The following is a 72,089-nucleotide window of genomic DNA, read 5'->3' on the forward strand; positions in this document are numbered from 1 at the left end:
ATCATTAGGTATTGAAAACATTCACTCAAGCAATTTTTTAAAGATATTTTGCAACTTAAAAATCTGTTTAATGTAGTCAACTAAAATATCAGACTAAATGTTACCTACAGCATATTAATATAAAACTACCATATTTTCTCCTCTACTAAAACAGGTCAAATATTAATTTGGTAAAAAGATCTGTAACATGGGAATCTTTTATTCTTTTGGTATGTAATATGTATGTCTAAATTTCATCAACCTGTGAGAATAAAGTAGGGGCATATTTAAATGAGGTCACATTTCCATTAATACAGAAATTATAATGACTTTGGGTCCCCACTTCCCAAAACAGATACTCAAAACATTTCCACATTTCCCCATGTATCACACTTTCCTCTGAAAACAGCTTTTTCTTCAGCCTTGGGCCCACAGGTACAGGTTGCCTGATATTACTTATCCTCTCCCACCCTCCCGTCCCTATTCCCTTCCTTCCCCACCCCTCCCATCCTACCTCTGTCCCTCCCAGACTCTGAGAACAGGCACAGGGAAACTCAATCCATACTAAGAAAGCAAACATTTCTCTGAAGGGAATATAACTTGCAAAGATCCTACACTGTCTCTACTAGAGGCAACTTTCTATTACCACCCAGAGCAGGTTAGCTCTTTGTAGACACTAGTCTCAAATATCTCCATTTCAGAAGAGCATCTATGCTTTATGTTGAAAATTGAAAAGACTATTTGGATGATTCTCCCAGAACTCAAGGAATAGTCTGGTCCCAAAACAGTATCAAAGAGTATTAAATATTGCTTTTAAATGATAATCTTCCCAGCTACCTTATTTAAGTTTTTAAACATTTTCAGGAGTCAGTTTTAGCAATGGTACCCCAATTCCACGTGGGGAAGAGTGAAACATTGTGCAACATGTATATTCCCAGGGGTCTGTCTTCTGTTGTATCGTGAATATTCCCTGGACTATTACCAGGAAACATTAGTGGAGGAATATGAACTAATCCCTTGGTAATTTTGACAAAAACTCACTTTGAATTAAACCTTTAATAAATCCATTTACTTCTTCCCATGGAGAAGAAATTTCATATACATGGGAAATTAAAACTTCAAGGTACTGTGAAAACGTGCACCGCAATAACAAATTGAAAACAAGAAGTTGTAAGATAGGTTCATTTTCAATGACCAGAGCCCTGAATGCTTTCTGCAAGGAGAGGTAGCTTCTCAGAGTAGATTTTAGGATTCTCTCCAAATAAGTAGCCTTCTCCTCCCTAAATCCCTACATATGGTTGAGGATCAAAGTCAGTGCTCTGAGGAGGCTTATGATCTGAATACCACCATTTTCTGGTAATAAATAATTCCTTATTTAGATCAGAAATATAATAGAACAAAAAGGTTAGAACTGCTGAGCTCTGTAATCGGACACAAAAGAAAACCTCATTCTTCAAATTGTTGCTCACCAGTCTTTTAGATGCAGCTTGAAAGATTTTGTTTGCAAAAAGCTGTTGAGAGGTTATAAGGTCATCCCTAGCTACAAAGCTCCTTAGGGTTTTCAAAGTACTTAACCATTCCCTGAAAGTGCCCTTTCCTTGGGAGTGTTCAAAGCTTCCCTAGAAGATCCTTCAATATTTCTTTTTCTACCATCATTGTTTAGAAGAAATGGATTAGGTGAGTGTCTAAACCACATTTTGAATGGACTATGAAGTCAAATGGCCTTAAACAGACACATATAGGCAATTTATAGTGAAAACAGGATGAAAAATTTTAGCTCTCATGATTGGGGGGGGATGTCGTTGGGGTGGCAGTATATTATGTCAGCTAAAAAGCAAACATGTCTTCTTGTGAGAGCTGGATTTCAAGGGTTTTATTCTGCATTTTCCACCTATGGCTTGACTCCTGGCCATAGGCCAACCCTACATTTTTGAAGTGTTGCTCTTTAATTCATGGTAGCTTTTATGTTTTAACAGCTACATACACAGAGGAGAGGTTTAAAGCAGTATCAGGACTAGTCAGGCCAAAAGATCCACTGCTATCAAATAACTTATTAGCAAATACTTACCGAGCACAAACTATGTTCAAGGCAATTGAGCGTTTTGTGGTCTTCTTTCTCCAAATCAAAGTCTAATTTTATACTTTCCAAGGATTGGTAAAAGAAAGACACATCTCAGATTTGTAGACTTAGGAGCAAATTGGGCCAATTTGATCAGCTCATTTTTTAAGGGTTGAATCAGATCAGCAATTGGTGTGTTTATACCTACAGCTATAGAGGGTTACAAGCAATGCCGCTTCCGTGACATATCTTTGTTCCTCAAATTAGTGCTGTCACATACAATTTAAGGTCCTAGGTATCAGAAGTTAAAAGAAAAAGTAAAATTGACAAAAGCAGATTTTAAGTGAATCTCTATCTGTAATTTTAGCAATCGGAGAGAAGAAGAAAGAAGCGCTTTTACCTTTCCAGGAAGTCTGGACACAGTTTTATGAACACTTACCTAATTATTTTCAACTTTTCCATCCTTTGGAGCAATCTTACACTACATGAATAAATTACGGATGATGCACATGTGCACTCGCGCACACACACTCACACACACGCTTACTTGTTCTGACCACTGGCTGTGGAGACGGGAGAGGGCAGCAAGACAGAGGTCTAGTTGTAGACTTATCAAACAAGAAATCATCTGTTCTGTCATTTTGTTCATGAGAAATCTGAAGTGTGCAAAAGCAGTTAAGTTATCCAGGGGCAGAACTGAGACCAGACACAGGTATCCTGACTCCCTTTGTTACTTTTCATTCAAACCAGTTCACACCAAAAGTTGAAGGCAAAACAAAGCAAAGCAAGAATCTATTTTTAACTTTCTCGAATTTGGGATCAACACTTCTAATGGTGCCAGAAATTTCACCATTGAAAATCAGCTCCTGTGGTGAAGACAGGCTCCTGTTATATGCAAATACTGGTAGAAAGTGTCACAGATTGTTGGGAGTTAGCTCGTCATTGCAGTGTAGGGCTTCAGTGTGAGAGCTCTGGTCAGAATGTGTGGTTCATATTCTGGTTCGACTGTTCACCAGCTATTCCAGTATTTCAAAACACACACATCCTGAGGACCCTTTGAGAAAAAACCAAGAAGACCCAGATTTGTTCTCCTGTGTTTGAAAATTCTTGGGGGCATCTGGGTGGCTCATTTAAGTGCCCAACTTTTGGTTTTGGCTTAGGTCACGATTTCACAGTTCATGGGTTCAAGCCCCATCTTGGGCTCCACGCTGATAGTGTGGAACCTGCTCGGGATTCTCTCTCTTTCCCTTTGTCTGCCCCTACACCTCTCTCTCTCCCTCTCTCTCAAAATAAATAAATAAATAAACTTTAAAAAAAGGTTAAAATTTAAAAAAAGGAAAATACCTCCACATAAGCAAAATGTACGGCAGCAAGACCCTTGTTTGTTGTTGTTGTTGTAGATGAAGAAAAAAACCACAATTTTATCCCCCTTTCCTTCCCACTAGTGACTTTTAGTTATAACTGTATATGTAAAAATTCAGTATTCCTGTTGGTGGAGCTATAGTCAATAGTCTGTCCATTTTTCAATAATCTGTGCCATGTTGCAAGTATGACAAATAAGCAGAAACACTATGAAGTGAACCCCAATTTTGGTGGGGTTTATGGAGATGTATCTTACCATGTTGTCCATAACCTAAATAATAACAACAATAATAAATTAAGTGCCACAAAATCACATGGAGAATATCCACACAGCACAAATTTTACGTGTAATGAAATACCTCCATATTTTTCTTCTTGAAGCCTTTGTTCATTTTTTTTTATTCAATACTGTAGTAAGACATACAAGGGCACTTTGAAATATGCTTGAGTTTGTAGCACTCTCTTTCTCTCTCTCAAAACAAACAAACAAACCTCAAACTGTCAGCACCAAATTTGTGAGTTATTGCTTAGAAATCTTGTAAACTTCCTTTCTTTCATGAAACTTTCTCGTGGGAAAAGACAGACGTATAGTAGTTAAATTTGAATCCGAAAGCAACTTTCGTAATCTTTTCCTTCTCTTTTATTTTATCTTTGCCACATGGGAGGCAGTGCAGGAATGTGGGGAGCAGGGCTGGTGGGTGTGCTATTTCCCGGCCCCCTAGCTGACTCCCCCCAGGTAGTGAAGAAGATTGTGAAGGAATGGAAACTGTAGGGAGTGGAAAATGGGATGAGGAGTTTGGCTTCAGATTAATTAAAAGAGAGAAAATAAAGGGCAGAATATGACTGAAAATCATTAAAATCGGTTAAAAACGTAGTGTGAAAGAATATTTATATTAAAATACATTTTCATGATTTGAAAATAACAATGCTCATCTTAAAATTATTTGTAAAGTACAAAAAAGTGTAAAGGAGAAAATAAAAATCACTGGCAATGTCCCAGTGAGATAAGCACTGTTGACATTTTGTGGTATTTTCTTTCCATCTTTTTTCTTCACTTTTATATACAAAATATATGTGTGTGTCCTTTACTGAAATAAAGTTAGTGTCTTTATATGGTTTTGTGTCTTGCTTTTTTCAGTTCAGTGGTCATGAGCATTTTCCCTATGTCATTAAACATTTCTGGAAACGATGATTTTTATTTTCTGTGTATATTCTGTTCCGTGGAATTCTATAATTCAACACTTTTCCGCACATATAACTCATCAGTTAAAGGGAGTCTTCCATTTGGAATACCTCTATTAATAAGTGGCATCCAATGCACAAAGTCACTTCACTCAAGTGTTGGTTTTCTGTAGCAGGACTCACGGGGTCCCTATAAAGCCATTCAGAGGGGGAATCGTGGTAGAGATGCGGGTCGCTCCATCAGCTGGGGATGAAAATAACTAAGAATGGTGATTCAAACCTCGTTCTCTCTGGTGGGAGTATAAGCCTTATTTGCCCCGTCTCAAACTTTGCAATCTTTCTTCAGAGCACTCTGGATTATCTATCTACCAGTTCTTGTTCTTTTTGAAACATGATGGGTTGTCCCCTACACCCACATCACAAGTTTACCGGTTTACTTTTTTACCTCATTCACACAAATTCCCCACATCCTACCTCACTCTAGGTGGTTCCCCAAATCCCTAAAATAGTAGTGAATTTTCCTAGAATGAAGATTTTTTAACTTGTCTTGCCACCACACAAAAGCAGGTTCCTCTTGATATTCACAGTGTAAATGTTCACCATATTTAGATATTTTTCTGATGTGTCTTCATTTGTGTGCATCTTAATGTTCTGCCTTAGTTGCATCAGCAAACACAGGACCTACATACCATACAATAAGTAGATTTGTGTTAGAATTAAAACGCTGGTCTGCACTGGTGTGTGTGCCTGCATAGGAAAAGCTCCCTTTTCATCCCTTTCTTCATTTTTTTTAATCACATATCCTCCACAGTTATATTTTCAATTGTTGTATTTGGACTCCAAGGCATTGTATGAAGTCTTCTCCGTGTTAGAACTAAGCAGGGGTGAGGCTGGGGATAAGGTTAGGCATTTACCTGGAGGCCAAGTGTGGACTAAAATGGAAATGCCTTCCTTGATCCAGTAGACATTTTAGGATACTCAATGCTCCACTGTACAAGGAGTATTTGTCTGGTCAGTCTAACCATATGACCAAATTACTTTTGATTGATGTTGGTTCAAGTGCTGGATGTATTTATTGAATCCTCTCAATGGACATGTTATTATATACTATGCCTGGTTGCTAACAAGAAGGGATTGGGAGATAAGTTCTAAGATATGGTCATTATCCTTAAGGGGTTCACAAAATAGAATCATGTAAGATTTACGTGGGAGAATAATAGGTGTAACATTTGTTAATGAATATCCCTAATATACAGAGAATTCCTGTATATTAAATAAAAAAATGGGTAGAAACTATGAGAGGCAATTCTTACAAGGAGAAAAGCAAACAGACAATGCAGAGACCTCCTTCACCGGCAGTCAGATAAATGCAAAACAAAAGTGTGAGATACCATTTTTTGCTCTAACCCTGATCCCAACCCTTTTGTCTTGGTGAATATTAATAAGGTTGATAATATCCAGTGTCGTCAAGAGTGTGGGGAAGTAGACATTCAAGTATGTGAATGGTAGGAGAATGACTCACTAAATTTTTTGGAAAAATAAACTGGTGGTATCTTCAGTAATCCAGTGTGAGAAATAAGCTTTAACTCTACAGTTATATTTCTGGGAATCTACAAAGAAATAACAACACAAGTACAAAATGACATGGATAAATTTATTTATTGTAATGTTGGTTATCATTTTGGAATAAATGGCAATAAGGGAAATGACTAAATAAATTGTGGCACACCAACAAGATGGAATTTTACCCAACTAGTAGAAACATGAGTGGAGTCTATAGATATGGTTGGGTAAAAAAAAAGTTATAGAATAAAGTGTATAATAAATAGAAAAATATGTTCACATATTTTAGTGTACATGCTTGTGTGTTCTATAGGAACACTGGAACAGGTGTCAGTGCAGCATGATGGAGGAAGAATGGATGGCACTTGCTATCAATCCTTGCTGGAGGGCAAAAATTTCAGCAATGAGAAGTTTCTGAAATTTTTATTGTGCATAAAGTTGTGCTAGGCACTGGGGAAAATACAGATATATGAGATGTAGTTACTGACCTCCAAATAGAATTTAAACCTAGTTAGGATGAAAACAATTACAGATACAGCAACATGAACAGGACAGAAGAGTATATAATTACATGCTAGGTTATATGGTGTGGGCTGCAGGTGCAATGGAAATTTTGAAAGGTTGAGCTGGAGGAATGGAGGTGGGGCAGAGGTAGAGGAGAGTTTAAGGTGAATTAGGTTGTGTCTAGAGAGAGTTTACTGCTTGCATTGTGCGTTTTTTTCCCTCTTTTTTTCCTCTGCTTTCTTCATTGTAGACTTCCACTGCTATGCATCTGACCTGATTATTTGCCCTTGACTCGATTGTTATTAATACTTGCTTAGTAATTTGGGCCCTGAATAACTTGGACCCCAGTTAATTCTCAAAGGTGCCTTTGAAACTTTCTCCCAGATTATCCCTCAGAATAAGCATTAGATGGCCTTTAGTCAACCAGTCAAGCTCAATCAGTCTCCATCTTTATTGACATGGGTAAACACGACAAGCACCATAACATTTAGTCTTCATGGCTCATCTCTGGTTGGAAATTCAGGTCAGGACCCTATAGGGCTTGTTTAATTCCTGCCTCCTTGGCTGCTAAAATGAGCGAGGGTGAAACATGCTGGTCAAATTTCGCCATTCTCCTTCCAGTTTGTTATGAATACACAGACCCAGCCTCAATTAAGTATTTTGCTCTGTAGTGGGAGGGGGTCATTTTGTGAGTCAATTTGAATGTCTGCATAGATCAGCATTATTGTTAATCACATCTGCACTTACATATATTTATATGCACACTCACAAGTGCAAAGATGCACTTCCAAACTTAATTAAAAATAGAAAGCAACCTAAAGTGTGCTAGTATTTCCCCTGACTTCAGCATGATCTACCACTTTGACAAAATTTCATAAATCTCCTGCAATAGAAAATTCTACCGCACAGAACCATTTTATGCAGCAATATAGGTACTTAAAATATTCAACAACTTTCATCATGTTTTGCCTCTTGGTACATGGGATTTTTATGTATTTAATAGTTACATATGTTATATATTTTAAACAGTATTTTTTACTAATAGTCCCCCACAGTACATTTTTCTGAAACTCTAACATCTGTGTTTTGTTCTTGTAGCTCATGATAATAATCTTAAATTGAGCACATCCAACCACAGAGGACGGATTAGTTGGCTATTTTTTTTAAGGTATCTGGATCCAGTGATGTAAGCGTCAAAACTTATCAAGTCTTGGTGACAGAAATGCCTCCCCCCTCACGTTTTGAAGAGCAATTCCGGATCTGGCGTCTGAGCAGCTCCTGCTGTTGCCAGGCCTGTAGCAGGTACACAGAAACTCGGAGGAGAGGAACCGTGGGGAATGTTCATTTGTTATTTATTTATAAACTTGCGGTGCCACATCATGTAAAATTAACACCTTTAATGGGCTCCTGCCTCAGTTGCTTGAAGGACGGGCTTTCACCAGCCAAGGCCACCCACCGGTTTCCGGGCAGCGTTGTTGTGTGTTTGCTTTGGGCTGCTAGCTTTGTGGAATCTACCTGCTGAAGTCATCCTTGTGCTAAACAGGTCACCAAAGGTCTGTCCCATTAGACAGAACATTCAGGAAGCGAAGTCTTTGGGGCTTTTGTGGTTGAAGAGACGAGTGATTACTTTGGAGCGTAAATTCCTTTCTCTATCTGCTTAATGAAGAGATTTACTCCAACATTCATTTATTATAAATTGGGGGGGGGGGGATGGCTTCTCCCATGTGCCAGCATCCAGAGGGTCCCTTTCCTATAAGAGTTCATAAATAATCAACGTTTACAATGAAAAGGTTTTGTAAGCGTTATCTTTTCCTGTCACAAAAATTCCCTCATGCTTCTAAGGGAGGACCAATATAATTTGCAGGCAATGATTCTGGAAATGAAATGGCTTTATGCATAGAGAGTAGATGTGTTTGGGGATTTTGAAGAAATATCTCACTTTTCACCCACCTACCTCACTGCTCCTGCTTCAGTGCCTAAAATTTCAATCTAATTTTATAGCATCATTCAAATACAAATGATGACTATGAAGGGGAAACACATTAAGTCATTCAACAAGCATTTGTCAGCTTACTATGTGCTGAGTATTATATTTGGTAGATATACAGGCTCCTGAAGAATTCATGATCTAATGGAAGAAAGAAACAGGGGTGATAGATAATTAGAAGCCAATTTCAAGAATTATAGTTGAGGTGGGTACTGAGTACTAGAGAAATTCAGAGGAAGGAGGAATTAGCATTGCCTGAAGAAATCAGGAAAGCTTTCACAAAGGAAGTGATATTTGAGCTTGAAGAATGGATACGCATTTACCAAGATGAAAGGAAAAAGTAATTCTAGGTAATTTTCAAGGGGACGACGTGGGCACAGATACAACAGTGACTTGTATTTGAAGGCCTGCCAGGTGCCAGTTGCCATGTAAAGTACCAGACACTGTGTGGAATGCTTTAGATAGATCATCTAGCCCAGTTCTAACACAGAAGACATATTATCACTGTGAAAAAACAGAGGAGGTTAAAGAGCTTGCCTAATTTTGGGATTCAAACAGGTCAATCTATTCCTGAGCTCATGCTCTTCCTTTGACCTTGCAGTGTTCACGGCTGCCTTTCTGCACAGCCGTAAGGGAATGTGAACTGTTGGAGAAAGCTGAGATCCAATATGGCTGTGAGGTGAGTGGCGAAGGGCTCAGGCAAGTCAGGTTACGGCCAGATTGTGACGAGCCTTGAATGCTGTAAGAAGTCTGAACTTTATCTTATATCCTGTAGACAATGGGAAATCAGCCATGGAGGTTTAAAGTGGGGTGTGTGTGTGTGTGTGTGTGTGTGTGTGTGTGTATGGCGACCATGTGACTGATGAGCACAGAGGATGATAGTGGGTGGGTGGGATGAGGAGGGCGATCCCTTCTGTGAGGTATAATAACATAGGCCTAAGCGCAGGACTTCCATTAGCTGCAATATAGAAAAGTTGACCACCGTAGTATGGAAGGGTATTTAGAGTTTGGAGGTGCACAAACCTGTGACGTACTAGCTGTGGGGCCTCAGGCAAATCATGTAACCTCCCTTCACATAGTCTGAAAGCATGGAGTGCATTCAGTCTCTTCATATATAAAAAGAGGTTCATAGTCTCTTCCTCACCACATTGTTGTGAAGACTAAATGGCATAATCCAGGCAACACATTTGTCCAGTGCTTATCCGCAAATTCCTGATTCTTGACGTCTCTTACTCTATGAACACCCTCCAAGCAGAGTTACTTTATCAGACTATCTGATGAGTTATCCAGGAAGGTCCTGAGTAACTGGGGTTTGAACACTCACTGAAGTGTGCAGTGGGGTGGCAGGTGGACGGAGGGTAGAGAGAAGCAAGAACAATCTAGAGCATTTTCCCAGAGTGGAAGTAGGGCCTGGATTCTATAGAATGATCCCCAGAGTGGGATGAGAAAGAGAAAAACAAAGGAAGATGGAGGGCAGGGAGTCCTTCCCAAAGTGCCACTTGACATAAGCTTAGTACACAGGTGAATATTTACCTTCTCCTATTGCTACATTTATTCAATGGCAATAATTAAATCTGCCTTTCCCCCCTCCATTTGCTGTCAAGTTTTTCAAGTGGGTCTATTTAAAGATAAATATTAAATAAATAAAAGTGCAGGGAGATGTAGATATAGCAAAAATTACGAATATGGCCTGAAGCTGGGGACATGTGGCACTAATGAATATAGCCTTCTCCAGGGCAGGGATCTACTTTTTCACCAAACTGTGTGCCCTGCTGGTGCCATGGGAGCACTTTGATTGAGTTTTAGTATCAATCCTTGTGTGCTACTGGCATCTTAGAGACCATCTCTTGCCCTCTCTGCCCTGAAACAGAGGCATTTCCACTAACAATGTGAATTCTAAATTCTTAATATGTACTTGCTGAATTTACATTGAATTCATGAAGGAAGTGTGTAATGCTCTGTGTCACATTCAGCAGGGAATTATAATAAATGATCAGGAGCACAGGTTTAGAGTCAGACAGACATGAGTTCAAGTCCCTATTCTACCCATTAATAGCCCCTTAATCGTGGACAATTCATGTGACCACTCTGAGACTCAGATTCCTCATCTGTAAAGTACGTATCTGATAATAATAGCACTGAGCTCATAAGGTGTTACGAACATGAGATGATACAAATGATGAAAGGCACTTTGCATAAGGCTCGTCAGAAATATTTAATAAACATTTATCATCGCATTAATATCTTGCTAGCTATGATCAGGGAAACTTAGTGGTTCTGTAGGTATAGTACAGTTTGTGTCTGTTTTGGGAGAATGTGCATGGTTCATCTGTTGCTTTGCACAAGTCCTGCCACATAAACGTTTGAGGAATAAATGGATGAATAAGTCTTGGAAGAAGGGAGCTGATTTGGGGCAATTAGACATTTTGTCATATATGTTTTAATAGGCTTTATCGGAAAGATAGCTTATGCTTGCCAAGGTAAAGTCAATGGCTAGCCTCTTCTTAAAGGGTGGAACTTTTGGGGCACCTGGGTGGCTCAGTTGGTTAAGCAATCGACTTCAGCTCAGGTCATGATCTCATGGTTCGTGAGTTCGAGCCCCGCGTCGGGCTCTGTGCTGACAGCTCGAGGCCTGGAGCCTGCTTCCGATTCTGTCTCTGTCTCTCTGCCCCTCCCCTACTTGCTCTCTGTCTCTCTCTCAAATATAAAACATAAAAAAATTATTAAAAAAATAAAGGATGGAACTTTGTCCACATGCACATCAGCCAATGTCACCTGTGTTTTTTGCATTTCCAGGGATATGTTATGTGAAACCAGGCCAGGGGCAAGGCTCCTCATAAGGAAAAAGCACTTGGAGCAGTGCAGGACTTGGCAATGACATTGCAGCTCACACTGTGTTATAATCCCAGAATTGGACAGGTGGAATTATTTTACTCATCTAGGAAATACAATAATTCCCTCTAAATATGCTGCCTTAAGAATAGCCTTGCTCATAAAATTTGAAGTGATTTGTAAACTTTTTTTAATGTTTATTTATTTATTTATTTATTTATTTATTTATTTATTTTTTATTTATTTTTGGGACAGAGAGAGACATAGCATGAACGGGGGAGGGGCAGAGAGAGAGGGAGACACAGAATCGGAAACAGGCTCCAGGCTCCGAGCCATCAGCCCAGAGCCTGACGCGGGGCTCGAACTCACGGACCGCGAGATCGTGACCTGGCTGAAGTCGGACGCTTAACCGACTGTGCCACCCAGGCGCCCCAATGTTTTTATTTTTGAGAGAGAGAGACAGAGTGCAAATATGGGAGGGGCAGAGAGAGACAGAGACGCAGAATCCGAAGGCGGCCCTGGGCTCCTGGATCTGGGCCCCAGACTCCAGCCTCCAGGCTCTGGGGTGTCAGTCAGCACAGAGCCCGAATCAGTGGGGGAGGCTTGAACTCAGGAGCTGTGATATCATGACCCAATCTGAAGTCAGATGCTCAACTGACTGAGCCACCCAGGCCCTCCATAATTTGAAGTGATTTTTGACCAAGACGGCCTAATGTTCTGTTCAGCTTGACTACAACTCAGATAGGCTTCTTCCTGATTTTAGGTCCTCATCCTCCCTTTTCTTAGCACATTTGCTTTAGAAAACTTTCAGTTGTTTATATGTGGAATCTAAAAACAACAGAACAAATGAATAAACAAACCAAAAGTAGAATCAGACCTATAAATACAGAGAACAAACAGATGGTTGCCAGTGAGGAGGCGGTCGAGGGATGGGCAAAAGGGAGGCAGAGGAGTGGGAGATACAGGTTTCCAGTTATGGAATGAATAAGTCAGGGGAATAAAAGGTACAGTGTAGGAAACACTCAGTGGTATTGTAATGTGTCGCATAGTGGTGACAGATCGTAGCTACACTTGTGGAGAGCATCTCATAATGCACTGACTTGTGGAATCACTGTGTTGTTCACCTGTTACGAATGTAACATTGTGTGTCCACTATACTCAAAGAAAAAAAAGTATTACCAAAAACTTGTAAATTCTTTCTATGTCCCTTTGAGATGTAAATCTTCTACAACCCAGAAAAGTTTCTCAAGGACTGAGGCCTAGCCCTCCGAAACGTAATCCTCGAAGGAGATAGCACCCCTGTTTCCCAGTCTCTGTAGGAAGATAGATGCATCCCTTCAATAAGGGCTGATTAGCAAATACAGATAGCCTAGCCGCATTGACCAAGCTCCCCACTAAAAGTTCTCCAGTACTTTTCCATTAGTCCACTTTGGGGTTAAAAGTATCTTCCTTTATCTTCAATCTTTTATTTCAGTAGAGTTGAGTTCAATCTCTTTTCCCTATTGCAATAGTATTGGCCTCTATTGCAATAGTATCGAATAAAGTTATCCTTGTCATTTATAACAAATGTCTGGTACAATTTTTCTTTTACAGTTCTCTGAGTTACAAAGGGGGAGGTGGAGACTCACTCTGTGAATTTACTGGCTATCACTAAGTGGGCATTATACCTATTACAATTAGATAGGTGTCTTAATGACCAAAGCTACTGCTGAAGTTCATGATCAACTGTGAATAGAATGTGGACTGCTTGGCTTTAACATACACTGAAGACGGTGGTGTCAGGGCTCAGGCTGAAGCCCAAGCACCATGACTTAATTTCCCCAAGTGAGGGCTTGCCGGATATGTTGATTTTTTAAAAAGCATTCTGCTCTAAGAGGGTTAAGTAATTGAGACTCAGAAGGTCTGAGGTGGAACTGAAGGCAGGAAATGGGTAATTTCACCATGTTGAGCCAAGAGAATTCTGGAAATTAGTCAGATCGTTGATTTAAACAATTTGTTTTTATCATATTTTCAGATCCGACTTCTGGCTGAAATAACAAGTTCTTTTTATTGAGTTATAATTAACGTATAACATTAGTTTTAGGAGCACAGCATAATGATTTGGTACATGTATACATTGAGAGATGCTTACCACGTTAAGTTTAGTTAACATCCAGCACCTGACAAAGTTACAACCTTTTTTTAGCAACTTTCAAATATACGATACAGTATTATTAACTATAGTCACCATAGTATACATTATATCCCCAGGATTTATTTATCTTAACAGTGGAAGTTTGTACCTTTTGACCACCTTCACCCATTTCAGCCACCCTTATCCCCTGGATGTCTGACAGCCACTAATCTGTTCCCTGAAGTAGCTTAAATTTTGAAGGTCACATCACTCCTTTCCCTAGAACCTCTGATAATTTCCCTCTGGCTTAAGGATATCATACAGCCTTCTTAAAATGGTATCATGGTCTTGTCTTGATCTCTCCATTCTTACGTCTTACTGCCCCCTTTCTCATGTCTCGTGATTCAACCATTTTGACCTGTTTCAAATTCTCTGGACAGACCACGTCTCTGCCCTCAAGACTGCATTTGCTATAATCTCTGTCATAAAGGCCCCTCCACCTCTCACCTGGCTAATCTAGCTCATCCTCTTGGAAACCTCCCCTCACCTCATAGAACAGGGTTAGGGGCTGCTTCTTGGTACCCTCAGACTGTCCTGTTTATATCTCTGTGACATGAGACTTATAAAACATATAATTATTGCCTTTTTATTCATCTGTATGCTCTACTAAGGCAGGAACTCTGCCTTGTACATTCTCTGTATCCTCAGGAGACTTGCCTGACCCGGGAGAAATATAGACAATGTTTTCCAGGGTCACTGTCAAGAACTCAGGCTGAGTTTACAAACTGAAGAGAAAGACGGGTCTGCATTTAGTGCTAGCACATAATATACAAAGGTAATATCCAATGCGAGCAGCAGAAACAATAAGAGTAACAATCTCCACAGGGCTTCTTGACTTTAGTTAGGTTTTAGGAAGCCTCCTCTTACTCCAATAAATCCGAAAAGTACTAGTGTCAAAGTTTTCGAGGTCCAGGTGAAGGGCAGATTTTTTGGTGACCATGGGGATTCGTAGAGCACCTCGAAAATGACCCTAGAGGAATAGTCTGGGACCAGGCAGGTTAGTCAGTGTGATGGGTACGTCATGAAGAGGCCCGTTTTATCAGAGCAGGGAGATCTATTTTTAGACCTCGGTGCTTTACATGGCTAGTCTCTGAGCCAATCTGGGCCTTCATGCCCATGCAGGCCATGCCTGCTGGCCTGGGTCCTAGTGAGGGAGTTCAGCTGCCTGCTGCACACTTTCCCCTGCTCTTCTGTTTCCTTGCCTCTCAAAACCAGCACCCCTACTTCTATAACACTTGTCCATCCAACTGCTGATCTTCAGTCATTACACTGAAGGAAAGCTGCTCTGTACATCGCGGGTTGGCCATTCCTGTGAGAAAGAACATCCCAACCTGAGGCGCCGCGGTCGGTTCTCTGCCGTGGTGTTCAGTCCCGCGGGTCTGGTCGAAATGCTTCATGGCCCTGGGCAAGGCGAGCAAGGGAATGCTTTGTGACAGCTCGGAAGTGATGCTTGGACTGGCCCTTGCAGTATTTCACCTTGTTATGGCACTTTCTCAGTTAAGGCTCATGACGGCTCTTTGGTGTCTTCAATGTGATGACTGGTAGTTAAGAGAAAGGTGAATGAGTCAGCACTTCTATAAAATAAGACTTCACCTGTGAATACTGAGTTAAAAAGAAAAAAAAAGGATTGATGCCCTAAGTTTTAAATGTTATTTTGGATCAAACTCTAACTGCGCTTGATGAAAATGCACCTGAGGAGTGCTCACCTGTGCACATCTGTACTAGAGTAGACAGTAATCCCAACTAGAGCTGTTGAGGATTAGGGACCTTGATGGGCTGTCAGTCTCCTCAGTCAAGGCCTGATGCTTAAATGGAGAAAATGTACAGGGTGCTTGGTATGATGTGGCGATCACCTGCTTCTGCAGCCATACTGGTCAGTGTTCCCTCCTTTAACTGGTCTGCTTAGCTGTTAAATCCCCCTCTACGTCCTGTCCCCAGGGCTCCCTCCTATATGCTCCCACAGGACCCTGTGAGTGTCTCTAGCCCAGCACAGAGGACACCACATGGTAATTGTATATTTACAGCCCTCTCTTTTCACAAGATTGTGAAATCCCTTGACAACAGGGGTTGTATCTCATTAATCTTGGAAACTTCCAAACCTAGCACAATCCCTGTTTCAAGATTAGCACTGAGCGAATCCATTTTTAAAAGATTAATGAATAGGAGATATTATTATTTTTAGTTCCACAGTAGATCTACATATATTAAGGCTTTAATAATATTTTGGATATCTAAAGATCAAATATTCACAAATTAAAACACAATTTTCATCATAAAAAGTTTTTAAAAAGCACAAAAGCTTTCATAAAACAGAGAAAAGAAAGAAAATATTCCTATTCCCAGTTTTCTTTTTCTTTTAGCAGTATTTTAAACACTTTACCAGAAGAACTTCAGGACATTTTGTCAATTTTTTTTTCTAAATTTGTTTTCCTAAAAATTCCCACTGGGACTGGAAATGCATTAAATGTAGAATAGATTTGGGGAGAACTATTATGTACGTGATTTTTTTAGTTTTCCCATTAGACCTATGATTTCTCACACCAGTTATACAAGCTTTTTTTTTTTTCTTTTAAGATGTTTGGGAGTTTTCTTCACTGAGATTATTTCAAGGTATATTGTTTTCCATAGTTTTGAGTTCAGATTAAAAATATAGTGTTGGCAAGGAGAAAAGGGAACCCCTGTGCATTATTGGTGGTAACTTAAATTGGTGCAATCACTATGGAAAACAGTATGAAGATTCCTCAAAAAATTAAAAATAGAACTACCATATGATCCAGCAATTTCACTTTTGGGTATTTACTCAGAAGAATTTAAGTCGGGCTTTTGAAGAGATACCTCTATTCCCATGTTCACTGCAGCATTAGTCACAGTAGGCAAGATATGGAAATGACCTAAATGTCTATTGATAGATGAATGGATAAAGAAAATGTGTTATATAAGTACAATGAATTATTATTTGGAATTAAAAAAAGAAGGAAATTCTGCCATATGTAATAACATGGATGAACCTTGAGGACATTATGTTAAGTGAAATATGCCAGTAACAGGACTAATACTGTGTGATTCCACATATATGTGATTCCACATACATGAGGTCAAATTCATAGAAGCAGAGGGCAGAATAATTGTTTCCATGGACTGGAGAAGGGAGAAATGGGGAATTTCTACTCAATGGTTGTACAGTTTCATTTATGCAAGATGAACAAATTCTAGCAATCTGCTATACAACATTGTGGCTATGATTAACACTACTTTAATGTACACTTAAAAATTTAAGAACACAAATCTCATACTCAACAGTGAACCAACCAACCAACCAACCAACCAAAAAGAAAGCCAAGATTAGGGGAGTTACTGGAATGTACTTAGTACTTGTCTTATTCTGAATAACTTCCTAACATACAAGTGAGTCTATAATATGCAAAATTTTTCTAGGTTCAGTTTTCATATCTGTAAAACAAACATACAAATAAGTGAGCAAACAAACAAAAAGGATAGTAAGACTAAATACTAAAAACAAGAACAAAATCCCTAGCCTCAAAGTTCAGCACTGTAGGGGCACCTGGGTGGCTCAGTTGGTTAAGTATCCAACTTTGGTTCAGGTCATGATCTCATGGTTTGTGGGTCCGAGCCCCATGTCTGGCTCTGTGCTGAGAGCTCAGATTCTGGAGACTGCTTCAGATTCTGTGTCTCCCTCTCTCTCTGCCACTCCAACACACACACACTCTCTCTCTCAAAAATAAATAAAAATTAAAAAAAAAAAAGTCCAGCACTGTGTCCCCAGCAAGCCAGTACTGAAGTACAAAGTCTTGCACTTCCCCACCTCCTCCCCAATCTCCAGTGTACTTGTGTAAGGGTCAGAACTCCATACAAGAGTGGAAAAACTGAGAATCCACACCTCATTGGGCTCCTGTTCCTCCTTCACTATTCTGTTTAGTAGAAATTGGAGACCAATATCAGTTGGCAAGTTTCTTTTATCCTGCTTCTGTCTTATTGTCCTAGGGAGAAAAGAAGGGATCTACAATTGAAAGGAGGTCTTAGGCAGAAAGAATAATTGATCCCTGCCTCTTACTTACAGGGCTGTGAAACAATAATGTTTAATGGATAAAGAGTGAGAGGAATATTGGTATCTCAACTTTGGTCGTCTACTTGTGTTTTTTCCCTAAAGCCTTCCATGGTGTATAGATCTGATTTTTTTTTTTAAAGAATCAATTCACTTCAGTAACATTCAATTTCTCCTACAGGCATTGTTGTGAAATCTCATTTTCTTAAAGACCATAAGAAGTAACTCATACATGTTTTAATGATTAAACTGCTGACCCTCACGTAAATTGTCAGTCTGCAGAAACATGAACAAATAAATAGTTACAGTTTTAAGTCACTTAAATTTTGTTATAGTTTGTTATGCAGCAATAGCTAGCTGATACATTCTCCTTATTTTCTTTAAACACATTTTTTTAATATTTATTTATTTATTTTTGAGAGACAGAGAGAGACAGAGAGAGACAAAGCACAAGTGGAGGAGGGGCAGAGAGAGAGAGGGAGACACAGAATGCGAAGCAGGCTCCAGGATCTGAGCTGTCAGCACAGAGCCTGACGCAGGGCTTGAACTCACAAACCGTGAGATCATGACCTGAGCCGAAGTCGGATGCTCAACCGACAGAGCCACCCAAGTGCCCCTCAGTCTCCTAATTTTCAATAAGCACCCATAGTCAATGAGAAGAAGATAGTACATAAAAAATAGTGGTCATTTAATAAATTTTTGTTGGATAAGTGAATTATATGTGTTAAATAAGTGAATGAATGTATGAATGCAAGAAACAATACAGTCATACTTTTTTCTTAGCCAAATTTCAGGTTTTCAAAAGTCCATTTTGGTGCCTTGAGTGTTGGTTTTCTCTCCATTGCTCTGTCACTTGGCATACACCTTTCTAATAGCAGCAATTGCACTGCATTGCCCTTATGTGTGTGTGTTTCATTAGATTATAGGCAACTTGAGGGCCAGGGCTATTTACTAGTCATCTCTGTATCCCTGGTGCTCATTTACTCAATGTACTCAAAAGGTGAGTCTTTTGGTTTTAAAAGTGTATATGAGGTTTTGGCCTCTGGAAACTGGGTGGCAGCACTATTGATATCAGTGATTTTAAGCCATGGCTGAAAACTAAAATAATTGGAAAAGCTTTAACACCATCAGAGTCCAGCCTCACTTCGGGACCTTTTACAATCTGTGGGAAGTAGTACTAAGCAATGCTAATGTGCAGCCAGCGTTGAGAACTTCTGAGTCCAAACGTCCTCAAAGTTTATTAGTATTCCGGTACTGGGAAATGACCTTCTCCTGCAACAAGAGGAACCTATTAAGAAATAATTCGGAATTACTACATATTCTAATTTTCAAAGTTAAAACATGGGTGATAATTGAAGTGCTACATATTATGCTATATTAGGGACGCGTGAATTGTGTACATAAAAGGGTAATTCACATCAAAATCTTATTATTTTAATTTTTCCTTTAGTTTTTTTCACCAACGCTCTAACATATTCCTTGAAGTTTTTTTTTTCACGTTTTGATAAACACCAATTCCATTTTTCCATTTTATATTCAGCTAAGAGTTTTAAAATATTTTAATGTTTGCGCTTTGGTTTGATTTGGAACATTTTGAAATGGGTCATTTAAAAAAGTTTTTGTTCAACAATAGCTCATCTAGAACAAGTCGCTCAAGATTACCTCCTGCATGAATATTTATATCTTAAGGTCTCAATTTGACAACATTAAGCTCTGTATTCTTATTTCTTTAACAACCAAAACATATTTATAGATTGATTTTAATGCAATTTTTTCCCCATTTGAATACACTATGATTAAAAGTTCACAGCCTTGGTTACATTATATAATTTGAGAAATAACCAACAATGTCCCTAGTGATTAAATATTCAAGTTTGCAATTATTTTGTAACTTTTGTTCTGCTCTTCGCTCACTCTAAAAATTATCATAAAATTTTGAAAGATGTCCTCAGTGTAGAATATGTCCATAAAATATTAAATATTCAATTTTCCTCTATCATGGCTTGAAAAATTCATAATTACATGATGATCCACATAATAACTCATTCTGAAAAGTCATATATGGCACTCCCTCTGTGACTGAGTTAATAATTTACTGCTGTGTGGGATTTTCACTCTGCACTGTTAGTCTTGGGAACATTTATTAAGCAAATGTTCATTTGCAAAGATCAGGATGTGAATGAAGAGGGTAAGAATTTAATGAGGAGTGACAGACAGGTGAACTGATTCCATATAGAACTTTAGTACAAGGGAAAGCAGAGAGCTTTATCTTTCGTTGCCTCGATAGACACCTGAAATGAAATATAGAAGACAGAAGGCAGGAGAAAAAAAAATGATGCTCTCCTGCAGGGGCCAACAGGGGGATAAATCAAGGAAAGCGAGGAATCCAACTCAGGCCATTTGAAATGATGCCATCGAATGTGATGCTTTGAGCTTACATAGCATAGGGGATGCTGACTTTTTGTTTTAAAGTCACCAAATGCTGCCAAAGAGAATATTTCATCTCTTCTCTGTTTTCCTTTGATATTCCAAATTTTCGTTGACAATAGCTTGAGTGACCAAAGCATGCAATTGAATGATAAGCTGGCAGAGTAAGAAGCTTCTCGAGGACTGGTTATCTTAGGGCTTAGAATTGCTTACAGACTTTGGGAAAACCATGCTACTTAAATAACGGCCCACAATTTTTATGTTAATACCTAGTAATAAACCTTATAAATGAATAATCCATATTTTCTTAATTGGGTCAGTTCTGCAGAGATATAAGCCACATCAATGAAACAAGCAGTTGGTGTTTGATTTATTGAATAATCATATCATGTGGTAACTGTGACTTCACCTTTCCATGTTGTCTTGGACGGATCTTAGAATATTCATGGAAGTGATGGGTCACCAGGACAGGTCATCAAATGGGACTAAGAAGGAAAAGGAGTATAGAACCCATGCATAGGTAACTTCTGTGCCATTTTCATTTCTTTTTGGAATATGGTGAGGGTTAAGTAAATACATTAGTAAATACAACTAAAATAAATTTACAATAAAAAATAAGAGGCCATAATACAAACTAATGATTTAAATACATTGAAGATTTATCTGTTTAGCTGATTGGAGATAGATTTAATTTGTTCCCCCCCACCCCCCCTTAAAAGCAAAGGCTACATTTGATATATTTGACCATGTTGAACTTTGCCTGAGCCAGGTGGTCCTGAAAAATAGCGGAAGTTAAGATACACACGGATATGAGTAGGCCTCGGTTCAAGTCCTGACTTTGCCATTGAGTGGCTGTGTGACATTAGACACATCACAACTCTGAGTCTGTATCCTCAAATGTGAAGAACATGCATTATAGAGTAGATAGTCTTTTCAAAATTCTTACAGCTCTAAAATTCCATAGTTAGAGAATGATGCTGGCATTTTCATATAGACCGATAACATCCATTCTAAAATACTTTTTCCTCTGTGCCATCCTGATAATTGTTTTCAGAGGCAGATCTTGATATGGTCTAATCATAGATCTTGATATATCTAATGTTTTATTTTAATTCTTTTTATCCATAGGAAGAGGCTATGGATTCTGGAATTTAAGCATTTATTCTAAAGGTAAGCCAGAAATATTTGTGCTAAAATATACCCTTGTACTTCCATCTTATTACCTGGAGATGTTTGCTATTTTGACCAATAATAAATACAGGATTTCCCTCCTGGGCAGTTCCCTGGGGCTTCAAATTTATGTAAGACCTTAGGTACAATGCCCGAGCATTATCATTTCAAATATGCAGGTACTTTAAAGGGACTTGTCTTCAATATTTTCCTCTTCGTGGAGATATGAATAGAAGCTGGCCTTAATTAGCAATCAGTGAGAAACCAGTGAAATATATATTTTTTTAAGATGCGAAGGAAGTTTTGGCATCTGGTTTTAACTCAGGTCCAGCTTTTTAAGGAAATTTCTTCCCACTTTATAAACAGAGAACCATAATTTTTGCAATGGTATGTTTTAGAGGCATTTTGAATAGGACGGGGAGCCTGTGGTCTCTTTTACATGCCATCAGAGGTTTAAATATATCAATTGCTACATTTTGTGTGTTTTTGTGTAAGGGAAATATATTTAATAATGTTTATTTGGAACTCAAAATTAGTCTAGTCTTTTTAATCTCCTGGCCTTGTCCTCATCCTTGATCTCAATCTTCATTTTCGAATACTATGAAATCTAAATTCCAGCTGTCCTTGCTGAACCTCAGACTGTACCAATGGTCAATTTACTCTTGTTTGCTACAACAAAGTCACACCCCAGGAAAGGCTCAATTTTTGAGACTGATAGGGACTGGAAAAGGATTTATCACCAAGTTCTTTGAATAACAATGAGTCAATTTCCTCATCAAAAATATTAGTTACCAGGGTCTAAATGAGGTCACTTTCAAATGCCAGGAAGAAATACAGTACTCAATGGTCTACCCTAAGTAATTCTTATAACTATAAATTTCAAGATGAAGCAGGCAGAATTTTAATCCTAGCACTGAAAAAACTCGAACTTATTTCATCTCTCCTTAAGAATAATGGGGAAAACAATATCAACAGTAACAGTGGATATTGGAGAAATAGTCTCTCAGTCACCAAATACAATGAGTTTATCATTAATCTGTGTTCCTGCATGGTAACACCAAAAGCATGCATACATGTATATAAAATGTATAGCCTCATATATTCATCATTAAATGTTGCCAACAATACAAAGTATAAGATTTTGTAACTGCCAAGAAAATATTTTGTAAGATATGTAAACTGGAGGCTCCACCGAGTTGCTCAAAAATTATTTGGTTAAAGGGTAAATACACCTTGTACATCATAATGAAAGTCTTATAGGTAGGGGTGGAGATTAACACTTCAGGCTGTCTACAGAATATTAATAAAATTCAATATATTTTCTAAAAGGTATAATTTATATTTTGTGGAAATGAGACCCTTTTCTAATAAAATTCTTCTGTCCTTCATTCTGTTCATATAATTTTGCTATAAATCATCCTGTAGGAATTTTCCCCCTAAATATTCATCTCAGGGAGAACCTATTTAAATAAGCCCTCTTAGCAAGATCTTTCAGAATTAAAATTATACCACAAGCGATACTTCATCCAATATGTTTCCTCCTATAAAATTTTCTTATTCCTGAAATAATATTTTTGTTGAATTACATTATGTTAAAACTGTTGATTTGAGGTGACTTCAACAGTAAAGAAACGCTGTGTTAAAAGACCAACAAATTATCTCAGCCTTTTTAATTGCACCATCTCTGAGTCTCTATCACTGCAGCTCCTTTCTGCTCCCCATCTACATATATAGTGAGAAAAACCTAAGGGCATTATTCTCAGCTTCACCACAAAGAAAGAATAAGAAAGAAGAAAAATTGCTGCTGGATATACTAGGTTTCCTTGGTTTCTGGTAAACTAGAACATTATGCTCTTTCATAGTCATCTGAAGCTAATTTTACTCTACTGTCTGGTAGTCATTAGAATAAATTCTCCTCTTTTATTCCTGATAGGAATATAATAAGTAATTTGATTTCTGAGGATGTGAGGTATAATATGAAGAGTAGATGGTCATGTCAGTCATTCACAAACACACACACACATTCGTGCACACACAATACATTAATGTCAGGTCCTATGCAAAGTCTCATACTTGGGGGTGTCCCTTGAGGGTATTACAGGAAGGCTCCAGGGATCAGACAAACTGCAGGGCTCAGAGAAGGGTTTTGATGGGGTAATTAGCAAGTTTCTTGCTTTTATAAAGTATCAGGTGCTTGACAAGTGAATATTCACATGCTTTACTTCATCTATGTCTTTTATCGGCTCAACGAGGTACGTGGAACAGTTTTTGTCACCTGCATTTTCCATATGGAAACTGAGGTTTAGTTAGGTAAAGTGACTTCCCAAGATTACGCTACTCACGGTATTATTTTTGGATGCAGAGCGCAGGATTCCACTATTGTGTTTCTGTCAACTCACCTTTGAATCCTCCTGGGCTCTCCAGGGGCCCTCGTATCATCTCAACCCTAAGCATCAAGCAGGAGATGAAATGGGGCTCCGGTTAAATGTTTGCATTCATTGTTTGTTGTTGAATATATATGAGAAGCAGTAGTGGGCACAGCCTCAATAGTCCTTGCAAACATTGGGCACCTTGATAAACGCTCTGTGTGGGACAAATGGCATCATAGCCTATAGTATAAATATGTTTAGGAACAGAGCTCGCTGTCCTTATAAGCTGTGACTTGCAAACCCATTTAGCTTCTTAGAGAAGAGGGGTAGCTGAAGAGTAGCTGCAGGCCTTCAGTACAGTCCACAGATATTTATTAAGTGCCATACTAATTACAAAAATAATATTTACTGGAGGTGTACTATGAGCTGGATTCTGTTCTAAATATTTGTAGATGAATCAACGCAATACACACAGAAGTGCTATTGCTCTTATTACTATTATTGATTATATCTATTATTATCTTCCCTACTTAAGAGGTAAGGAAAATAAAGCACAGAGAGGTTAATTATTTGCTCAAAGTTATACAACGAGGAGGTGATGGAAACAAGATCTGAACCCAGCCAGAACTTGGGCTATGCTGTGCTGCCTCTCTGTATCTTAGAAGCTACGCTCAGCGATGAAGATAGAAAAATCACCAAGGTTTTGTTTCCTAATGAATCCAGAATCTATATGGGAGAGACAGACACGAAGTGCTTTTCATGTGAGAGTTGCCACAGGAGGGGTTCAGGCAAGGTTCAGCTCACGCCCAAAATCTAGTGCTCCATTTCTGAGTGCTCTCAGGCAGGTGGTCCTGGGAATAGGGAGGTTCCCAGAGAACTACTACTGAGAAAGTAGGCAGGGGCCAGGTCAGAAGAGCTTTGTAGAAGTGTAGCTTGGACTTCATCACAGAGACCATCGGGAACCACAGAAGCATTTTAAGTAGGGGAGTCATATGAAGTTTTTGTTTTAGTAAGAGACCCTAGAATCATTAGAAAGGATGGATTCAAGGTAGTGGTAGAGATGTGCAGCAGTCAGACTAATGATTGCAACGTGCTATGAGAAATGATGGGGCATCCTAAACCAGGGAAATGGTGGTGAGAATTGAATGGAGAGAGAGCTCTACACCTAAATGCTTGCTGTTCCCAGGCTTAATCTTACTAATATCATCAGTTTCTTTTACTATTTCCTTTCCTTTAGTATTTTGCCCAGGTTATTTATCTGCCTTGGAAGAGAATGTTACAGAAAGGCAGGACATCAATTTGGATACATTCTGCTCTAGATAGCAAAAATCCAAATGAAAATGGCTTATCTCAACATAAAAGTTTTGAGCTAGGGTACTTCCCGGTTTGGTTAATTTAGGAGCTCAATGACAATAGCAAGGAATCATTTTATCCCATTTACCTGTGCTACGTTTCTTAGTATCACCTGTATGCCCTATGGCTAGGTGTCCTCATGGTCTCAAAATGGCTGCCACAGTCCCAGGAATCAAAATCAGCAGACAGATTAGGGAGGAGTTCAACTTCCCCTGACACATTTAACTGCCTAATAGAAAACCAAGTTTCTTGCGGCAAGGAAGAAAGAAGGAGGAACTAAAGAGAAAACTAACAGTGTTCTCCCAGAATACAAAGAGAAAAAACATAGTATTCATCTTGTTGCATTAAAAGAATAGGATTATGCAGCAAGGATCAGCCTCGTGCGCTAAGTCATCTGAACAAATTACCTGAATTTCTTTCTCTGCTCTTTAAGTGTGTCATTAGATAGGTTTAGCGAGTCTGATCATAGTTTCACGTAAATGAGGTTCAGACTGGAAAAGGAAGTAGGGGAAAATTGTCTTGTCGTTTTTGGCCCCAGGAGATTATGCCCTGATTTCCCTTCTTGGATTGGTTTGGGGAAGCAAGGGTAGTGTTGTGGTGTGTGAGGAGGTCACACTGGTGTTAAATAGCTGACGAGAAGCAGTGAGCAAGAGATGCCTGTGTTGCATTGCCCGTTTGGAATTCTGGAAGGAGTCGGCAGAGAGCCCTGTGGAGGGAGAGGGTGTGGTCAGACAGGACGAAGATCTAGCTAGCTCTTTTTCGGCTTTCTCAGTTGCTTTTCTGCAGTTCCGTGCATTGCAGAAGTTGAGTCGACACATAGCCTGTCTTGGGGACAGCACTACAGAGGTCTCTGCGTGAGACAAGACACTGGATAGTAGACATGGTGGAGACCCAGAGTCTCCAGGAGCCAAAGGAATAAATCACAGGTTCATGAGCTGCAGGATTCCCAGCCAACAGGTGGATTCAAGACATAGCAGAGATGTGTAGGTGCCAGCCAAGGACTAGCCAGCCTCCACCCTCCTCTAATGTCAGGAAGCCACATTCCCCTTCCCTTTTATTTGTGGAAGCTGCATTTGGTAGAGAAGAGTATCCGACAGTCTGAACCGAGATGAAGTGAAAATAAACACAGCAACCCTGCCACATGGTCTACGGCATGGAGCAGATCTCTGGGACAGTTAGGCTTTTCATAAGCCTGGTGTTTCTTCTTCCCTAAAGTCTTGGTTCCTCTCATATAGCATGGCATACGACATACAAACATGTTTACAACAAATCTGCTTGGGAAAAGAAGGAGAAAAACATTTAACAAACCCGTAGGATGCCTGCTCTTTTCTATAAGAATATTCTGTTTATTCCTATTTGTAAGAAGAAATATTTATTACTAATGGAGTGCATTAACTAAAGGAAACATTTGTGTTAAGAAAGTCTTTGCTAGGAGGGATTTACTGAGATAAGGCCTAATTCTTTAATTGCCATTAATTTGTATCTAATTAAAATAGGGACTAAAAAGTACAGTGAGTATAAGTGAAGGAAATCAAGGTGGTGAAAGATCTGGAAACCTGGGGGAGTTCCACCGTAGAATATAAGGCAGTAGCAAAAAGAAAAAAAGTGACAACAATAAACTGCCGCCACGTGTGTATTGATAAAATCAGCAAATCAACATAAATTTGCTTTATAATTCTAAAGTGTTATGGAGAGCTAAGCTCTTTCTATCTTATCTTACCGTAGGTAGCTCCAGGGGACGTGGCCAACCCAATGGGTCAAACTGTAAGGGAGCAGGCTGCATCATCATACGTAAAATTGTGGGCTTCCTAACAGTGGAATGTGCTACTCTGAGAAACAGAAGCTGAATGTATTCAAGGAGGGGACAGATCTGTCTTGCAGGGTGAAACCAGGTGTGTGTGTCATGACTGTTTAAAGCCCCCAAGTGTCTCCTGCTCCAAGAAACCATTTCTTAACTTTCTCAGTAAAGAATTTGTTCAGTGTGGGTCTTTTCTGTCTGAAATTAAAGATGCTAAACGATTTACTCCAGGGCGCGTGTCTGGTAATTGGTGGGTTTTATGCCTGTGAGGACAGCTGGATGGAGTTGCCTGCCGTTCAGGGTATGGGCCTTGGGCCAGTGGCTGCAGCCCCACCTGGAACCACATGGGAAGGGCGGAACCCTGAGCCGAGTCGGAGATTCCAGGGCCAAGCCGTATGCGCGTGAAAGTGGGAGAAGCACCGAGCGAGCGGCTTAGGGGACTCCCACAACCGAACTCCCGGACGATGAGAGCTCAGACCTGGGGGACGTGAGCAGCTTCAGTTCAGACTCCTGCCCACAGTCCTATCAGGACAAGTCACCCAAACCTCAGAGTGAAGCCAGTGGGTCGATTTGTAGTTAAAATGAGTGGTGCCCATGGTAAGGAGAAATAATACAAATGAAAGATAAGAGATTTATTTTATTATTTTTAAAATTATTTTATTATTTATTATTTTATTATTTTATTATTAAAGATAAAAGATTAATTTTTCCTGTTGAAAATAAGGGAAGAGATTTCCCTCCTCCCCTTTTTTCTCAGAGCATTTTCCTTAGAAAACTTGTTATTGGAGATACTTTCTCATCTGTTTGAAATATATGAGAATCCTTTTTGAAACCTGGATAGGACTTTTGTCAGCTTTCTGAACAGGGAATGTCTTTCTTAAGGACTAAGGAGTCCTCTATTTAAAATGTAAGCATCAAGGAAGATAGCACCCCTAACCCCCAGCGTCTGTGCGTAATGTCCACAGTCGCCTTGTTCCAAGTTCCAAAACTACTTCCTGTCAGAGATATGAGAAGTTTCTTTTTTCTCTAGATAAAGCCACTTAGCCAACACGGATGGTCACCCCAACTACCAGGTGAAGTTAGGATGAACTACTTGTGACAAACGGCCACTGTCAAGTCCTCTGACTTGAGGGACTAGTTACTATTTATTTTGAGAACATGTATGTAATGGGTTGTGTCTGCTTGGCCACATAAGGGGGTCACTTTGTTTTCTGCAGTCTTTCAGCGGATTGCCTGTGATGCTCATCACATTGTGGCTTAATGCTTATTCAGTAATAAAAGTGTTTTTTTTTTTTTCTTTCCTACCTTTGTGGAAAGGTTTTCTGTGTTGGAAAAAAATGTTTGTCTTTTAGTTACATTTTCCCAACACCATTCTGATAAATTATTAAGTATCTTACCTATTCATCCTGTATTTCTATACTGCCATAATCTCTCACTCCTTCTCTTCCTCCCTTCCTTCTCTGTCTTCTCCTTCCTTCCACCCCCTTCCCTCCCCAACTGTTATTCATCTTTTCTTATTTTCTTCTTCTTTTTCTTTCCCAATTGGCATGTAAGCCTATTCTTCCCCAGTTTAATTATTCTGTATAGATGGGATAGTACCTTTATGAGAGGATATGTATCAGATTTTTTTTTTTTTGAAGTGACAAGGTAGACTCAAACAATTAAAACATTGGTTTTAATCCAAAATATGCTTTTCTTTGCAGGGAGAAAATTTGAGGACTGGGTCCCCTGAGGTTTAACCTTGAGAATTCAGAAGAAAGGTAGTTACCTGATATCACAAAAGAAGATACTTATTTGAAGAAACTGGTAACCATAAAAAGTAGGAACTTCTAATTTGGAGAGTCATTAGGTTGGAAATTTTAAAATGCCCTTAGTGTGGTTTAGTATAGTACAGTATGATGGTATATTATTATATTATAGCATAGTAGATTACATTATATTATAATCAGTCCTATACATGTGTGTGCATCTATCTATCTATCTATCTATCATCAGAAGCTATTTTATTTGTCCTTTTTGGGACGGCAAAAACGTTCATTTGAATCCTGTGACAAATTCCATGTGCTAGCAAACAGGGGAAATGCAAATTATTGCCATTGTTCATTTCTAAGATATTATTCTTTGGTTATAAGCCTACCCAAAGAGCATATTAGCAAAACAGTCTATTCAAAAGTACACATTAAACGAAAACACAGAACCTCTATAACGATTTAAGCAAGTGATATTATGATTCTGTTTTACTGATACTGTGTAGGAATTGGTGCCTACTGTGATTCCCTAAATCTTTGGTGGGAGGAAGATCCTGGGAGGAACTTAGCTGGGAGGAATTTAGCTTAGCCTAAAAATCAGCACATCATTTATGTCCCTGAACTTTTTAATAAGCTATAGCAGCAGTATTTCCTGATTGAATACTCTCCCTTGTCAGTATCAATAAATACTTAACCTTTTGAAGCCAAAATGTGCAACTGAAGTAAACAATGAAATATCTCTAAATTCTCTCAGAAGGTTTAGACCCTGACACTGTTTGCACAATACCGTGACTTAATTTCTGAATGTTACCTTTGTCACCCCTGATATTTTGACCCTGTCCTTGCCAGAGAGCCGTGAAGCAACTTCTAGCTTACAAATAAATACAAATAAAATCTCACATTTTGCATAACCACAGATAGAATTCCACGTTGGACAGCACTATTAAGTACTGTCTTAGGTCTACCAAAGATTCTATTTTTACCACAAATTCAAAGCTATCCGGTGTTACTTTTCTTAATTAAGCTGGGCTGCTCTCACAATTCAAAAAGCTTCATTTTTTTTTCCTGCTTAAATTAAACTCCCTGTGCAATGCAGTGACCAAAACAAATAATCTATGACCTACAAACAAGACACTTGCATTCCCTGAAGAATTACGTTCTTGTTTCCTCTAGGTTATACATCTTTGAACCTCTCTTTGCTGTAACGACCTTCTGGTGCTCATTAGCATGCTGATTACCATTAACACAGCTATAATGCAGCAATTTTCTTGGTGTATGTCGAGGAGAAATGCTCATCTGAATGCAGTCAGGGGACAAAATTAACTGCATAAATCTACAGCGCAAACTGGATCTCGTCCAACTTTGCATGCGTCGTCTTTTCTCTCCTGGCTGTGACATCATCAACCAGATTCCCACTGACGGCTTAATAAGTATCTCAGGGCTTCATATTTAATTTCCTTTCATCTCCGTATATTACATTTCAACTTAATTTCAAGAGTGCCTGACCACCTTATTACCATGTCTCATAATATATATTTACCTTAATCTTTTAGCTATGCCTCTTAATGGCTCTTTATGAGATTCATATCTACTTTACTTTTCATATCTTTTTTTAACATTCATATCTTTTTAAAAATATAGGCTAATATGGTAGGATTTCAGTACACACACACACACACACACACTGACACATTTATGGAACTCAACAAGATTGAGGTATGTAAGCAATTTGTATTTTAGGAGGGAAGCATAAGTATTACTCTTGTGCAAGATAGAAGTATATGAATAGTCATCAAAGGTAGTGAACTTTTAAAGGAGAGAACAAAAGATGTATGAGATCTGGGGGTTTTTTCTTGCCACTTTCACATTCACCCAATGGTTTGTTAACAACACTGGTCACCAAGTGTGAATTGAGGATTGCTAACTCTCAGTTTGCAGGTTTTGAAGCTGACAGGAAAGCTCATGTGACCCTTTGAAATTTTTTTCTGGATTGTTCTTCAAGGGCCGTATTTTAAATATTATAACCATTGAACAAATGGCATGAAGAAGATTATGAAATTGTGTTTCCTTAATGGTTACACGACTAGCATGATAACAAATGTGTCAGAGTCAAAATCACTATTAAAATAAAGTAAGATTTGATGTGATTACAAAAGAAATCAGTGTGATTTATCACTCTAAACAGGGAAGAGAAAGTTATGTGTTTTACAATCAAGAATGGTGTAAAGTTCAAAATAATATTCTTTACAAACCATAAACTGTGGCAATTTTTATTTTTAAAACATGAGATAAATTCTACTGTGTGCTTTTCCAGTTTAAGAAAGCAGACTGAGAACCATTCATTTGCTGCCTTGGGGTGGTTAAACTCACGATGAGTATCCTCCTGGTAGTTTCCCTAGGACTTCCCAGCATGGAGGGGACCGATGAAAGCGTAGGGCAAGGAGAAACAGACTGGTGCCACTTCTCATAATGCACTCTGATCCACTCTTTATCAGCAATATGAACAAAGTGTTGTGGACGCTCATGGAAGGGGAGATTAATTCTGACCCTTCCCTGGGGGAATAGAGTTGAGGGACATGACTCAGGGAGTGTGGGATGGTGTTGAGGAAAAAGGAAATATTTGAATTGAGTTTTGAAGATGGGGTAGAATTATGCTACAAATGGTAGGGAGAAGAGAGCCTTCTCCTCTCACCGTGACTGTTACAACCATAGGAGTAGAGTTGCTGAATGTCAAAGTAGGAAAGGACTTTAACGATCCATTCTCTGCTGCTCACCCCCCACAACTTACAGGTGAGGGTTAGCACTACCTCTCCCTGCTTGTGAGATAGGGGATAGGCCAGTATGTGTGTAAATATATCACTAATGCAATGAATGATAAACTTTCTAATATTCCCAGTTTTCATTTCATACAAAAATAAAGAATGGTAGGGGTGCCTGGGTGGCTCAGTCAGTTAAGCCTCCAACTTCAGCTCAGGTCATGATCTCCCAGTTCGTGGGTTCAAGCCCCACGTCGGGCTCTGTGCTGACAGCCCAGAGCCTCGTGCCTGCTTCCATTTCTGTGTTTTCCTCTTTCTCTGCTCTTCCCCTGCTCACTCTGTATCTCTCTCAAAAATAAATAAACATTTAAAAAAATAAAAAAAAAAAAACAAACCAGGAACCTCGGGGCACCTGTCTGGCTCAGTCAGTTAAGGATCTGACTCATGATATTGGTTCAAGTCATGAGTTCGAGCCCCATGTTGGCTATGCTGGCACCGTGGAGTCTGCTTGGGATTCTCTGTCTCTGTCTCTCTTGGCCCCTCCCCCCCCTCAAAATAAATAAATAAACTTAAAAAAAAAACACCCAGGGACCTCAAAAGATAAATGTAGCTTCCCAGCATTTCTGACTGATTCCCAAGTCACTTCTCATCTTCTTTAGCAAAATAGTTCAACAAATGCCCACAGTATCCTGTACGCAATCCAGAACACCCCAGTAAATTCTTTGCCACCAAGATAGTGGTACAGATTTGCTCTGTGGTAATCAGAAATACTGTGCCTCAAACTAAAACTCTGTGAATGGGTATATGTCTAGATTGTGAAATTTCAGCAGTCAATGCTTATCTTTCTACGTATAACCATTCAATTATTCAGTCATTCATTCAACATCCAACATCTGTCCATTGGATTTCTGTCTACTATATTCCAGTCACTCTGCTCAGTATTGGAGTTATAAAAGCGTGCCACAAACAGTTCACATTGAGAGGCACTGTAGAATTACAGGAAAAAATAAGTCAGGATTTAAATGCTGGCTCTGATATTCAACAGCATATTTGTCTGCTTGGGTTGCCATAACAAAAGCTATAGACTGGGTGCCTTAAACAACAGAAATTTACATTTTCACAGTTCTGGAGGCTGGAGGTCTGGGATCAGAGATTGAAGTGCTGATGTGGTCGGTCCTGGTGACAGCTCTCTTCCTGCCTCGCAGAAGGCTGCCTTCTTTCGGTGATCTCACATAAAGGAGCCAGAGCGAGCTCTCTGGTGTCTCTTCTAAAAAGGGCACTAATCCCATCGTGAGGACCCCACCCTCATGACCTCACTTAAACCTAATCACCTCCCAAAGGCCCCATCTTCAAATACCACCACACTAGGGGGTAGGGCTTTGACATACAGATTTGGCGGATGGGGGAGACAATCCAGTCCATATCAGCAGCTGTGCCACTTTGATCAAAGTCCATAACCTTTCTGAGAGCCTACCTGCTCCATTAGACAGTAAAGATAATACCTCACGCATTTTAGATGACTTGATAATAGCATAAGGCAGTGTACGGGAAAGCCCCTATTATAGACGGCACCTGATGAACAGTAGGGACTGAATACATATTAGCTTCATTGCTCTTTTCTCCCTTCTCCTGTCCTGCTAAAGACCCCTGATGGTTGGAGTAGATTAGAAGAAAAAAAAAATGGGGCCAAGAGAAATAAAATGGCAAGTCAATATCACAATGCTTTCTGATTCATTCCATATTAGCAATATGATAAAAAGTAATGTAGCTGCTCATGGAAGAGAGAAATAATTCTGTTTCTGCTCTCTGGAGATAGTGAAGGACACAAGAGAGGGCTGTGAAGTACGTAGTATCCAGAAGAGAGGAGAAGTTTGGATTAGGTCTTGGATGGAGTAGAATTACCCTAGGGTAAGAAGGTGGGAAAGACATTCCAGCCTGAGCAAAGGCATGAGTGCAGGACCACACACGGTTCGGGCGGGGAATTTGGTGTGACAGGGTCACCGGCGCCTAAGGAATTGCGGCACGCTTTGAGGGGACTTGCTCTTTTCCTTCAAAAGATCCTCTATCATTTCATCTTCTCATGTCGCCAGTATATCATCTACAGGGAAGAAAAACCTATTCCATATATCACTGAGTACAAATTGGGAAACCCACAGCATCCTGGGTTTGGAGTTGCAGATATAAATGGCTTCACAGGGACTTCCAAATGCAAGGAGGCCCTTGAAGCAAGTCTTAGCCTCCTGTGAGGCTCCACTGAGCCTCTGAGCAGCTGCCAGTATACGTCCTTGAAAGGATGTCTTATTAAGGAAAATCCTTTTGCATACAGTCCCAAATGCTGAAGCTTTCCTTTTCCAGATTAAAAAAAAAAAAAAATCCTTCATTTCACAAATAAGGACCAAAGTAATAGAGTCTCTTACATTAACACTCAGGATATCAGATTTTTCTTCTTAAAATTTTAAAAAACAAAATAGAACCCTCCCTCCTTTTTTTTTTTTTTTTACCATAATGGAAGTGCATTTCACTTTAAAAACTCCAGACTAAAGATGAACAAAGAACAAAATAAGTCATCTGCGTTCCTATTACCTAAACATGGTTAATGTTTAAATTCTAAAGAGAGTACACTCTTTAATCTTTGTTTTATGCAGATAATATTTTACTTTTCTAGGTCACTTGTAATCTGTTTTTATCAGGTTTTATTGGAAATTAAGTGTTTCTCCAATATAATTGTGATGGTTACTTAGTATGTAAGGTTGAGCTATAATTTGATTTAACCAATTTTATCTTCTTGTTCATTTAGCTTGCTTTTTTAAAAAAAATTCTGTGATATATTCCTATAGTTTTGAATGTTGCGTTAACACTCTTTAAAGACAGAGTCCTGGAATACTTCAATTTACAGGTATATACATTTTAAAGGCAGTTGATAAGTGATAACCACAAAGGATGTACCAATATAAAATTTTACCAAACTTTTTATGAGAATTTCTAGGTCCCTATATTTTTGCTAATGCTGGACAGTAGTATTTATTAATTACCTATTTGATATCTTTCTTTTTAAGAGTAAGGTTTAATAGGGAGGGACTACTTGAAATAGGGTGAGACAGGTAAAGGGGATTAAAAGTACACTTACCATGATGAGAGCTGAGTAACGTACAGAATTGTTGAGTCACTATATTGTATATCTGACACTAACATAGCACGATATGTTAATTACACTGGAATTAAAGTTCAAAACTTAACAAATTAAATATATTTTTTAAATTTAAAAATAGGGAGGATTACTTGAGCTTTAGAAAAGGGAGAACTGGGTAGAATGGAAGTCAAGAGAAAGATTTTGAGAGTACCAGGAGACATTTGCCTAGTTTCTGTTTTTGCCTGGAGTTGGCCCTGAGTTGCAAGATGTGTGTTCTGCACTTAATCCAAAAAGTCATGATATACTTTAAATATTTAGAGTTCTCAAGCAACAAAACAAAACCCCCCAAACTTTGGAAACTTTCTCCATTGCTCTATTTCTCTGCAAATATACCCTTTCTTTCTCATCGTGGTTGCCTCTCCTATTGAAGCAATTAAGGACAAGTAACAGTGCTCGGGCTTTGGCATCTCTGCAAGGGGTGTCGGGACCCTCTGCAGAGACCGCTGTGAAGGGGGCCACAGAGATGCCTCCTCTGCAAGCGGTATTGCCTGTTGGGGTTGGCAATGTTAAGTTTTTGTTTATTTGATGACTCAAAGAAACTGGACTTTTCACGGGGAAGATTATTGACATGATCATGAAAATAAAAGCAGGAAAAGAATCCTGTTTTAAAAGCAATGTTTTCAGAAAGTATCACCTTATTCACTCATGGTTTACTAAGTCATAAACCTGGAGCTGAGGATAAGAAAAGGTTTCTGGCTTGAGGTTGCCCTAAGTTGTAAATAGTTAAGAGGACTGTGTATGGCCTAGTGCAGTATGGAGAAAGGACTGGTTACAGGGTAGCATAAGGTAGTTAGGGTGCTGGCTGGAGACAGAGAGCTGAGTTAAAGTCCACTTCCATTGCCCACTAGCTGTGTAACTTTGGCACCTGGTATCGTCTTCCTATATCTCAGTATCTTACCTATAAAATAGGGATAATAAAAGCCTCCACAAAGGGTGTGGAGGTCAAATGACACGCCTGTACAGTACTTAGCAAATGTCTAGATCATAGTAAGTGGGGCGCCTGGGTGGCTCAGTTGGTTGTCAACTCTTGATTTCAGCTCAGATCATGATCCCAGGGTTGTGGGATAGAGCCCCGTGTCTGGGTCCATGCTCTCTCTCTCTCTCTTTCTCTGCCTCTTTCCCCTCCTCTTTTTTCTCTAAGATAAAAATTTTAAAAAGGTAGGTGGTCACCGAATAGTAGATAGTTGTAGCTAAGAGTCTGATAGCCTAACACACATGCTAACGATGTGTGAAATGAAGAGGCTACATTGTGTTTACTCTTGCTTTATAATTTTTAAATGTCCACAAGTAATAAGAACAAGGAGAGCAGTAGATGCACACAAAACTCGTAAGTCTTCACACCAAGAAAAAGATACAACGCAAGTCATTGTTCTGCTAGTACACTGAGGTTTTTTTTTAGCCCATTGCAACCAGAAAATTGATCTTGGCTGGGGCGGAACATACCAGCAGTATTTTTTTTTTTTTTAAGGACAGGTCTCAGTTCCTATAGGCTCCTTGGATTGAGATGAAACACAGCTGATCTCTTTTTCTAGGGAACAGGTAAAGTGATATCAACCAAACAATAAATTTACAAATAGGCTTTATCTATTGGTATCTTGGGAAAGTGAGAATTCTGGCCAAATGACAAATCAGATCCTAGAAAATGAATCCAGACAAAAAGACTATTTAAGAGGAGACTGGAGACAACTGATGAGCAATTCAATGATATTTATCTCTAGATTAATGAGTCAAAGTTGTTGACGATGGTGTTATAAATGGCTAGACACCAAAGTTCCTTGCTTATCCTTTTTATTCTCCCCCAGTATCTAGCAAACTTCATACATATAGGTGCTCAAGAGCTACTCATTTCTAATTAATTCAAATGCATTAGGTTTTATTTTGTTACCATGCCTTTAATTCAATATGCTAATACTTCAGTATAGAAAGAGTGGAGTATTATGTATGTACCAACCAGTTTAATGTTTAATTCCAGGAATGGGGAGTTGCTTTGATCAATAATCCATTCTCCAAAGATGGTGGCTAACATTTTATCAGGTGGGCCACACTCGGGAGACGGCTACCTTAAAGTGTGTAAAAATGACCCATATTCCAACTGACACTTGGGGTGATATTAATTAACATAGTGAATGTCAAGAATGAGTTGCTCTAAATGAAATTAATGGCTTGTTATTTACTATGTTTAACGTCAGAAATGGGTTCTCATCGTGAAGTAGGAAAAACATGCAAAATGGCTAAAATATTTACAAGATATCCTTCCCCTGCTCTGTTCCTCTTGCACGAACATGGATTAAGAATCCAACAAAAGGGGCACCTGGGTGGCTCAGTTGGTTAAGCGCCCGACTTCAGCTCAGGTCATGATCTCACAGTGTGTGGGTTCGAGCCCCACATTGGGCTCTGTGATGACAGCTCGGAGCCTGGAGCCTGCTTCAGATTCTGTGTCTCCCTCTCTCTCTGCCACTCTGCCACTCTCTCTCTCTCTCAAATATAAATAAACATTAAAAAGTTTAAAAAAAGAAAAAAAAAGACTCCAACAATGACTGTAGCTAAGATCTTCAGGTACAAGATATGATTCCCCAAGTGGCCCTGAGGTGCTGGTTTAGGACTGCTGCTCACCTGATACCAACTATAAGAGTAATGGGCACCTGCTTCAAGAACACGGTCACACCTCACGATTGCCTGAAGGCATACCGAGGTCACAGAACAGATTGCCTGAGGTACACTGAGGCTTACTTGCTAATCAATGCTTATTTGACATATGTCTGTATGTGCAGCAGAATTGGGCTTGGGGTGGGTTTCCTCAGTAAAGCTGTGTGTGCTGGTGCAGCAATGGAATCCTCACCCACCTCAGATTTCTTTGAGGGCTCCTCTTGCCTACCAAAAGCATCTAAGAGCTATGCATGACCAAACCAGTTTAAGTAAAATTCACAGTGCTCTTGCTTGCTTTGTCCAGTGGTCTTTTTATTACTTCCTCTGATTTTTGGAGGAGATTTTGCTTTTCAGGAATGTTTAGAGCAGATCATACAAATCACTCCACTATTCCCAATCAACATGGCTATTAGATTTAATGTTTCAAAAATTCTGATATTGTACTCTCTTTCTTTCCTCTGAGTATACTGGGCCCAGTGACATTTGCTTATAATGGATGTGGAATTTATTGCCTTCAATTTTCCCCAAAGGAAATGTTGGTAGAGGGGGAGAAATGGCTTTCCCTCTCTGTACAAATGCTATGGTGCAGAGATAGAACTTGTTATATGGTCCGACGTGGGAGGAAGACCAAGGAAGGGACAGAGGGATGAGCATAGTGCTGGTCATGGGAGAATCTGGAGGGGATAAGATGTAAACTTTCTTCTAATAATAATAATTTTTTTATGGAGATGATTTACTGAAGGCTCAACATGCGTAAGGCAATGTGCTAAACTTCCAGCACAGATTCTGATATAGTTATTTAAAATCTCTATGAGGTGGTTATTACTATCCTCATTTTACAGAAGAGACAACAGACTGAGCTGTTAAGAAACCTGTTCATAAGTGATGGTGCCATAAATCACACCCAGGTCTTTCAGTTTCTAAAACTTGTAACTCTGCTACTTAGTTGACTGAAAACACTCCTCCAGCTCTCCAGATTTTCCATTTTTATATGCATTCAAGAATAGAGATTTCTACTTACTTTGAGACAATTCTATACACTTTTACACATATATTTTTGTTTATTTTATATTCTTCCAGTAATTTAATTACTGAATCCTATACTTGCTTCTGCTGATATTTGCAAAGTTTCGGTGACCTGGGAAAGGAAAGGAAGCAAGTTTCCCATTTTGGCGGGGGGGGGGGGGGTGCGGAGGGTACCGTCATTATAACACCTTAACATAATTTTGAGTATTTGGGATGAGCTTCTACTTGGAGAAATGGTAAGAGCAGATTATGTAGATCATTCTTCCACCCCCAAAGTGGATGAAAGTATTTCCTTTTCTTTCTTTTTTTCAAAAGGAAAATGGGAAGTTCATGCCTATGATAAAAATACAGGTATCACTCACTTTTCAAAACTTCCCTTTATACAACTTTGCTTTTTGAAAAAACTTCTTTAGTACCTGTTTTCGCTAATCATGAGAAACCCAAAGAGGATTTTCGCTTTTTTTTTTTTTTTTTTTTTTACAAAAAAGACACACACACAAAAAAATTTTAAAAGCATTCAGGGTTTGTTTTCCAGTGAGCTGTCATAGAGGAAGTGCCCTCCCCAGGCAGCAGAAAGCAGACCTGCCGAGCTCCTTCCTTGGGAACTACACTCGGTATCTCAGCATCTCAGAATCAAGAGCTCTGAGCTGTGTCTGTGAGCATCTGTGCTTTTTCTCAATTTATTATGTGGATCTGCTAGCAAGATGTGTCCTAAGGTATCAGGAAAGTCTAAGAGAGGTTATTTTTGGGGTATGAGGATGCTCAAAAACTTTGCCGTATAAAGGCAATTGCTTCTTTGCTTTATGACATTTTGGCTTACCAAAGGTTTCATAGGAACGCTGTACTTTCAGATACTGGGGGGAAACCTATATGAGAAAACACAGACAAGCATAAAGAAAAAGAAACAATAATAATACTATCACTCAGATAACACCATGATTAAATTTCTGAAGTATATATCTTTTGGATTGTTTTCCCCAATACATATATGGTAGCAAAATAGAATCACATTATACAACCTGTCTCTTATTAACATTTAATAAACATCTTTCCAGGTCACTAAATATCAACATGTGAAATATATAGTATTAATTTAAGAATTATAATGGGTTTCAACATCATTATCTCCCCCCTCCCCCAACGGGAACTCTTAAAATCTTTTTACTCTAACTGTACTGGGAGGATATGTGTGGCATTGTTACCCAAGAGAAAATAAAAGCTGTTTATCAAATGCATCTGTACTATTCTCCCAATTTCAACAGGAACCACAGCATTTTCAACAAAAATATTGATACAACTTGAAAACCGACTTCTCCGTGATCATCCTAGACAGCGTAACTGAGGCTATTTGATGCTGCTATTGTGTAAATTTTGTTACATTTTGTTCTGGGAATGGGGTCAATATGGTCGTAGATCGAAGCCTGGGCACTTTGGCAGCAGTGAAATCAATGCTGTTCTGCATTTCCTTTATCAATATGCTCTGAAGGATCACACTTAGACCCAACTCTGCATTCACGTTGGTCAACATTTCTCCAAAAAGTGGCTATTAACTCTTTGATATCTGATAGGAATAACCAGCAGCATGTCCCTCCTTCAAAGAGAGAATTATAAACTATCAACAAAAGAATCATTATTTTATTTCTTAGATCTCTAGGATACTCTACCCTTTTTCCCCTGTTTGTGAACCTGATGGTTATGATTGTAAATCTTAAGAAACCAATATGCAAATATATTACACTACAGTCTTTTAAACGACACTACTGATGATACTCAAATAAGGCAGGTAATTCACAAGTAAAAAAAATCAGAAACTAACCTCAAATCAAACAAGAATACCAAAAAGAATTCAAGGTTTTTATTCACCAACTTAAAAGGAAGGCAACGGCACTTAGTTGATCTTGCTTTTTGCTTGTGTTCAGTCTCTCAGGCCCTCCTCAATTTTCTGAACCAAGAGCCACTAGAGGGAAATAGGAAGCTGAAACATATTAATATGTCAAAGTGTGGAAGGTGAGTCTCAGCGTTCCCATGTGGATGTGTTTTGATTTCATGTCGATTTGCTTATTTTCTCTCTTACGTGGAGCTTCAGAGGCTAAACCTGAAAGTGCAGAGATCCTGACTGAAATGCTAAATTACTCCTTCAGTGGCTATGATTTAACATAGTCGAGTACTCCAGCCTTTAAAGTATCCATGGTGGAGGACAGTTTATTTATCTGTTTGTTTTTAATTCTCAAACTATCACAGACTGACATTTTGCTAAAATACAAAATCATGTTCTTGGTTGTCATGGTGATGCCAAATTGTTATAAAAGTTTTTATGCTTTTATTCTCCATTTCTGTACCTGTAACAAACGGTACCTGTAACAGTACTGGTCTAGTGGATTGAGCATTAGTGTGAAAGTTTAGAGACTGGTACTAATCTCTCCTTGGAGGCCAAAAAGAAGTTCAAATGACCCAGTTAGATTATCTAACTTTTCTAGGACTTTGTTGTTTTCAGGCTTTAAGATTTTCAGGATTGTTTTAGGATCATAAGAGATGTTAGTTTGCTATATATATATTTTTTATTTCAGGGGCTAAATGGTTTTGATTAAAAATGTTTCAAGCTCTGTACATAACCTGATGGGAGAATTTGTTTCCAGCTCATTTGATAACTGGGGGCAACTGCTGTGTATCTGTTTTCAACATTTCCTATAGAAATTCATTTCTTAACTGAGCTGCTGAGAAGAGTCATTAATAAAACTAAGAATACACACATACTCATGCACACAACACACACACACACACACACATACACACAAATAATATAGTCATCATAAATGTGTATGACCATTGGAGAGGATTGGAGTAAGAAACCTAAATGGACATGAGATTGATTTTGTCTTCTTTTAAATTCTTGTAGCTTTTTCAAAGAAAGGTGAATTTTCTCACAGAGGAAATGACTTGAGGATCCTAATTATGCAGATCTATTTGTCTTCCCTATTCTGAGGCATGGACCATTGGAAAGGAGAGGTATGGCTTAGGTGAAATGGGATTATTATAGCTTGCAGTGGGATGTTTTATCAAATTTGGGGAAGCCTCTCGAGCATCCAAAAACTTTTTGAACCCATTTCTAAGACAAGGTTATAAATCCGTGAAGTGTTTATTAATATGTTGCTCCTGGGATGTTAGACTTCCGTGTACCATCACATTTCCTCTTCCCAACTTTCATGGCACCCTGTAAACAGGCAGGAAGTTTGCCTATGCTGAGTCAGAAGAAAAAAGGTGAGGAGACCCCATCCAAAGGCATCAGCAGCCAAACAGATGTGGTAAGAATGATGTTTCTGATGTTACAGGCACCTGCCTACTGACTCCCAGAGTCAGGAAAACTGTACCCAGAGAGTTCCTCTGGAAATGAGTCAAGTGATCCATGATGGGAGAAGCTGATTTACTCATCTAAATTTAGGCAGGAGGCACTGAAACTACCCCCACTCATCAAGGTTTATGCAAGGCCATTATAATATTTTCACATTATCTCTCCCTTTATTAATTCATCCAGCAGTCTATTTGCTTTTTTTGGCCCAATGTAGCCCATTGAGCAGACATCTTAATTGAGCTGTTCATAATGACGCCCAGATCTTTTTCGAAAAAGGTGCCAGCTAATTCAGAGCCCATCAGACCCATTTGTGTGTGGGAACTTTAAACTGTCTTTTTCAATATGCATCACTTTGCAATGAACTATTTGGGAGTGCATTGGCCATGCATAAACCAATCAATTTCTCTTTTCCTTTCTTTGGGAGTACCACAGAATGACCCAGTGTTTCAGTGAGCCTTAAAAGTAACGTTGTGATCTCACAGTTAAACCAACTGGCCAAATTTCAAATCTTCTTTCTTCTAGGACTTCCATTTTTGAAGTTTGTTTGACTATGAAAACCGTAAGGTTTTTATTTCAAGCCAAAGCTATATTTGAAGTCTTTTTCCTTTTTTACCTTAAAAATATCTACCTGAAAAAAAGCCTCAGAAGATTTCTATCAATCTCCAAAGAATGAAGGATGTTAGAATGAATACAAATCCCATGTAGAGGAGATAAATTTTAATATTCAACCAGGATAATGGATTCCATAATGGAAACCACATCAAATATTCTGTATATATTTGAATATAGCAAAGCACTCTTTTGTTTATAATGTATGATTTGAAATTTATTGAAATGAATTGGAATTAAAAAAAAATTTCAGGGGCTCCTGGGTGGATTAGTTGGTTAAGCACCTGACTTCAGCTCAGGTCATGATCTCGTAGTCTGTGAGTTCAAGCCCCACATCCGGCTCTGTGCTGACAGCTCAGAGCCTGGGGCCTGCTTTGGATTCTGTGTCTCCCTTTGTCTCTACTCCTCCCCCCACTCATGCTCTATCTCTTTTTGTTAAACGTTAATTTAAACGTTTACGTTTCGTTAAACGTTAACGAAATAAACGTTAATTTTTTTTTTAATTCTTCATCAATAATCTTGAGAATTTAAGACCGGAAGCAATCTTTAGGGTCCATCCTGCCAAGAAATATAATTAACTTAAGTTTTTCTAAGGAGATGGGCATCTAAACCATTATAGAAGAGGGAGAATTATGTTCTGTGATATGATGACTCTTTTTGTTCCAATCTGTATCTTTACTAATATGAAGTGAAAACCAATCATAAAATTTGGTTCTCTGGAATGTGGAATATTTAGATTAATTATAAGGTGAACCTACCAATTAAGCCTATTATTGTTTTAACCTTGGCTTGAGAATATTTTAAAGCTACATAGAAAATAATTCAAGAGTTTTCAAAATCATAATGTGGTTATCATAGAGATAAAGTTTTACTCTATGTGGAGAAATGGAATTTGGCTGTGACTCTGTTGACCCTCATACTACCACCCACCAACCCCTATGTCTCAATGCCAGCTGGGTTTTGTGCTTTCCCTCATTTTCACAAAATTATATATAATAAGGGAATGAAATACTGATTATGGGATGCTGTTGAATTAGTTAATTCTGATTGACCTAGGACCTCAATATAATATGGTAGTAGCAATTATACACATCACTATCCATAATGGTATAAAACAGCAAATTGTATTTTGAGAGTAACTTTTTCCAGGTGATATATCAAGTTCAATAGAAATCATTTGATTCTTTATAAAAGTAATTTAGACTTGAAAGTGGCAAAAGAAAGCCACTAATATTGCATGTGCCAATGACATATAATGCTGGAAGTCCAAATGTAATTCATCAAATTCAGACACTCCTCTGTAATCACCAGGGACTTGTGATTGCCGAAGGTAATCAAGTGAACAGTTGCTTATTGGCAAAAATTTCTCTTGGAGGATAAAAGCCAGATGTCATGCTCAATTGGCTATTTAATAAAAGATTTTGGTGGGATGCCTGGGTGGCTCAGTTGGTTAAGCATCTGACTCTTAATTTTGGCTCAGGGCATGATCTCATGGTTTGTGAGTCGAGCCCTGAGTTGGGCTCTGCTCTGATAGCGTGGAGTCTGCTTGGGATTCTCTTGCTCCCTCTCTCTCTGCCCCTCCCCCATTCATGTGCTCATACTCTCTCTCAAAGTAAATAAATAAACTTAAAAACTTAAAAAATAAATAAATGACTTTAGTGCTAATGATATCAGTTTTACACGTTGTCACCATTTTTAAAGTCAAATTTGGTGTACAATTTATGTACTCACATTTTCTGATGTTATCAATTACCTACAGATCCCTGGATCCTCTCAAACTCCCTAGAGAATGACTGACATTCACTGGCATCAGTGTTATTGCAAAAGAACTAGAAACAAAGACAAAGATATATAATGACTTTTCAATGATTAATTTATTTAAATAAATATCTATGCTATAATCTACATAATATCGATGCATTGAGAACTCACAAAATTATATGTGAAAGGGAAAAACACTTTTTTGTGATGACATATTGGTACAATTTTACCCAACTTAAAATTGTAGAATTAAAAAATAGAGTAGGTGGAGAATTTTTTTTCTCTTCTACTTTCTTTTCTTTATATTGTATCTATAGGAGATGTTGGATATTAGCTGATCCTGTTATAGGAATCATTTCACAATATATGTAAATCAAACCATCACGCTGTATGCCTTAAATGTATGTTGTGGTATAGGTCAATTATTTTTCAATAAAACGGGGAAATTCCTTCTGATCGCTTTAGAAATCAATAATGACCTCGTAACGGTAATAACTCTTTTGAGTGTCTGACAAAAAAAGCAGCGTATTTTCTGGAAAAGGAATAGTTATAGGAAATTTAATATTCATGATGACGAATGGGAGAAAACTGAAAAGCTGCTTATTGTAATTACTGTAGCAGCACAAGAGATGGCTGGACGATCAGAGCAATGGAAAGAGCAGTCTTGATGCAAATGCTGTGTAAAAAAAGAAAGGTACTTTCGTAAAGGACACCCAAAGTTTGGGTTGTAAAAACCAATGGAAACAGTCAACAAAAGAACTAAGTCCATTAATGCATGGTGCAGAAAGGCCTCCAGCCATACAGGAATGCAAAGAGTAGCATCATATTTGCACAAGGACATCGATTCTTTGGAGGTGTGTATACTCCTAAAGGCAGTATTTTTTTGTATCATAAAAAAGAAGCCCAAAGCAGCACATTACCATAGTTTTGAATTGAGTCTGGGATTGATTCTTTACCATTGTCTTTGAAATCAACCTGCTAAATGACTGAGTGCATACAAATGATCACAAGAAATCTTGTAGTCTTGATCTTTACAGATATTCAACCAACTCGATGCCTCTTACTGTGTTATGTAGAGTAATGGAGGAGCATTGAATTGACTTAAACAAAGTGCCCCTCAGACAGAACAAGACCATCATGACAAATTATTTATTGGAAAAAAAGTGCTGGAAAGAAGAGGCCTATCTTGGGCTTGAGTCCCGATAGGTGGTAAACAGATGGTTTATGAGACTGTGCCATTTGTGCCATTTTATAAATACTCAAATAAAAATGTCTTAGGAATGTTTTAAAAAAAGTACAATCTAAGAATCCATCATTTCAATCATGAACACACATAGGTGTTCAGCACTTTTACGACAAACCAGAAATATAGGCAGACTGTTTTAATGTTTCATGTTCTTAGCAGTCAAGTCATTTGGGGAATAAAAAAAAATTAACATCTCATTAATGACTCTTGCAAAAATGTGGGTTATTAATAAATTTTTATTGGGGAAAAAAAGGCATCAATGCAAAGAACAGTCATGCTATAGAAAATGTCTGATGCCTGTTCAGGGTTAGGCATCTTCAGCCCAAGAATCTTTTTTTTTTTTTTAAGTTTATTTATATTTGAGAGAGAGAGAGAGAGAGAGAGAGAGAGAGAATGTGTGAGTGGGACAGGGGCAGAGGGAGTCAGAGATAGGATCTGAAGCAGACTCCAGGCTATGAGCTGTCAGCCTAGAGCCTGATGGGGAGCTTGAACTCACAAGCTGTGAGATCATGACCTGAGCCAAAGTCAGAAGCTTAACAGACTGAGCCACCCAGGTGCCTCTTCAGTCTAAGGATCTTAATCGTTAAGAATATCTGAGTTGTTCCTGGAGTATGCCCTCACTCACCTAGCTCAGCACAAATGTCTATGGAACAAACTACAACAACATGTATTTCATTCATATACAGAGCAGAAAGAAAGTAGCTGGCATAAGCCAATAAAGTCAAAATTATAGAAAGGAAAAATAAGGAATAAGGAGAGTAAGTTTGATGCATGCTAAAGTAAGAAAGATTAAGAACTAAAGGAATGTCATAAGGAAAAAAATCTTCAAATTTAAAAAGGCATATTTTAATCTCCACAATATAGTTAGAATGTGCTTATTAGGAAAGAAGGCAAAACAGATCAGTGTAATGGGGGAAATGTTTCAATATTGTCCTATGTGTGAGTGTGTATGTATGTGTGCACACATGTATTTAAATATTTTTAATCAACCTGATTGAGTATAATTTACATGTAAGAAAATGCACGTATGTTAAGTAAAGAGTTCAATGAGTTTTGAAAATATATATCCCTATGTCATCCCCATACAGTCCAGATATAGAACTATAGAACTTTTTTTTTTTTTACCTTAGGACTTGTTCCCTCCTTACAGGCAGCATCTGGAGAAAACTGCTTTGAGAAAAGGAACAAGAAAGCATAAACTCTTCAGATAGAGTTTTGTAAGTTTTAATAGAAGCTATTGGTTGAGGAAGGAATTTTAGGCTCAAAAGCTTGAGCATTGGAATACGAGAGCTGAAGTTTCGCTTAGCCAAACAATAGATTTGGGAAGAATGCTGGGTGAGTTTTCTGTAAGCTCATGTTACTCTTGCTAAAAATTTCTTTTGTCTGTGGAGATGGAGGCAAGTCAGAAAAGCAAAGATTTAGCCTGTTTGCTTCCATCTTGTGGAGCACTAGGGTGGTGGAAAGAGCGATGTGGTGGTTTTCAGCATACCGGGTCAGTTTCTCCAATCTCTAGCAGTGCTGAGTGAGGGAATCCAAATGCTTCTCTGACTCCAAAAGAGGAACGAGTGCCTGAGAGAAGGACTGTGGACTGGAAGCAGAGAAGGCAAGGGGCGCTGGAGGCTGATGGGAACTCGGGCATCAGCAGGGGGTGCTGAAACAAGGGTGATGTCAGCTGAAAACCAGGAGTCTGTCTCCTACTTCTTTCCCTGTAGCCCAGCTGTGATGTTTCCCAGAACATAAATGGAGCCTGGGGAAATCTTGAAATGGTCAGAAAACACCAATTTAGCAGTGTTTGACAAAAATTAAGTACTCTGTTACCTGGGGGAATGAGGTTCAAAGCAGAGATTAGATTGAGTTTTAGAAAGTAACAATCTCTTTTTATGGACGTCTACCTTCTGAAAAATTTGTACCTACTACATAAGCAGAATAAATAAATCCAATACCATATTGGAAACTAAAATTAGTAACGAATGGATATAGCTCAACTATATTGAGTAACTGCATCTGCATGGCACTTGAGAGTTGACAAGTGGTTTCATGTACTTAATCTCATTTGGTCCACTCAATAGCCTGCAAAGTAAGCAAGCCAAAGACCCTTCCTTTACGTGAAAATAGAGACAGCTATAAAATATCATCCCTGGAATATTCATTGATTCAATTTATCCAAGAAATCACTGAAATGCCACAACTTACAACCTACTTTACTTGCCATCTTCCCTGGAGTGCATTTCCAAGAGGCCGTGAGGGGTATGGGACAGGGTCATAAGAACATGATCAGGAGTGACAATGACCCTTGGTAGACCCACAGAGTGACTGTGCTCACAAACAGAAGTAGGCGTGGAGGGTGAGAAGGGTACCAGAGTGAGTTCTTGAAAACTGTTATGTTAGCATTGCAGAAAGGAAAGAGAGCTCAAGTTAGTGCCATCCTAATCCCTGCTGGCGGTAATTAAGGTAGTGTGGAGAAGGAGGAATGGCTGACAGATGTAATAACCTTACTTATCTGACTCAAGAGCCTACAGAGGTGTCAGTAGCCCTGGTGGTGAGGAAGAGCCTGGGCCAGGTAAGAAAAGAATTTGGAGAAATGAAACCAGTTCTAGAGACGGATTCTTGCAAATGGGGTGGCATTCTTGAGCCTGGTCCGGAGTTGGGTTAAGTCCAGACATGAATACCTGGATAAGGCACGTGCCATCAAGGAGCAGCTGGTACCAAAGGCTGCCAGGTGGCTGCTGTGTCCGCTCAGCATCAGCTCAGTTCCTGGCTGGGATACGAGATTCATCCATGCAGCTCAGGGAATAGAACAGAGTTCCAGTTCCAGCTGCAACTGGAGGATTGGAGGGAAATTAAGGCAGAAATCCAGTCTGCAGTCTAGGCCAAGGGTGAGGGAAGCAGGGAAGGAATAACAGAGATGAGGTTTAGGTCAGCAGGACCCCTACCTTGCCATTGTGGGCTGAAGACTGGCGCTGACCTTCTGACCAGATCAGGATGACTGTGGAACTCAAGGGACTCTATCCTGCAGATGGAGGTCATTGACAATGCCAGCAGAAGGGTCTAGAGAAGACAGGATTGAACATGATGGCACGGGTACAGCTAGAATTTGAGCTAGTCTGCCAAGGAAAGCCCAGCCTAACAGGATATACTAGTCATCCATTGGACATACTGCTGAGGCATGAGAGCTAATTACAAAATAATGCTTTGACCGGTAAGCTATTCATTAAAAAACTAAAATAATTTTTTTTTTATTTTTTATTTTTTTTATTTTTTTCAACATTTTTTATTTATTTTTGGGACAGAGAGAGACAGAGCATGAACGGGGGAGGGGCAGAGAGAGAGGGAGACACAGAATCGGAAACAGGCTCCAGGCTCCGAGCCATCAGCCCAGAGCCTGACGCGGGGCTCGAACTCACGGACCGCGAGATTGTGACCTGGCTGAAGTCGGACGCTTAACCGACTGCGCCACCCAGGCGCCCCAAAAACTAAAATAATTTTAACCAGACAGCCAACTGGTTTTGATAGTAATTTGTAACTTTAGCAAAAGTTCAGCATATAAAACTTTTTCCAGATACATAGCAGGAAATGTACAATTTTCTAAGCTAGACTCAGGAATGACGTAAACAGCAAAATCATTTCTGCTTACTTCTATCATATATAGAAGAAAGTGATCTGTTGGACTGTTGATCTGACCAGCCTTGTCTCATAGAGAACTAGCCAGGTGAGTCCCATGAGTTTGATTTCTCTACTAAGACCTTATATCGTATAGTCAATTTTAGTAGGGCTCTAAGAGAAGCATCCAGGAGCACCTCTTTTCTTTTCTTTTCTTTTCTTTTCTTTTCTTTTCTTTTCTTTTCTTTTCTTTTCTTTTCTTTTCTTTTCTTTTCTTCTCTTCTCTTCTCTTCTCTTCTCTTCTCTTCTTTTTTCTTTTCTTTCCTTTCCTTTCCTTCCCTTTCCTTTCCCTTTCCTTTCCTTTCCTTTCCTTTCTTTCCTTTTCTTTTCTTTTTTCTTTTCTCTTCTCTTCTCTGTTCTTTTCTCTTTTCTTTCTTTTCCTTCCCTCTCCTTACTCTTTAATTGAGGGTTTTCATTATCCATGTGTGCAACAAAAAATATTAATCTTGGAGAAATGGGAGGAAGATATTACACACTTATAACACCTACAGCATATATCAGTCACTAAACAGCTTTAGGAACACCCAATTCCCCAGATGATGGATCTTTAATTTCAGTTATTCCACTTTTCAGAGCTTTTTTTGAACCAGATATTCTTTAAAATGCCTTTGTTCCCTCCCATGTAGCAGAGATAATAAAGATAATAAGAGAAGAATGAACACCCGTGGGATGTGTGCTGTGTGCTAGATACCCCTTGAGGTGCCTTACAAGGATTATCTTCTTTCTGTCTTCACAGCAGGTGAAGGTTAAAGCAGGTACTGTTATTGCCCTCATTTTACTGGAATCTAGAGAAACATGTATCCATTGAATTTTAGATTTGAAAGACAAACATATTAATAAACATGTAGCACTGTTTTCCCATTAGCTCTCATGCCACACGAGTGGTTCACACGAGTAAGACACAGAAGCCCAGTTCAGTTAAGTCAGTTGCCCAAGGGAATATTTCTGTTATATGACAGACCGGGGATAAATGTACGTTACTTCACGTTCATTTATGTTCCAACCACACCATAGATTCTCTTAGTTATAGTTAAAAAAGAAAAGTAGTACTTAAGAAATACAAATACATTTTAAGAATGAAGTCACTTATGACCACCAGGATTAAGTAAATAAAAATCTGTTGAAGCTGCAATATATGCATGTGTATGTGGGTTTTGTGTGTGTGTGCACGCGCATGTGTGCGTGTGCGCACATCCATATGTATGTACATATGCCTTTAACAAAACCTCAGCAAAGAAAATAGAAGAATGCATAGAGATCCCAAATCCTTGCAAGCTTGCCAGACTTCCTGATGACCAAGTTTGTGTCAATGGTTTGGAGCCACTTTGATCTCAGCTCCTACAGAAGATCCGAAGAAGGTACTTATTAAAATTTCATAGGTCATAATTAATGATCCCACTCATAAAATTGCTTCTAATAACTCTGGCTCCAGATAGACAGTTTACCTGCAGGGAAAATTTTCTTTGCAGCAACACACGGAAGATCATAAATTGGCCTGGCTCAGTAATTTAGTGGGTCTTAGAGAGCTCAAACCTCCCTCTTTCTAAATCGATGATTTCAAACTAAGTTTACTGCCACCAGAAATTGAAAGCTTGTTATATACCTGCTTTCTAAATCTACTAGCGGGGCCTGAGGTCTTGAAAATTCAAGGAAACTTTCAATTTCCACCTCCTGTTGCTGTTTTCCCACGTCCACACCCTCCTGCCTGTGCGTCCGGAGTCTAGGCTGTAAGATATACAAGGTGAGCGGGAGAGAAATCTGCTTCCACACGCAGCACAGGGTGGGGATCAAGGAAAAACTGCACCCTTTTTGGACGGACAGGACCTTCCTTCCACCCACTGTGTTGTCGTCTGTAGTTCTCCAGCTCTTTCTTTTCACCCACCTCTACTATTCCACCTCAAAAAGCCCCCACTCTTCCCCAACAACAGTTCTTTAGTTGCCAACGTGCCGTTGAGCTAAGAAAAGCATTTCATCACCATGCTGGCTTCCTCCCACCTCTGAGTGTTCTTTGGTCTCTTCTCTACGGTTGGAGAAAAACGACGTACATAGATAACGTGTTGGCTTGACTATGCTGTTCAAACACCTATCAACTTTAATATGTGATCTTGGAATGCACAGAGGTAATTCTATTCTGGATTAAAAAAAGAGTCACATTTCAAATTTAAAAAGTAAGGCTCACTTGTCCATTTGACCTTTCTGATTGTCTGCACCAATTCTCTTACATTAGGGATTGTTGACTGAACCTAATATTTTATCTGAAATAGTTTTAAATCCTTCACAGAAAATTTTTTTTTCATGGCAGTGCAATAAAATCCATTAGTTGCCAAAAAAAAGGGACTCATTAAATTTTCTTTAAATAATAGACCAGTGGGGCCCCTGGGGGGCTCAGTCAGTTAAGCATCAGACTTCAGCTCAGGTCATGATCTCGCGGTTTGTGAGTTCGAGCTCCATGTAGGGCTCTGTGCTGACAGCTCAGAGCCTGGAGCCTGCTTCGGATTTTGTGTCTTCCTCTCTCTCTGTCCCTCCCATGCTCATGCTCTGTCTCTGTCTATAAATAATAAATAAACGTTAGAAATAAATAATAGACCAGTGACACACCTTACCAAAAATGTTGACTTGCTTTCCCAAACCTCATGGAAATAGGCTAAAGGGAGAGGGGGGGAAAGATGTTAAGTACAAGAGTGATTCTTTTTTAGTTTATTTATATGTTTTGAGAGAGAGAAAACATGAGCAGGGGAGGGGCAGAGAGAGAGGGAGAGAGAGAGAATCCCAAGCAGGCTCTTCACTATTAGCACAGAGTCTGACATGGGGCTTGAACCCATGAACTGTGAGATCATGACCTGAGCTGAAAGCAAGAGTTGGATGCTCAACTGACTGAGCCACCCAGGTAACCCAAGAATGAAAATATAATTCATACGTGGTTATTTAAACTTAGCCAATGTTGTCAATAGTGTATTTTTGCTTTGCCTTGGGCTAGATGGAAATGGTAAAATTATCTCCAATCCAATCAGCTGGCACCTGCCTTTCGTGGGCGTGAATAATGCCATGCTTAAAACTTGATATGACAACCCATCTTGTGTGGACTTTGAACCATCACCACTTGGAAATTATATCTCAAGGAACCAGAATCAAATATGACACATCGACCTGATGTGGGAAAGGGTCAATAGCCCATTAGTGGTTCCCTAGAGAATGTGTGTTATAAGTGACCTTCTGTTTCTGCTGCCACTCTTACCCAACTGCATCAAAGCTGCTTGGGGAAGAGACAAACTAATCACTTGCATATACTAAATTTGCTGCAGGCAATTGTGTGATAAATTGTCCAATTTCACTTGGCAAGGTAGCTTGTAAAAAGAAAGAAAATTCAGTCTCACAGTGTATAAAGTCATTGCATGGTCAGGTCTTCAACTGTAGTGCAGGACTAAATGTATCTACGTTTGTGGCAACCTCTCCAACTTGCTGGGGGTGTGGTGTATGGAAGGTATAACTATTATGATAATTTCTCCGTACTACTTAGAAAACAGCTGCCAGAAGAGTCTCCCTTGTCAGAAAGACTTGAATGTTTTTAACTAATATGTCATCTCATTGATTTGGGGGTTGCACTTTTATAATTGTGTTCTTTGAAGAAACTGAAGCATGGAGTATGAACCCTAAGATGAAGGTCAATTTGGGATACACTGTGTGACGAATCAACCTCACAGCTTCAGAAACATCTTTCATCACCGGCTTTAAAAATATGAATAGTAATTTGGGTGTTAAAAATGATGATATAATAAATTCTACTGGCTGATCTAAGGGTTAAGTAATTGAAGCAAATTCTAGTGGTGTTTCGGCTTACACAGGCAGACAGTTCAAAAGCATATTTAAGTTTAATTTTGGTTGCTAATTTTGTGCCAGTGTTTCTAGGCAACAATGCTAGGGATATCAACTTCTGTTGGCCAACTCTGAATAGATAGGGAGCAGGCTATTAAGTGGGATTAGAAAATGGAATCATCAGAGGTGCCTGGGTGGCTCAGTTGGTTAAGCATTGGACTTCGGCTCATGTCATGATCTCATGGTTCATGAGTTCGAGCCCTGTGTCGGGCTCTGTGCTGACAGCTTGGAACCTGGGGCCTACTTCAGATTCTGTGTTTTCCTCTCTCTCTGCCCCTTCCCAGCTCGTGCTCTGTCTCTCAAAAATAAATAAACATTAAAAAAAAAAAAAAGAAAATGGATTGATCATACTTCTTATCATCCCTGTTTGATCTTGGTCCTATTTCATTAACTGTTAGTTCTTTTCATGTCTGGAGTACCTCAGCTGTTCTTTGCTGAATGGTATACCTCTCCAAACCAATTATATAGCACATACACAGGTGCTACTCCAAAAAGGGATGTTAAGTTCATTGGGAACTGGGTTAAATGCAGTGAAATGGATCGTTTCTACAGGACTTCTCAGAGCTTTGATATACTAATGTGCATTGCAGCTAACCAAGAGGGATAGATAGTATGCAGCATTTATTAAAATTATATGTCCAAATATTTCTTTTGTTCCAGGTGCGTTTCATGGGAGTGGTGTATCCATGGAGCATAACTTGGCCAAACATTTAATTTGTCCAATTTCAAATACACGCTGTCCTGAAAAATATCAGCCATGCCTAGCACAGGGAACTGACTATAAAAATATAAATATAATTTGGATGGCAGCAATACACAAAAGTAAAACTTTAGGGCGAACTGCCACCATGGGGTAGTTTTGGAAAAGTCCCAGACAAGTGTAGAGAAATTCAAGGGAGGGAAAAGGCATGCCTACCTCCCTTTGCCCTTCTCTCCCACAGATTGCTTGGTCGGCTTTCAGGGATAACATGATTTTAAGAAATGCCCCCACAACTGTGAAAATTGGGGGGAAGCATGACAGTCTTGTAACAAAGCAGTTCTCAGGAGTTGCGAGCTGTCATAGAGGGGAAACTCACCAGGGAAGCAATGTCATCGCGTGGGCATCCAGTTGAGAAGGCACTTTACCCTGCAGGAGAGAGCATTAGTAGCCCTGGAAAGACCTCTTCTCTCTGGGGAATGCTTAACAAGACTTCCTCTTGTTCTAGGACCAGATATATCCATGGCCAATCAGAATTCTCGTGAATATGGTTTATCTGGGTATAGAAAAAAATGCATATGAACTGTAGTTCCTTATCATTTTTAGGCTAACATAAGTAACTTAAAAAGCTACATAATCAAAATGCTCAATAGAACAATAGAACCTATGTCGTTATTTACTTATCCATCTATTATTTTCCTTATTTTTTGAACTTTCTGTAACATTATCAGCCATCTTATAATTCTTGGCTCTTTTTGTCCGTGTTTTCTGTTTCTCATCTTCCCTTTATCTCCCTGCCCCTGCTTCCAGCCCTTAACACACAGCACTGGTGCATTTGTAACAAAAGTCCCTAATATCTTCCCATTAACAAGAATATAAATAGATTCCCAACTAAAATAAAAAAAGCACAACATTTTAAAGTGCAAGCTGATTCAAAGGGTAAGGGAAGAATTCATTGAGGCATTTTCTGCTTCTTCAGGGAATAAAGACCCCATATTCTAGGGCTTACAAGCACTTACTTGGAAAGAAATGTTTCAATGGTCAATTTCCTGAAAAATCAAGCTGATACATATTCACAACAAAGAAACATACATAAAACAGTGTCTGCAAAAATTTCTTTCCTAAATTAAGTAAATTCCATTTCAGAACATGATCATATCGATGGGCAAGTAATTCTTCAAAGTTGTGCTTACTTGCATTGAAGTAGAAATGTCTATATTTCTAAATTTGATAACTAAATCAAATTATAGTGTTGTTTTATTTTTGCTTAGAAGCTGAACATAAACCTCTTTTCTCCAAAACTTTTTTTTGTTTGTTGTTCAATACAGCGACGGATAAGTCCTTCAGTTGCAATGAGCCTTGAGAGAATGAGGTAGGAACTAGTTTTCGGTTTTATGGGTCAAGGAATAGAACTTTTAGATCTTCTTTGGCCCCAGTTTGGGATTCTATCTATCAATATATACTGCCACTTCCAAATAGCTAATGCTTTTAAAGCCAAAAGCATTCTGTATATTCATCATTTCTCACCAAATATGAGAACTGCCAGAGAAATGCCTAGCTTTTAAAATTCCATAGCAGAATTAAATAAGCTCAAGCCTAAGCAGAAAATAAGAATACCGAAGCTAGAAGAAGAAAAATGAACATAGATTCGTTTGTTTCTGCTGACAAGCCTACTTCTAGTCTTCTCTCGAGGCTACAGTATTCCTACAAAGTTGTGTGCTTCCGGCCATTGCGCTGGAATCCCAGCTTTGATCCCTGGACTGTGACGGAGCCGAGCACATCCCGGTCTGAACAATGGGGAAAATACCAGCTCTTCTCTCTGAACCCCTGAGGTGGTCCACAGGCTGTCATGAGTACTCAGTAGGCCAAAGCCTCTTCTCCCCGCCATCACTCCTCAGCAGAGGGGACTAAGCCAAGTCTTGAGGACACTTGCCCCAGGTTGCAGAATCGAAAGTAGCCTCGGGTCCTTGGCTAACGGCAGTGTTCAGGGTTCTTCCACGCTGCTGTGTCTCCAAACTCTGCAGGTGGGACTAACCTTGCTGCTTTGATGAATACAGTTTTAGCTGCCTCTGTCCAAAATAAGTCACCAAGCGTTCTTAAAGTGTTCTATGGAGAAATCAGACTCAAGCTGCTTAGGTGATGAAAAAGTGCCTCTCGCCTGGGTGGCTCAGTTGGTTAAATATCCGACTTCGGCTGGGGTCATGATCTTGCGGTCAGCGAGTTCGAGCCCCACTTAGGGGCATGCTTCGGATTCTGTCTCCCTCTCTCTCTCTCTGCTTCACCCCCCCCCCCCGTCTCCCAAGAATAAATAAATATTAAGAAAAAATTTTTAAGTGCCTCTTGTCTCGTAACAATGGCACAATAGAGTGGCAACAGTGCCCAAGCCTTAAGAAAAAACCTGCACGGTGGGAAAGTTACAATGGATGGAGGAGTGGCTAAGGGTTGCAAAGGTCTCAGGAAGGTGGAACTATGTTTTGGCAACAACAGTTCATTTCGACTTCCTTAAGCAGTGCAGATTTTGACATCCAAGTCTTAAATTTCAGAGACTACTAAGCAAATTCCAGATGCCTGCCTGTTAAGCTTGAGAAATCAGTGTAAAGGAAAGAAAGTAGTCAAGACTACAGAATTCCTTCCAAAGAATGAACTTTTTAGGTAAAATTAGAACATTCATTAACAAGTTGGCAATTTTATACAATGTCTATTTGGTAGCATCCTGCTAATGCTCTCTGTGTCCAGAGCTCCTTAAAGGGAAAATGAGCAAGGTTTTATTAGATCCACTATATAAGTAGTTTCTATTGCCTTTTCACTTAGACAATTTTACTATTATCATTATTATTATGAGATGTTAACTTATTTTAACACAATTGCTTCCTACCATCCAGTGAGGAAGCTTTGGAGTCATGATCCTTTGGAAGATGAACAAGGTGAAACCTGATGAGCTCCGATGACTGTTCCTGAGAATCAAAATTGAGTCCTTGACTGAGCCGGGATAAACCACAGGTCCTTACCCACATGAAGTATTTATACTTTTTAAAGATTTTAAATAAAATTTTTCTTGCTTCTTTCCACAATATTCATTAGTTCTAATCATATTATGGTCCCAATGTAGCTATTTTAAAGTGAAATTAAAAGGCAGCCTAGCTTTGGAGGGTAAGAGTTATTGAAAGAGGTGTCTGGAGAGCCATTTAAAATTTTCAAGTGAAAAAAAAAGAGTGTATGTGTGAGAGCTGTTCTTTTCCTGTTAAAAATTAAGAAATCAAATATAGAAATAGTCTAATTTACATTAATGATCTGCAATCCATGAAACAATTTTTAAGCATTTTAAAGTGAAAGGCTGGTGATTATGTGGGTGAGTGGATAGCGATAATAACCATAAATCTTTGAAAGCTGTGGATGTGCTAGGTAATAGTATATAAAAATGAGGTTGGCTAGGCTCCTGGCCTGAGAACTTACATAAGGAAGGCCTAAGCGATCATTCTGAGCCCTTAAGAGGGTGGAACTTACTATTTCTACTTGTCCTTACCCTTGAAGGGTTGGTCTTTTCCTTCCTTCCATCCCCAAAACCCCTGCGCACTTTGTGTTAAAATATAGTTAAGTCCCTGAATGAGCACTGGCCTTCTGAACCTCCCTCCCAAGGAGAGCAGGGCCAAAGGTGGTTCAGGCAATGGGGACGCTGGATGTGGATGATCAAACTGTGGGATCTGCTGCTAACCTGTGTGAACTCCAACAGAGAATTTGCCCTTCGTGTTGCAGGGGACTGGGAGTTCCTTTCTCGCCGGCTGAGCCACAAAAGTATGGTGCACACTGGCCACTAAACTTCCGTTCTCCTTCCTGCTGGGCCTAGTCTCTTGTAGAGACATAAATAGTATTGCTGCTGGGGGCATAGGGACTGAGAATAGAGGCTGGAGGAATGGGAGATGGTCGGGGGAGAGGGAGATGTGTCTCAACCCACCAGTGGACAGAACAACCCCAGATCATATACATAGGGAAGACCAAGGTCCCCCAAATGCTTTTGCTGAGAAGAAGCAGAGCCAGTCATGAAATATGCAAATCTCCCAGGGAAAAAAATGTCTTGAATCACAGACCTGGTTGAAAATGGAGTCTATTTGCCCTGTTCCCCAGTTCCAGATCCCATATCATCACTGGCAAAGAATACCTCATGGCAGAAAGCATAATCAGCAGCCAACTGATTTTAGACGTACTCAGTGATACGTTCAAATGTGCCCCGAACAAGCTCTCCAGGATTGCCCCTTCTATTGCCGGATTTAGAACTCGAAAGTTCAGTGGAAAGTGTGCTTCATCGTGTTTCTTACCAATTTTAATATCTCCATATAACCACAAGTCTATTAAGATAAATAGTTAATGGTCACTATGTGAGAATGCCAGACTTTAAGAGATGTCTGTGGCATGGATTGGGTTTTGCAGGATGGCTCAATACTATAGAAAGACTTTCAACTTTCAACACTTATTTTTAAAGATAAGAATGAATTTTTTACAAAGTCCGCAGAGGATTGGCTCTAGCCAGGCCATTATGTGTTATACATATTAGAGAAGGGGGCATGGCATGTACTCAGAGAGTTTTAGAGGAAATTAGAATGCTACAAATGATCCCCTTTCTTGAACCCTGAAAAATTCCACTTTGATTTAGCACTGGTGAAATTGTTAATAGAAACTTCTTTGCACATTGTATATAAACAGCACAGCCTGGCCTGTATCAACTTTATGCTCCAATAAACAAGACAATAATGACAAATTATCAAAGCAGGCCTCAGATGTGACCCTCAATTGGGAGAGCAGCAATTTAATGAAGACAAAAGCTAGGTGAAAGCTGCTAATATCATTTACTGATAAACAGATTTTCTCGAGAGGCTCCTAGCTGAATCCCCCGAGGACCCATAAACCTGCATAATTCCATTTAAAATATTGTGCAATTCACTAAATTAGTCTTTGAACATCCTTACTATCCAATTACGAAGCCCCAGCATGGACAGAATAATGAAATTTTTCAAACTGTGGAATGCATGTGGTCTTAACAAACTTATGACAAACACCAAAATTAGCTTTCAATTTTGAGGCCAATGTAGCTCCCTTTAATACCTCAAGTCAGAGCGGCAACAATAAAACACTATTGCAGGGCTAAGCAGAACAGAAGAAAAATAAATCTTGACTTACTCAGAATTCTGAACACGGTCTACCTTCAGGAAAAAAAAAATCATAAGAAGTTGAATGATGTTTTGCATTTGCAAGCTATTTGGTCGCTTAAAATCTAGTAAAAGCTTTACTGAATAAAGGGTACAAAATACCTCCTGGACAGTTCTATCTTCCAGGCAGGCAGAAAAGGCGAGAGTTTGAGGAAGTGAAATTTATTTCTGTTCAAGCATTGCAAGCTGCATTATTAAAGTCATTTGTCATGGTTTGAATATTTCTGCCTGATTCACCATTAAATTGGCCTTCTAATTACCAACTTTGTCATGAAAAGTGGTCTGGCTGTTTCATTCACCAGAAAACTTCAATTCTTTACTCATCACTTGCTTCATGTATATAAAAAGAAAGAAAGAAAAAAAAAGAAAACAACACACCATATATTTTTATCCTCAAATCTTAGAAGAAATGATGTCAACACAATTATGCTTAAATTATCAGACAGCTTATACGTTTTGAAGACACTGATAAGTATTTAGAAAGTGAGTTATCATTTCATCTTTATTAAGAAACTTGCCAGCTTTCACCTATTATCTGGCTCACGTTGTCATGGCTTCAGGAACAACAGGTACCAGCTAGAATCATGGTGTGCCAGGTAAGATATTTCTCATGTTTTCTATCTTCTTGGCTTCTTGGGTGCTGTACTTAACTGTATCCATAGAAAAAGACCCGGACTCCATCCATGACTTCTCTAAGCAGCCTAGTGAACTCTTTGGCCAGCTGTTCATGGTTTCCTGTTCATACTTCCAGGTGAAAAAGAAAAGGGAGTTGTGGGTGACAGTCACATAGGTGAGTATCTTCCATTCTATATTCATTTCTGTTGAGTAGGATAATGGTGCACTATGCACTCATATTTTAAGCTACATAGTATAGCTTTCTCCAATGTTTTGGGGGAAAGAAGACCTAACTTACCAACATTGTTAAGACAACTCTGACAAAGACTTAGTAATGAATGCAACAATATTTGGGAAACATCCCTATAACAAAACATAAAACGGTATTTGATCCGAAGCACACCAAATTGTGAGGTGTTGGACATTTTATAGGTGAGGAAACTAAGGCATAGAGGGATTGTGTAACTGTCCCCAAAGCCACACAGCTAGTCAGAGCTTTGGCCCTTCTGAAGCCCGAGAATTTAACCATCTCTAGGTGTGTGTGGGTAGCACTTAGTGCCCCGTGTTCGGCAATCTGTGAACTAGTTAATTTTTATGTTCAGATAATCTTAAAAAAATGTATATACACTTTAGACATTTTCATTTTTAGGCTCAAAATAAAGAGATCCATATTGGTTTTTGAATGTTTGTTCATTTACTTTGAGAGAGAGAAAGTGCTGGCACGAGCGGGGGAGGGACAGGAGGAGAAGAAAGAAAACCCCAAGCAGGCTCCAATCAGCACAGAGCCCGAAGAGGGGCTCAATGTTATGACCAGGAGATCACAACCTGAGCTGACATCAAAAGTCAGACGTTTAACTGACTGAGCCACCCAGGCACCCGAGATCCATATTTCAACTATAAAGACAACTGATGGTGAATCAAAGAAACTGAGATTACGTCAATGGGATCCATACACTAGCATCTCATGGTCATCCTTACAGATGCCTTTTATGATGAAAGCAACCTTTGTTAAGCATTTTCTATTGACCTATATGAGTAGCAAAAATGAGTAAAACATCTGAATGAAATTTATGAGTGTTGGAAACTTATTTAAATTTTTTTTTTTTTAACGTTTTTTTAATTTTATTTTTGAGGCAGAGAGAGACAGACCATGAACGGGGGAGGGGCAGAGAGAGAGGGAGACACAGAATCTGAAACAGGCTCCAGGCTCTGAGCTGTCAGCACAGAGCCTGACGCGGGGCTCGAACTCACGGACCGTGAGATCATGACCTGAGCTGAAGTCAGACGCTTAACTGACCAAGCCACCCAGGCGCCCCTGGAACCTTATTTATATATATATTCTGCTTTTGTTTAATTACTAACTTTACCTGGAAGAAAGTTGCACCTGTTAATGAAAGGTTTGCTCATAATTATTTCATAGCTTCAAGATAATCATGTATATTTTCTGATCTATTTCTCAGATTGTATATAAATTAATCCACTGATTTCATCATGGTTTTTGACATTGAACCAAAATGGAGAAATTTTGGTTAAAAGTCTTCAATGTCATGAAATATGAATAGAGATATCCACCCTTTAGAAATAGCTAGGACACCTTTAAGAATAAAAGGAGTGCTATTAATAATTATGCCAAAACAATTGGACTTAACCAAGACTGTTCCAAACAAACCAGGACTTTTTTACCCTAGTATTATGAGTGTTTATATTCTGGATCTCCTCTCTTGATTCATTTCTTACTTTTTCTGGATTATAACTTGCAGTAGTCTCCTAAAAACAGCTGATGGTAGGTAAAATTTTTGGATTCCTGGTCTCTAAATATAAATTTATTCTATTCTCAGAGCCAATTAAGAATATTCAGAATGTAAAATTTGGGGTTTAAAGTCATTTGCCTTAGAGTTTTGGAAGCAATTTTTCCACTTCTAGTTTTCAATGTTGTTTTTGAGAAATCTGATGCCATTCTGTTTCTGTGTTTTTTATATGTGATCTATTGTTTTGTCTTTTGTATTTTTCTTAAGCTATTTGTCCTATTTTCCTTTCCTTCTTTATTTCTTGAACTATTTAAGATTTTGTGTTTATCCTTAATGTTGTGAAAATTCATGCTGACGTGACTTGGTTTATTTTGTTGTTATTTTGTTGTTGTCATTGTTTTGTTTTGTTTTTTCATTTATTGGGCTGAGTACTTACAATATTCTTATAACCTGAGGATAAATGCCCTCAGTTCTGAATGCTTTTCTTATGTTATTTTTTAGATAATTTTCTTTCCTCCATTCTCTCTATTCTCTGTAGACCTGTTCTTAATAAAGGTTATATCTTCTCGATTGGCTAATTTCTTTTTTATTCTACCATTTTCCATTTCTTTGTCTTTTTGACATATATTCTGGGGAATTTTCTTTATCAGCCTTTCTATTACATTTTTATTTTGGCTTTTCTATTCTTCATTTATTAAAATTTTTTTTTACATTTATTTATTTTTGAGAGACAGAGTGAGACAGAACATAAGCAGGGGAGGGGCAGAGAGAGAAGGAGACATAGAATTGGAAGCAGGCTCCAGGCTCCAAGCAAGTGTCCAGCACAGAGCCCAATGCAGGGCTCGAACTACAAACTGTGAGATCACGACTTGAGCCTAAGTCGGTCACTTAACTGACTGAGCAACCCAGGTGCCCCTCTATTCTTCATTTATAAGAGCTCTTTCTTGTTCTTTGTTCTTTTTCAAAACACCCAGTTCTTGTTTTATGAACACAATATCTTTTCTGGACTCTCTAAGGATATTACTATTATTTTTAACTTTCTTCTATAACCTGAATTGTCCATCAGCTCTGGATTCCTTTGTTTGTATGATTATTTTTTATCCTCTTTCTCATATTGGAGGCTTTACTAAGATGCCTGATGATCCCTTATTGTCTGTCAATGTTTATGAATGAAGCATTAAGAGCAAATCAGAGGCTCTATATGTGTGGATGGGATTTTCCACTGAAAGATTTCACTGCGGACTCATCAGGAAGCAAAGTCACCTTTTTTATCAAAAGCTCTCTTTAAAGTCAGTTCAATTTCCCCAAAGAAGAGTCCTTCCATTTTTCTTTTTTCTGATTGGTGGTAAGGACTCTTCTAACCTACTTCTCTTAATCAAATCACTCTGTTTTCAACCCCACATCTTGAGCCTAACCCCTTTTGGGCCTATTGTACCTGAATTATGGAGACTTTTTGCTCAGTTTCTCTCAAAAAATAAAACTCTAGTGTTCTTGGGAAATTTCATGACTGTACACAGACCTTTAGCCCAATCATATCTTCTTGGCTTTGTACCCATCAGATACCTGATGTCCCCAAGTGCAGAACCTCTCACGCGTGCTCCTGTGTTGGGGCTCCACCTCTGCTGGTATTTATGTTCTAATTTCCTCCAGTCTGTTAGTCCCATTATTACCCATCCATCTCCTTTCAAAAATCTGATGAAAATTCTTTTCACATTTTTACAATTTCAGTCTAAGTGGAGCCCCCATACGCCCTAAGAATCAGCTCCTGGTCTGATTACTAAATTCAGCTGGTAATGAGATGGATATCTGCTGATGCCCCAGTTTCCACAATTGTTTCAGATGCTCCTGAAAATCCCAAATCAGGCAAAAATCCAGATCAGAGATCTGAAGCCAGAGAATACTTCTAGCTTCACAAGATCCCTGCTGAAGTATCAAAGCAGGCAGCCTTCAGCAAATTGGGGGTTGCTGATCTTGAATCAGAGAAGGAATTGGAAAAGAAGTGGTGAGTTTGCAGGGGAAAAAATTAAGTAAAACAGAGACCTGCAGTGTTAGCAGCTGACATTAAAAAGAAAGAAAATTAAATGATGAGCTTGTAGCTTTAATATCACTGCTCTATCCAGCCCTCTGAATCTTTTTATCATACCTAAAGAATTGTTCATTCATCTTTCAGGAATACATTAGAGCAGGAGAGTTTTCCCATAGGCAAAAGCATTATACATATTTGCAAATGTCTTACATAATGATGCGAATACTATGCATAGGGATGTTTTGATGAAAGGTAGAAACAATGCAGCAATTTCCAGTCTGTTTCATTAGCTCTCATATGCCTAAGTAAAGGGAGTTTTCTTTGTTGTTTATGCTTTTTCAAACGTTAAAAAGGCTGGTATTTAGAATTCATGGTATTGGGTGTAAATAGGAAAGCCGACTGTTATCTGATGGAGAATGTTTCTTAATACAGATGTCATGTCACACTCCTATTTCTGGTTATTATTTCTAATAACTTTATTTAAAATATGTGTTTATTCAGGAAATAAAAGAAATTTTTACTGGGATTCAAAAGTACTTTCAATACATGATAGAGAGAAAATAAACCTGTAAATCCTAGCTGCAGGTCTAAAATCGTCTTTTTATTTAGCTTGTTATGGTCAACTCAGCTTTAAAATTTTATTTTTGCAGTAGAAGCTTAAACAGGATGACTTATATTTGGGCTTAGTTGTCAATGTAAAAAAATAAACAAAAACCCTAACAGTTTAGTGCCTGCTTTGCATCGACATAAGAATTCCCCTTTCATTATACCCCAGCTACTGGCAGCTTATTATGGCCATTGCTTAATTTGTGCTCTGTTTTTACAAATGACACTTGTACAGGCCTCTTGGGGCTGCGGAGAGAAGCCAGGCCCCTCTCTTTCCCTTGTGTCAATTCTTTTGTGAACCTTTATAATTAGCCACTTAACAAATGGAGGGAAATGAACCTTCAGCAGCAAAGTATATCCTGAAGTTAAGTCAACCATGTGACAGGCAAAACCGATACATGAAAATCTCCTTAACTCAATTGTTGAGTTGCCTCAAGGGTTAAGAGGCATTCTACCCATAATAGCCTAAAAGAGAAGCCTTAGAAGTGGTGTTTTTTTGATGGTTCACTATCCAAACGCCTGTTAGCCTTTCCAAGAAACAGCACACATTAGAAAAAGCACATATTTCAGGGCAAGATGGCTATCCGCCCCCCCCCCCGCCCCCAAATCTTTTGTTTTGCAGGAAAAAAATGTCAAAAGTCTGGCTTTGAAAGTAACAAGATCCCCAGGCTTGAAATTTACAGATTCAATGTAAAGGAAAAAAAAAAGGGGGTGGGGGGAAGCTTACATCTTTGGGACTGAAAGAATGTAAGTGTAGAAAATGACATCACATATATTAAGATATTAATGAATTTGTTTTCAGAATCTATAATAGGGACCCTAAGAGCAGGGTGCTATCATTACGAACTCTTTCCTTTTTATTACTAATTAGACTTCTAAATGTGAGTGTAAATGTACCTCAGAGAGTATGTATTAAAAGTTGCATATGCATAAGAGATCATTTCAAATTCATCTTCCAACAAAAACTTCAACTTTGATATTTTCTCATGTTCCCATTTATACGACATTAACATAGTCTTTTGTATTTAATTTCTAAATTCCATTGTGATCATTCTATCAAGGTATTTACTTTTGAGGACTGTCTGATAGCTTAATCCCAGTTCAATAGGGCAACAGTCAACTGTTGCCAACTTAATGTATCCTATTATTATCAGTGATTCTTTTCCATGTTAAATGTATATTGCCTCTAATGTATACAATGAAATTTATCTGGTTTAAAGGCATATCCAAATCAAAAAATATATATGATACATTTTACACAGAGCTGGGGAGACATAAGAATGGGGGCTTACAATATTATAATATTAGAAGATAAAAAAATTTCAGATACTATAATATATTGATACCAGAATGCTTTCTATCTTGAGAGGAATAAAATGGAACATAGTAAATTTCTGTAGGGTCAGTGAGATAAGAGACAGTTTCACTTCAAGTGAGCTCAAAGTGTTATTGTAAATAAAAATTGTGGTTTTATTTTATTATATAGCCCAAATATATTCATTAAAGTTTTATAGCAACTTGCTATTGGTTTCAAAGATGAGTAAGTTTGCTTTATAGGCTATTGACTGGTGGTTGACATTTCTCAATTAAGGCCTCATCTATACAAGAGCTGTTAACTCATCTATGCTTACCTTTCTTTAAAGTTTTATTTAGGTATAACTGACCAATAAACATTGTATATATTTAAGGCGTACAACTTGGTGTTTTGACAAACATTTACATTGTGGAATGATTACCACAATCAAGCTGATTAACATATCTGTCACCTCACATAGCTACTATTTTCTTTTCTTGCTTTCTTTTCTTGTGTGTGTATGTGTAGAGAACTCTTAAGATCTATCCTCTTTAGCAAAATTCAAGTATACGATAGTTTTTTTTAAACTGTAATAACCATGCTGTATAGCAGATCTCCAGAATTTATTCATCTTGTGTACTTGAAACCTGTACTCTTTGATCAAAATCTCCCCATTTCTCCCTCCCCTCAGCCTCTGGCAACCACCACTGTACCCTCTGTTTCTATGACCTTGACTATTTTATATTCTACAAGTAAGATCATGCAGTATTTGTCTTTCTAGGTCTGGCTTATTTCACTTAGGATGATGTCCTCCAACTTCAACCATGTTGTGGCAAATGACAGGATTTCCTGACTCCATAGCTAAACAATATTCCATTGTATGTATGTACCACATTTTCTTTATCTGTTCATCTGTCAATGGACATTTAATTTGTTTCCATACCTTGGCTATTGTGAATAATCCTGCAATGAATGTACAACCTCAGTGGCAAAAAAAAAAAAAAAAATTAAATTAAATAAATAAAATAAAATAAAAATAAAAATAATCTGATTGAAGAATGGGCAAAGGACCTGAATGGACATTTCTCGAAAGAAGACATAAATGGCCAACAGGTATATATATGAAAAGGTGCTCAATGTCACTAATCATCAGGGAAATGCAAATCAAAACCACAATAAGAGATCATCTCACACCTGTTAGAATGGCTATCTTCAAACAGACAAATGATAACAGCTCTCTCTACGCCTAGCACAGCTGGGGCTCATGGTCCCAAGAAGCATCTGAAGTGTATAGCAGCTCTAAAGCATTGGACACTAGATAAACTGACCAGTGTGTTTGCCCCTTGTCTATCTACTGGTTCCATAAGCTCTCATCATTTTCCTAGGGAATAGACTTAAGTATGCCCTAACAGGAGATGAAGTAAAGAAGATCTTTATGCAGAATTTTATTATTTATTATGACTGTTGGCAAATTCTGAACTGATAGAACCTACCCTGCTAGTTTTATGGGCATCATCAGCATTGTCAAGACTGGGGAGAATTTCCATCTGATCCACGACACCAAGCATTGGTTTTGCCGTTCAAGTATAAATTGTGCAAAGGAGAAATACCTTTGTGGGGGGCAAAAGGAATCTGGTGACCCATGATGTTCATACCATCTGCTATCCTGATCCCCTCATCAAGGCGAATGAGACCACTCAGATTGATTTAGAGGAGGGAAAGATTGCTGAGTTCATCAAGTTTGACACTGGTAATCTGTGTCTGTGTATGATGACTGGAGGTGCTAACCTGGGAAGAATTGGTGTGATCACCAACAGAGAGACACCTTGCTTCTTTTGATGTAGTTCACATGAAAGATGCCAGTGGCAACTGCTTTGTCACTTGGCTGTCCAATGTTTCTGTTGTTGGCAAAGGCAACGAACCATGGATTTCCCTCCCCCCATGGAAATGGTATCTACCTCACCATTGCTGGAGAGAGAGAGAGAGAGACGAGAGACTGGTGGCCAGAGTGGTGGGTAAAATGGTCTTTTGGTGATGTGATTGGAAGTCTTTATATTTAAAGATAAGACAGCATGGAAAAACAAAAAAGGATCACAAATGTTGATGAGAATGTGAAGAAGAGGGAACCCCTGTGTGTTGGTGATGGGAAGGTAAATTGATGTAGCCATTATGCAACACAGTGTGGGGGGGGTTCCTCAAAAAATTAAAAATGGAACTACCTTATGACCCAGCAATTCCATATTCTAGGCATATCCAAAGGAAATAAATGAAATCAGATCTTGAAGAGATATCTGCATTCCTGTGCCTACCTTTTTGGATGAGGTAGTAATGAGAGCAAACCTTTATTCAGGCACTGTTCTGGGCACTTTTAATATATTAATTAATATAATCCTCATTGCAAACCTACGAAATAGATACTGTTAACATCTCTACTCTGAAGTAAGGAAACCAAAACCAGTGAGGATAAGGTCACATCGATAGGAAGTGGCAGAACTGGGCTGCCTGGCTCAAGTCTATGCCCTTGACCACCAGGTCATAGCGATTTGTCTCCCTGATTTGTCAACCATCTGGCTCTATTGACCAAACTTTTTTAGTATCATGTAACTAGCTCAGGAAAACCCTATAGCAGTTTTCCTTGGTTGGAAGTATTTTAACGTATCAGAAGTCTTATTTCCCAAATTGTTGGTAGACTTAGAGACCTATTATTCAAGGTTGAAGTCAGCTAGTATTAAAAGTGACCACATAATTTATTGTGTTGATGGGACGTTTTAAAGAAGGAAGTTAGATGCTGTTAATAGTTACACACTTGGAAAGTTGACAGAATCTGGACTGTCCCAGGCAAACCTAAGCATATAGGTACCCTGGCAAAGTCCCTCGAAGCCTGGACGCTCAACTTTCCGCATGGAGCAGACAGGAAAACAGCTGGAAATCCTTGCCAATTCTCCGGATGCCCTTGGAAAATGAGAGCAAATAATATGTGCAAACGGAGTCACCTCATTGGCCTCCTACTTTGTACACTGGAATCGCATTTTAAAACCTACTGGAGAGTCCTAGGTAGGCCTACCTTTTAGGAATTATCAAAACAAGCCTGGACTCTAGGTACCCTTAAAAGCAGTCTTAGCCTTCCAGATTAGCAACGGGAAAACAGCTACGAGCTTTTGCAGGTGAGGGCCTCAGTAGGGGGTAGTGCTTCAGTCTGTTGCTGATATTTCCTCCTTCCTGCCACCATCGCCCACCTCTCCCTGGTCATAGCTTTGGACAGTCGCCTTACTCAACTAATGTCGTCAGTTACCAGGTGATGATACAAAGCAGAATTTCTCTCAACTCACTGTAACTGCTTACAATTCAGCACAATGCTTGAGACCCGGTAGGTACTTAATCGAGATCGCTGAATGAATGAATGACTGAATGAATGTGCGAATGAATGAACATGGGGAAGACTGTTGCTTTCTTGGCTTTGTTAACAGCAATAACGCTCTGCACTGCTAATGGGATTACAGGTAGTGTTTTCACAGCCCTTCATGTTTTAGGGAATAGGTTATAAAATATTCTAACTGAAAGTCAAGTTGCCTATAAAAAGTAGAAAATCCACAATCTTTATGCCTGAGTGGCCTATTAGAATAGATTAATTCTGGTGGTATGGCTGCTAAGACACCTATAATCTGATGATAATTTTCCTCATGTTCAAAATGTTGTTCCAACTTTGACGGCTGGAGTTAGGAGAAGTGCAATTCCATAAATATGTAAGACTGACTACAGGGTTTCCACCTTTAAACTTTTGTTGGTTCTTGCCTGCTTAGGATGTCCTTGGTCCCACTCCATTCCTCTCAGACCTGCCTTTTCTTGGGAGACTGGTCAAGTTTATCTTCTTCTGTGTTGCATTTCTCCACCACCATCCATAGTGGATTCTCTTCCACCTAAATCCTATAACACATTTTGTCTGTTCCATTGGGTAAAAGGCATAATATGTGTGACTCGAATTGGTAGGCACACATTTATCTCCACAAGTTATGTGAGGTTTTTTTACAGAGCAGATTGTATGTCTTTTTCTTGTCCCTGCTTACTGATAGATATATGTGTTGCAGAATTAATTCTCACAATTGCTTTTATTGTAACAAACCATTAGGTAGCAAAGTTTTGAGGGGGGGAAGAATTTTACCCATCACCTACTTCTAACTATTAGAAGCTATATGTATCTACCCAAAGAACCGAATAATTGTAAATGCTCAAATAGGCTTAGATCAGTAGCAACAATATTAATAAAAGACATGAGTACTTATGCGTTATAATTGTCTTATAAATAGTAGTATATGATTGCTTGGTTTACAGTGAGCACTGGATTGATATAGTTTCTTTCTATTAATGACTAACCAGACATGTGCATAAGTAATATATATTTGCAACATTTATTATGTAGGCAGAAAAATGCAATTGTGCCTGGCAGTTCAAGGCAGCATATGTGTGGTTAATCAGAATGATGTAGACAATAGGTGATATAAGAGTCCAGGTAAGTGATCACTATGAATTTTTAAGTTCTTCCCTAGCACTAAAGCAATGCCTAAGGATGTAACAACTTTTTCCAAATACCCACTTAATGATAGAAGGATGAGGTATTTTATATTGATTATAGCACACTAAACACAGCCCTAGCGTTCTAAGCATTAAGCATCCCCCATGTGAGTCCAACGTATACCAGGATGCAAATGAAAATAGCTTGTTGTTTTCTTTCCTTTGGTTCTTCAGTTCTAAGAAGGAATAGATGATAAACTCAGGCACAAGGTGCTTCTTACTTCACAAGGGCCACATGTGGAGTTTTCCAGAGTTTCAGGTCAGTATTTTTTCCTTTGGTGTGTTACATAATGAATTTACAGTCTTTTTAAAAAATGTTTATTTTAAGAAAGCGAGAGAGAGAGAGAGAGAGAGAGAGGAAGAGAGTAGCATGGGGGAGGGATAGAGAGAGAGAATCCCAAGCAGACTCCACACTCAACTTAGCACAGAGACTGATGCAGGGCTCGAACTCATGGAACCTTGAGATCATGATCTGAGCCAACATCAGGAGTTGGATGCTTAACTAACTGAGCCACCCAGGCACTGTGAATTTACATTCTTTTAATGGGTGAAGTACACAGAGGACTTTAGCCAGAGGATGAACTTCCATGCTTCCCCTTCTTGTGGTCCCCTGATAACCATCCCTAGTTGGTGAGAGCGAAACTTATAGTATGATGGTAGTGGATGTTCTCACAATCCTTCTGCTTCTTCATATCCCTTGCCACATACAGGTACTCGTAAATATTTGCCGCCGCTGCTGCTGCTGAAGAACTTGTATTGAGAAGAGAAGTGATTTGGTAAGGTGAGAGTGAAAGGTTTGTTTTCTCTATTTTTTCTGAATGATGCTGCAGGGAGCAGCAAGAAACATTCCTTCTGGGCATAGAGAAGTGGTCCCTTTTGAGTTGGTAAACAGAGAATGTGGGTGTTCAGGTGTGCTGACCCATCAAGTTAATGTAAATGTATAATATATCCAGAATATTACCTGGTGATGGGAAAAAGATGATGCAGGGATATGTTACATCTCTCTCTCCCACTTTCTCTATCTCTTTAGAGTTTATTTTATTTTGAGAGAGAGAGAGAGAGAGAGAGAGAGCAGGGTGGGGGCAGAAGGAGAGAGAGAGAGAGAGAGAGAGAATCCCAAGTAGGCTCTGCTCTGTCAGCGCAGAGCCCAACATGGGGCTCAATCCCACGAACCATGAGATCATGACCTGAGCTGAAACCAAGAATCAGACACTTAAATGAACTTAACCTCGGTGCCCCACATCTCTTAAAAACATTATACCCATATAGCAATTTTATAAATTCTTTTGTCAATTTTACATATCATTCTTCCCAGTGACAACTGGGGATTTTAAGCATATTGTTCTTAACTACATGATCATGATGAATAGAAACAAATTAGACATTACTCCATGTAGCAGGCAGTATTGACCTATTCTAAAATGCATTATTGGACCAATTTTAAAACAGAAGAATCAAAGTAATTGATTGGTGGCTGTGGGAATGTTGCTTCCATCAATATTCAAGTGTATTTTGAACTCTGTTATGCAGTTAAGAGAACCTAACTGAAATCACACAAGTGTGATTTTTGATGCAACAAAAACAAAAAGAAAATATTCCGAAGGGCAAATTTCAAAGCCATGACATTTCAATATTTCATCCAAATCAAAGTTAAAAGTTCTTCCTGACATTGGCATAAAATATTATTTTTTCATCTCTTTAAATAATTTGTAAGGTAGGTTACTCTTACTTTGAGAATAATGTGTTTTAGAAAATTTTCCAACATGAGTTTTGGAGAACAATAACAAATGCCTAAAACCAATTACAGGATCACCCAAACTTTAAGTGATCATTTTGGTAGGCTTTCTAAGGATCACCATTTCATTCTAGATTTTATATAAAATCTGCTAAATGAATGCATGTTTGTTTCTACTGCTTTTTCAATTACCACACTTCTGACATATTATGGTATGTACCTATATTTCCTTATGATTCTCAAATTAGTTTTGCATAAAAGTAAGCAAATTCCTCATATTTTTGGTTTATCGTTTCATTTGGGGCAAGGGAAAATCAAGACATATCTGTTGCATGTATCCAGTTTTTTGTCCACCCAGACACAAAACAGTCACGACATAGATTGAGAAATGGAACCAAGCTTCACACGAATTGCATTTCACATTCAGGAAAATTCTCCTCTAATGAAAATTCACGGATTACTGTTGTGGGTGCCTTGCTTCTCAATTGCCCCTATCTGGTTTTCATGGTTGAGAGAAGCTCATCTTTCTTAAGCAGATTTGGGGGCCCACAGAGCACAGGGCAACATAATTGACATATTAGTCTATTTGCTGATCTCTTAAAGCTCAGTGCCTACTGATGGAAGTCATCCAAGCCATTCTTCTCCACCTTTCACTTAACAAGCATAATAATAAATGAATATTTAAAGTAGCGGCAAATGTATTAGCTGGAAACAAATAGGTTTCATTTGTAACAAGTGCACACAGGTTAATTAACAAGAAGGAGCTTTTGTTTTGAAACAGGCTCCCCGATGCTGGGGGGGTAGGTGCCGTTAAGGGCCAATTGAGCTCCGTAGGATAATTATCAAGTACCAGCGTGCTCTTCCGTTGGTTAACAAAGTGCTGCCCACTATTTGCCTAAACCTATAAACCATC

At 38.8% G+C, this 72,089-nt stretch overlaps 1 long non-coding RNA gene and 1 pseudogene across 1 annotated transcript; one reads left to right on the plus strand and one right to left on the minus strand.

Annotated features, from left to right (window-relative positions):
• Nucleotides 1-13,720: 13,720 nt before the first annotated feature.
• Nucleotides 13,721-54,073, minus strand: LOC131483986 (uncharacterized). The gene is made up of 5 exons (XR_009247973.1): nucleotides 53,762-54,073; nucleotides 40,004-40,144; nucleotides 39,008-39,053; nucleotides 17,540-17,639; nucleotides 13,721-15,243 (listed from the first exon to the last, which is right to left on the minus strand). It is a non-coding gene; the product is annotated as an uncharacterized LOC131483986 (long non-coding RNA).
• An 11,855-nt stretch (nucleotides 54,074-65,928) lies between these two features.
• LOC131490401 (small ribosomal subunit protein eS4-like) lies at nucleotides 65,929-68,793 on the plus strand (annotated as a pseudogene).
• The last annotated feature ends 3,296 nt before the right edge of the window (nucleotides 68,794-72,089 follow it).

Source organism: Neofelis nebulosa, chromosome 1 (assembly GCF_028018385.1).
Source record: "Neofelis nebulosa isolate mNeoNeb1 chromosome 1, mNeoNeb1.pri, whole genome shotgun sequence".
Classification (NCBI taxonomy): Eukaryota; Metazoa; Chordata; class Mammalia; order Carnivora; family Felidae; genus Neofelis; species Neofelis nebulosa.